This window comes from Peromyscus leucopus, unplaced genomic scaffold (genome assembly GCF_004664715.2).
Source record: "Peromyscus leucopus breed LL Stock unplaced genomic scaffold, UCI_PerLeu_2.1 scaffold_1268, whole genome shotgun sequence".
NCBI classification, from domain to species: domain Eukaryota; kingdom Metazoa; phylum Chordata; class Mammalia; order Rodentia; family Cricetidae; genus Peromyscus; species Peromyscus leucopus.
This window is the reverse complement of record NW_023504411.1, coordinates 4,054-76,142: the sequence shown is the minus strand read 5'-3', so window position 1 is coordinate 76,142 and position 72,089 is coordinate 4,054. Positions and strand designations below refer to the sequence as shown.

At 41.8% G+C, this 72,089-nt stretch overlaps 1 protein-coding gene and 1 long non-coding RNA gene across 4 annotated transcripts; one reads left to right on the top strand and one right to left on the bottom strand.

Annotated features, from left to right (window-relative positions):
- The first annotated feature begins 11,911 nt into the window (after window positions 1-11,911).
- On the top strand, window positions 11,912-43,505 carry LOC119087099. 3 transcript variants are annotated; one of them, XR_005090533.1, is made up of 3 exons: window positions 11,912-12,819; window positions 14,410-14,914; window positions 43,308-43,505. It is a non-coding gene; the product is annotated as an uncharacterized LOC119087099 (long non-coding RNA). The 3 variants fall into 3 exon arrangements; XR_005090531.1 differs by lacking the exon at window positions 43,308-43,505 and adding an exon at window positions 20,846-20,997; XR_005090532.1 differs by lacking the exon at window positions 43,308-43,505 and adding an exon at window positions 20,840-20,997.
- On the bottom strand, window positions 24,843-36,561 carry LOC119087098. The gene is made up of 7 exons (XM_037201734.1): window positions 35,779-36,561; window positions 33,621-33,783; window positions 32,004-32,135; window positions 30,757-30,940; window positions 26,757-26,872; window positions 25,710-25,804; window positions 24,843-25,543 (listed from the first exon to the last, which is right to left on the bottom strand). Exons 1-7 carry the CDS (start codon window positions 35,909-35,911, stop codon window positions 25,326-25,328), a joined length of 1,041 nt encoding a protein of 346 aa, XP_037057629.1. The 5' UTR covers window positions 35,912-36,561; the 3' UTR covers window positions 24,843-25,325.
- Window positions 43,506-72,089: the final 28,584 nt, after the last annotated feature.

The window sequence follows — 72,089 nt, the reverse complement described above, 5'->3', positions numbered from 1 at the left end:
AGCCCAACACGCTGGGCCCTGTCTGCCCTAAACTCTGCCTCCCAGGCTTACCCCACCTCCCTGCCACACTCAATTCGCCCATGCTGAGTCGCTTGCTCTTTCTCAGCCCGGCACACCACTTTGTACACTGTGCTTTGGCACCTGCTCACCTTCTCCATGGTGTGTCTACAGCCACTGCCCATCATCCAGACCCAACCACAGCGGCGCACCTGCAAGGCGCATGCTCAGAGTTGTTTCTCCCTCTCTGTGCCCCCCTGCCGCGCTTTGAACAGTTACATTGCAGCTCCTGTTTATTCTGAATGATGACTTCTGTTTTCTGTGACTGAATGATGCCCACAGTGCTAAGGTTTGGCAGTTGTTGAATGAATAAACGTGTGAGTTAAGGAGTAAATTTCATTTTGCTGCAAACTACGTGCCACTGAATCAGAGGAAATTATCATGCTAAATAACACAACTTAGATCATAAAACAAAGTCATAGACGTTAGAAGGAACTGTTAAGGTACATTTAAGGAGGCAAAAGTAGGAAAATGGTTCCTTCCATTTATATTAAGGTCTTAGCAATGATGGCAACATTTATTTCTTTTCTTAATAAGTTCTCCTGTTTATAAGTAGAAACATTGGCTTAATATTAATTTCTCAGCTCTTCTGTGTGTTCTGCTCCCCAAACTCTTTATGTAGGAATATTTAGGCAAAACATCTTTAGATGTTAAATGAGAAAGTTAAAGATTCAAGAGTGAATTATTTGCAGGAAGAAGAAAGAGTTGAGGGCCCGTGCCATGGCTCAGTGGGGAAAGGTGATTGCCACCAAGCCCGACGACCTGAGTTCAATGCCCACAACCCACAGAGTGGAGAAGAGAACCGACTCCCGCAGCTGTCCCCTGACCTCCACCATACACACAAATAAGTAAACAGAAGCGAAGAGAGCAGAAAGCATTGAGCTATGTATCCATCCTTAGAAGAAAGGGAGCAGCCGTTTACTTGGTGATGAAGAAGTCATTTAGGAGTACAGCGTGGTTAGAGCAGGCTAAGTTAATGAAGGCAGAGTCTTGTGGTGGTGTGTTATGAACAAAGTGAATGAGAGCGTGGCTGAATCCTGGGAATGCGCTACATGGCATTATTTCCTTCAATAAAGTCCACAAGCATGAAAAACTAAGCGATGTGCTGTTTGGGAATACACAGCTTGAGAAAAATGGGAAATGCAGAAGTATAGAAAACAGGGAGGCGGTGGTGACAGGGAAAGGGGGAGGAGGCAGAGACGCTGCAGGTGGAGACTAGGACACAGCTTAGTGTGGGATTCTTTGTAGTCCACATTTGCTGATAAGTGGAATTTTTGGTTTCTTGGTGGGGGACAGTTGAGACAATATTTCTCTGTGACTGTTCTAGAACTTGCTTTGTAGACCAGGCTGACTCGAACTCACAGAGATCCGCCTGCCTCTGCTTCCCTATAGGTGTGGTTTTATTTATTAAATATTAGAGTGTTTAAAACTTTGGAAGTAGCACCTGTAGGTTTTTTTTTGTTGTGTTTTGTTTTGTTTTGTTTTTGTTTTTTCGAGACAGGGTTCCTCCGTGTAGTTTTGGTGCCTGTCGTGGATCTCACTCTGTAGACCAGGTTGGTCTCGAACTCACAGAGATCCGCCTGTCTCTGCCTCCCAAGTGCTGGAATTAAAGGCGTGTGCCACAGCTGCCCAGCCGATTTTTTTTTTTTAAGATTTATTCATTTATTATGTATAGTGTTCTGCCTGCGTATACACCAGTATGCCAGAAGAGGGCACCAGATCTCATTACAAATGGTTGTGAACCACTATTTGGTTGCTGGGAACTGAATTTGGGATCTCTGGAAGAGGAGCCAGTGCTCTTAACCACCGAGCCATCTTTCCAGCTCCTGTAGATTTTTTAATTATTAAATTGTTGACAGTGGAAAGAGGATTAGGATAGAAGTCTGAAAGAGGACCTTTATCTGAGATGAGCAGTGTTAGACAAGTAGGCAGAGGAATGATGGAGGCCAGATTGTGTGAGGGGCAGGAATAAGGAGTGGAGGTGTGAGAGTAAATCCATTCCAGGAGCCTTGGAAAGACAGGCCAGCCATACCTGGCTGAGAAAGGATCCCCAAAGAGAGTCTGGTGGAAACAGGGATAGGAAACAGGGAGGGGGATTAAGAAGAAGGGACTCACAGCCGACAGCCTCGCTTGTCCCAAGTCAAGTAGACAGATTTCCTCAGGACAGTGTTTCTCAGCCTTTTTCATGGCTGACATCCTGGGCAGAAGGAACCACTCTGAGGACTTAAGGGGTTGTCTCAGCTACCTGGTTTTGTTTGTTTGTTTTTGGTTTTTTGAGACAGGGTTTCTCTGTAGCTTTTGTGCCTGTCCTGGACTAGCTCTGTAGATCAGCCTGGCCTCGAACTCACAGAGATCCGCCTGCCTCTGCCTCCCGAATGCTGGGATTAAAGGCGTGCGCCACTACCACCCGGCTAAGCTACCTGTTTTTATACACACTGGGTGGGAAGGTCTAACTAGGGCAGTGTTTTTTAAGCTGTTTTGTTTTTTCCATTTTCACTTTCTGAAGGAGCATTTAAAATAATTTCCCCTAAAAATGACTATATAAATAAACATGTATCGTTTTATATCCATTATATACATATTGCATAGTATAAAGTTATACATATGCATATTTATCACATGGTTATATTATGCATATGTATAGAGAATATATATATACTTTATACATTAAAGGAATACAGTATTTCTCCCCTACTCTTGAACGTATTTCTGCCCTCATTAGAAAACGCATGAGCTAGGGTGGAAAATACGGAGAGACCTTGTCAGTTATTAGCCAGCTTATGCACAGTATTCATAACTTATAAGTTATAGCTTATAACTATTCATAAGAAAATAGTAAATAAAGTGGGTGGGGAGGGGGGGTTCAATGTACCTGCCCTTATCCAGGTGAGAGGAGCTTTGCCTGCACTTGAACTACATGAAAATGGGGGACATGTCTCTCCATCCCCATGCATATCTTGAAACCGAAGACGATGGCATCTGAGCACTGATGGGGAGTCCTGCTTGGAGGGTGATCTTCGGGGGTGTGGAGGGACTGAGATACACGGCACACATGGAAGGTGCTGGGTCACTTGTCGGGCAGATTAGGGGCATAGTTTGATTTTTAAGGAAATGAACTTTTATATTGAGTTCCATTGAAAATGTACAAAAAAATTCTTGATAGAATCTGAAATATAATCTATGGTTGAGTGTGAAACATTTACTGGGAACATAGAGAGTTTCAAAGGAGTCCCTAGATGAACCTGCTGATAATCTCTTCTTAGGATCGATGTTTTTACTATTAATGAGCTTATTATGGTATAATATGCCTAAAATTAGGTCTTGTGGACACTGAGAAGTCTCGCTCTTTAGTATATTGACAGGCTGTTTCTACTGACATTTTTTAATTTATCCAAAGCTATCTTTAGATGCTTTCTGCCATCTCTAATAATGCGGTTAGTGTCTGTAGAACTTAAATAATTCAAAAGCTGTGTTAATAACAAGATCTTAAAAGCAATAGTGTATAAAACAGTATCAAGAAAGCATTCTTTGACATCAAAGAAAGCTATTCCAAGGTAATAATTTTGCGGTAATTAAAAAATATGCCCAGCGACCCTGACAGGATCCTGGAAGGCTCCACTCACTCTCTCTTCACTAATAGCATTGTATTCCCTTCCTCTGGAGAAGCAGCGTTAGCGAGGAAGGCTTTGAGATGACTGTTAGCACACATACAGTACATACCAAGGAAGTGATAAACGGTGCTTCTGTAGAGTCCCACCGAGGCATCTGGGCTTTCAGTGAGAGCCACGAGTGGTCATTAATAGCTCAGTCTCAGGAAAATCACAGCTATGGTAGATTGGCTCAAGCTTAATAGTGCATGCTATCTATGTCTGCACTGAAGCATTCCATGTCTAATAAAACACCAGATGGAACATTACCCCGAGAGAGTCCCCAGCGTGAAGAGGAGGAAAAACAAACCGCAGTGTATGCATTCTGTGGAAGTAGCTGCGGTTGAAAAATGTTCTCTGCAGACTTTGGCTGTTTATCAACTACATTCTTACTGTTAGTTTCTGCTGCATTTTGAGAGGCCGTGAGCAGAAGTCCATGGATGATCACAAGGCCCCATTTTAGTCAATTTCTTCCTTTCTGAGTCCCCAGAATCTCTGCAGAAGCGCTTCAGTTCTGTAGGACAAATGCTCCCTCTTTCAGTGGGATGCTGGGATGCTTAATTCACTATGAGAATGAGTTACTGGACCTGTGTATGTTGTGTTAGCACCTGTACAGTTCATGTTAGTTACGGGATGCTCGGCTCTCGTTGTTGAGTGTCAGAAGTGAGCTTTGACTGGAAAGCCCCGGATGTAAGAGCACAGCTATCATAGTCATTGAGCAGGGGCTGGGACTAGAGCTCAGTGGATGCCGCAGCGAAGACCTGCATTTGACTTGCCCTGGAACCCATGTAAAAGCTGGGCACCATAGCGTGTACCTGGAGCGGTACCTGTTTTCTTGGCTCTCCTATGGTAGAGACAAGAGGATTCCTGGAGGCTTGTAGCCAGATAGCCTAGGGCACACAGTTACAACAAGGACAAGAAAGAGCCCCCTTCTCAAACACCTGAGGTTCTTCTTTGGCTTCCACATCTCCACATGTCCATTGTGGCACACTGTGTACACACACACACACACACACACACACACACACACACACACACACACGACAAACTCAGCAAACAAGCAGAAGCAGAAGTCATTTTAAGTTGACTGGGCATAGTGGTGCACGCCGTTGGTCCCAGCACTTGGAAGGCAGAGGCAGATGGATCTCTGAGTTTGAGACCACTCTCAAAATTATTCCAGGCCAGCCAGAAGTATACAGTAAGACTGTCTCTGTCTTAGGTAGGGTTTCTGTTGCTGTGATGAAACACCATGACCAAGGCAACTTGGGGAGGAAAGGGTTTATTTCAGCTTACACTTCCAGATCACACTCCATCACTGAGGGAAGTCAGTTCAGGGACCTGGAGGCAGGAGCTGATGTAGAGGCCATGGAGGGGTGCTGCTTACTGGCTTGCTCACCATGGTTTGCTCAGCCTGCTTTCTTATAGAACCCAGGACCACCAGCCCAGGGATGACACCACTCACATGGGCTGGGCCCTCCCCCGTTGATCATTAGTTGAGAAAATGCTCTACAGGCGTGTCTGTAGCCCGATCTTATGGAGGCATTTTCTTCATTGTGTTCTTCTCAGATGACTTTAGCTCATGTTGACATAAGACTATCCAGAAAAGAAAAAAAAAAGACTATCCAGCACAGTGTCTAAAACTAAAACAAGACATCAAATGAATCTAAAAGCAGTACAGTTCCTCCTTGCTAGCTTCTGACTGATGAATTCTACATCATGCTAAGTGAAGGACCTGCAATAGGTGACGCCATGAGTCAGGAACACACTGCTTATGTAAATTGCTTATTATTGCTGTTAATTACCATGTATCACTGTGTTCATAATTGTGTTGAATGTCTCCAGTGTGTACATTATTTATCTCAATGTCTTTATACAGATTGTCCTTATTTTCACATTAGAAAAGGAAGTGTCAGAGGGATTCCTGTCACTGAAGTGGTGACAGTGTCGGGCTGTGTTCAGACCCTTGAGCTGGAGCTGGGGTAGAAATCTGCAGGCAACAGAGCTCTGCTTTCATGTGCCTTTGGTGACTGCCTGGACATGTGGCCTTTAAACATAATTTTAAAGAAATGTGTTTCCTTTGAAGAGTGCCCAGAACACTGTGTGTAAAAACATATTTTAAATATTTTATGATAAATTGAATTAATTAATTTGTTTTTTTTTTTTTTTTTTTTTTTTTTTTTTGGTTTTTCGAGATAGGGTTTCTCTGTGTAGCTTTGCGCCTTTCCTGGGACTCACTTGGTAGCCCAGGATGGCCTCGAACTCACAGAGATCCGCCTGCCTCTGCCTCCCGAGTGCTGGGATTAAAGGCGTGCGCCACCACCGCCCGGCTTAATTAATTTGTTTTTTATTTAGTTTTGTTGCGGTGGTGTGTGTGCGGTGTGTAGTGTGTGTGGTATGTGTAGTGTGTGTGGTGTATATGGGATATGTGATTTGTGTGGTGTATGTGGTATGTATGGTATGTGTGTTGTATGGTTATGTGTGTGGTATGTGTATGGTGAATGTGTGTGTGTTGTGTGGTTGTGTGTGGTATGTGTGTGGTGTGGTAGTGTACACCTGGAATTACAGTACTGGAGAGGCTAAGGCAAGAGAATTTTGAGTTTGGCTACATAGCAAGGTCCTGTCTCAGACTATAAGACAATCAACACAATGATTTAAAATGTAGCTCAGAGGGGCTGGAGAGATGGCCCAGTGGTTCAGGGCTCGTACAGTCCTTGCCCAGTTCAATTCCGAGCATAATGTCAGGTTCTGGGGGCTCCGGCACCTCCAGTTCCCCTGTGTACCTGCACTCACATGCAAATAATGCTCCATACACATATAATTAAAAATAAAATAAAATTTAAAAACAGAAAGAAAATGTCATTTAGGACTGGTGAAATTTGCTTTTAGTGAAATTTGTTACTGGCTAAATGACATATGAAAATGAAATTATGAAGGTAAATTTAGTTTAAAATCAAGCCACAGTTTTAGCTTTTAAAAATACAACAAATTGCTTTATTTTTAGTCCAGTAACAGTAACAACAAATTAGCTTCTCTGCTGGAAAATGGCAAGTTCATGCTTTTTTGTTATTGTTTTTCTATTTATGTTTTTTCTAATTATTTAATTATTATTAAAATAATTAAATTTTTATTTCCACACTAAATTAGCTGTATTAGAATGTGTTGAATACCAAAATTTCACTAGCTGTCAGACATATAGTCACTCAACTTGTATTTATTTTTAGTTTTTGAGAATCATCTTTTTTTTTTTTTCTGGTTTTTCGAGACAGGGTTTCTCTGTGTAGCTTTGCGCCTTTCCTGGGACTCACTTGGTAGTCCAGGCTGGCCTCGAACTCACAGAGATCCACCTGCCTCTGCCTCCCGAGTGCTGGGATTTAAAGGCGTGCGCCACCAATGCCCGGCTGAGAATCATCTTTTTTGTATTGTTTGTTTGAGACAGGGTTTCTCTGTGCAGCCCTGGCTGTTCTACAACTCACTCTGTAGATGAGGCTGGCCTCGAACTCACAGAGCTCCGCCTGCCTCTGCCTTCTGAGTGCTGGGACTAAAGGCATGCATGGCCACATCTGGCTCCAAACTTGTAACTGTGAATGTAATCTTATTTATTCCCAGGCCCGCTGCTTAGCTTTGGAAGCTGCCAATATTAGCTTTCTCCATGCTAAGTTACCAGTTGCTGGTTCCTTCAAGTCATCTCCTTAGTTGTCCAGAAAAGAATCCATCTTCAGCAGCAACCACATAACCCTGTCAGAGAAAGCAAGCAGCCTCACTGGGCTGGAACACCGGGATTCATAGTGGGTGTGTGTCCTGGTTCCTTTTCTGCTGCTGTGACTAAGGCATGTACCATGAACAAGGCAACTTATAAAAGACAGCATTTAACTGGGGACTGGCTTACAGTCTCAGAGGGAGAGTCTATGACCATCATTCAAACATTGATCCTATGAGGAGCCATTCTCCTTCAGACCACCATAGTGACAGTCTACAGAAGAGGACTTCATCAAAGCTGCTGGCTCTTCACACCCGGTTCAGACATCCTCTTGGAATGTTACTTACTCTTTGCATCCAAAAAGTCTCCCTCTCTAATAGTCGCACATTGCAGAATGACATTCTGGCCAATGAGTGACCTCTTATATGATGATAGTATTAGTTTGTACAGCAGCCTTAGTCTATGTAGCTGTTCACTCCGTTATGTAAGAAGAAATCTAACAATGAGTTCAACAGAGTATATAACCCCATCATTAATCGATTCAGGTGGAGTCCTGATGAATTCATGTTATCATTTCCAATTCTAGCGCTAGAACTAAATAGACAGCTCTTAAAAGATGTACACATGGCCAGCAACATCAGTCAGAGATATACAAATTAAAACCACGGTGACCCAGGACATCACTCCAGTAAGAAATGGCTGTTGTCAGAGAGACAAAAGAAAAATAGTGGTGAGGCTGTGGGAAGAGCCTTGTATTCTGTTGGTGTGAAGTGATGTAGTGTAGTTACTAAGGAAAACAATATAAAGGGTCCTCAAAGAGTTAAAATAACCACATGATACTACAGTCCTGCTGCTGGGTACATTTCCAAAGGAAATGAAATCAATATGTCAGAGACATTTGCACTTCCCTGTTTATTGAAACACTCTTCACAAGAGCTAAGGCATGGAAGCAATTTAAGCACGTCAGTGGATGAATGGATAAAGAGAATGTGTTACAAACGAACAGTGGGGTGCTCTTCAGGGTTAGAAGAGAATACAGTCTGGTCACTGGTGACAACATGAATGAAATGAGATTATTACTGAATGAAGCAAGCTAAACCCAGAGAGACAGGTCCTGTGGGATGCCAGTCAGGAGACTCTGGGAAAGTTAACTTCCTAGAATCTGGCTGTAGACTAGTGGTCATCAGGAGCCGGAAGAACAGCAGTGGGAATGGGGAATGCACTGGTCCACGGGAAGGCTCTAAGTCCCTGCTGGAGTGGGAACCCTGCGGTGCCCTTGTACACGGAGATGATCACAAGTAACATGTATTTCAAACGCTAGGAAAAATCGTTTTTAATGCTTATCATTTTTCTTCTTTTGGTTTTTCAAGACAGGGTTTCTCTGTGTAGCTTTGGAGCCTGTCCTGGAACTCACTTTGTAGACCAGGCTGGCCTTGAACTCACAGAGATCTGCCTGGCTCTGCCTCCTGAGAGGGATTTAAGGTGTACACCACCACCGTCTGGCCAAAAAAACACTTTTTTTTTTAAAAAAAAAGAGAAGCTTTCCAGTTCTTTTTATTTCATATTTCTTACTGAAATCATTCTACCACTTGGTAGACAGCCTTTTTTTTTTCTTCTTTTTTTTTTTTTTAAGTGTGGAGGAGTAAAATTGCTAGGCTATAGGGCAGGGCATGCACATCACCTTTATTACATAGTTCCAGAGTGTTTGCCTAGGGATTCTAACAAATTTAGATGTTGTGTGTATGTGTGTGTGTGTGTGTGTGTGTGTGTGTGTGTTGGGGATCCGAGGTCCTCTGCTCTCACTGCGTACTCTATCACTGAGCTGCACCCCCAGACCAAATTTACATACCTGAGAGCTTTGTGTCAGAATGTTGGGCCCCATGTATTATCATCAGTTTCTGTGCCCAGAGTTAATCTTTTCCTGCCTGTCCTGCTGGGTGAGAAGCACTTACATTGCTTCTGTTCTGTTTTTCTTTGATGCCTGATGAAATTGGGTCTCTGCTGTTTATTGTCGTTTTCAGCTAAATTCGTACGTGTGTGTGAATGTGTGTGTGTGCGCGCGCGCAGAGGCCACAGGAGAATGTCAGGCGTCCTGCTCCATCACTGTCCACCTTTCCCCTTGTGATGGGGTCCCTTACTGAACCTGGAGCTCTGCAGGTGGCCAGCAAGCCCCAGGGAACTTCCTGTCACCAATTTCCCACAGAACTTGGATTAAAGGGCATATGCCCAGTGTTTACACAGATGTCGGGTTTAGAACTCAGGTCCTCAAGTTTGTGTGGCAAGCTCTCTTATCCACTAAGCCCTCTCTCCAGCCCCTGGATTAGCTGCTTTGGTGAGCTATCTGCTAAGTTCCTTGTCCATTTTTCTGTTGGTAGTTACACGTGTTGCAGGTTCTCTCCACTCTGTGGCTTGTTCTCCCTCTTTGCCTAAAGTGTTTTCTGGTAAGCTAAAGTGTTTTTTTTTTTTTGGTTTTTCGAGACAGGGTTTGCACCTTTCCTGGAGCTCACTTGGTAGCCCAGGCTGGCCTCGAACTCACAGAGATCCGCCTGCCTCTGCCTCCCGAGTGCTGGGATTTAAAGGCGTGCGCCATCACTGCCCGGCAAGTTTTAAATTTTATAAACTCTTCCTTCATGTTTTCAGTTTTGTTAAAAAAGAATTTCCACATGTACTAGTCAATATTCTCCAGAGAGTGGGAGTGGGAAGGGATGGGGAGAGAGTGAGAGGAAGAGAGGGAAGAAAATAAGAGACAGAGAGAAATGCTAATTTACTAGAGTGTAGTTGGACTTTCTTTGGAACACCAGCCCCCACATAATGACACAGAGACTTCTTATTAAGTAGGAAAGCTCAGCCTTAGCTCAGGCTTGTTTCCAACTAGCTCTTAAAACTTTAAATTAACCTGTTTATATTAATCTACATTCTACCAAATGGCTTGTTATCTCTCCTCATTACTGTATGTCCGACTTGCTCCATGCCTCAGATTCCTCCCAGAGTTCCCCTCTCTCTCCCTGGAAATTGGAAGTCCTGCCTATCATCTCTTGCCTAGACATTGGCCATTCAGCTCTTTGTTAAACCAATCAGAAGGTGCCTTAGCAGAGACACATCTTCATAGTGTACAAAAAGATTATCTTACGAACTAGAGGAACTGGCCCGTGCAATTTTGGAGGCTGAGAAGCCCGTCAAGAGGGCAGTTCCAGTGAGACCCAGACCCAGGGAAGCTAGCGTGCATAGCTGTCGGTGTGAGGCAGAAGGCTTCAGAACCCAGGGGCCCTTGTTGCAAGAGTTCTTCTGACAGGAGGGCACCCCAGCTCCAAGAGAAAGGTCCTTTTCCTTCTGTCCAGATGCCAGACAATTGCATGGACTCCACTCAATAAGAGTAGTTCTTCCCCCTCGATCTTCCAACTCAGGTGCTCATCTCATGGAGAAACACCCTCCCAGCTACACCCAGGAATGATCCTTTGTCATTCACCCACGTCCTTAATCCCATCCAGCTGTTTCTGTCTGATTAGCTCTCTCACCAGCCTGCTACAGTTTAGCAATTTTGCCTTTTGGATTGCTTTTAATTCACCTGGAATTGTGTTTTGTGTTTTGTATGAGAGTCAGAACCAGATTTCATGGTTGTCTTACACACCCACAGCTCACATGGCTTACTGAGAAGCCAACTGCGTGCTCCACCCTGTAGTACACACCCAGCTTGTATGTGTGTCAGGTTAGAGCTTTAGTCGTGCCTATTGAGTGGTATCAGGTTTTTCTTGCCCCATGTATTCTTATAATCACATTACATTCCCCCTCCATTTACTTGTTAATGAATTATATTAATTTACTTCCAGATGTTAAATTGGTCTTTCATTCCTTGGAGAAGCCCAATTTGGTTGTGATGTATCACACATTGAGTATTTTGCTGGATGAGATTTGCTAATAGTTTAGAATGGAAGTTATTAATGATATTATTATAATATCTTTTTCGTGTCTGTTCACTGGAACAGTGGTGAATTCTGTTCAGTGCTCTATTTTATATATTGGACTGCTTCTTAATGTATAGCTGTGTGTGTATCTGGGGGCAGTTTGTTCACAGGAGTGCAGTGTAGACACTGACCCCCAGAGCTGGCGCTCAAGGAGGTTGTGAACCACCTGTGTGGGTCCCCTGCAAGATCAGCATGGGCTCTTAAGAGCCACCTCTGCGGCTTTTTTACTTGTTTATTTCTGAGGCTGGCGTAGAACTCACAGTGTATCCCAAGCTGGCTTCAAACTCGCCTCAGCCCCTCTGTCTCTGCGCTGGGATCATAGACATGAGTGACCACACTTGTTCTCTTCCAATCTGGGTGTCAGTCTCCTCTCTTTTGTTCATTTGTTCAAAGACACAGCTTCTGGTTTACTCTTTTGTTGATTTTCTCTTTTATTGAATTGTGCTTTTCTGCATATGCTTCCTTCTTTCCTCTCTGTTTTAGTACAACTTTTTCAAGTTTAATTTTTTATTATTTATTTATTTTTGTTCTTTTTTTCGAGACAGGGTTTCTCTGTGTAGCTTTGTGCCTTTCCAGGCTGGCCTCGAACTCACAGAGATCTGCCTAGCTCCCCCGGCCCCCCAACTTGATCTGTCTCAGAAGCACCCTTTGAAAACTCTGGAAGGTCACCAGCTAGCCAGTATGGAGTCTAAGACAGCAGCTTCTCTAATGGCTGTGCTGGGCCACGTGCAGGGTGTAAGGATTTGGAGTTTGTGGTAGCTTTCTTTCCATTTGCTTTTGTGGCTGGTGTCTCTTCCTCTCTGACTGAAAGTGGAGAGAGAATTCGAGGGTCCCATCTCACCTTAGAATTCACTCCGTGCCTCGGCATTAACTCTACTGCCTCTGAGTCATGGGGAGCCTGTTTCTAGGTTGAAAAATGGGGCTTCCCTGAGTAATTTTATTCAGCTCCTAATTCACTTTCTTTAGTGAGTTGAGAAAGTATCAAGCCTGTCAATTTGAATAAATCTGGCTTGTTTTTTTCTCTCATTAAGGTGACAAACGTGAATATCTTGTTACCTAGTTTTGTGAAGTGATTGCAAGGACGATTTTTAAAAATGACCCCTTCTGGTCTACTTTCACATCAGATAGCTAATCAGATTTGAAAATAATGAAGGTGTCCTTGATAATAATGATTTTGGGTTATCCATCTGAACATTAAAGAAACCAACATTTTAGGAAAAGTTTTGTTCCGTTAGCCGAGAGAGTGACAGGAAGAGGCTTGCTGTGGTGGACTGATGAATTGTCTGAGTGAAAGGTAACTTGACTGTTTCTCCCAATGTCTCAGGTATCGGTGGCAATTTGGTGGCCATTCAGGCTAGCAGGATTTCTACCTAACTCCATTTGCATAGCATCCCTGGGGAGCTGCCTGAAGAGCCCAAAGGTTGTTCCTACCCGTTCAGGACATTCTTTGGTTCAGGTAAGTGTGTGTGGGGGTGTGTGTGTGTGGGTGTGTGGGTGTGTGTGGATTTAGTCAGGAACTGCTGCCAGGATCGAACCCAGGGCTTGCACTTGCTAGGCAAGCGCTCTACCACTGAGATAAATTCCCAATCTGAGCCTAGCTTTTAACAGCTGAGCCATCTCTCCAGCACTTGGGAGGCAGAGGCAAGTGGGTCTCTAAGTTCAAGGCCAGTCTGGTCTACTGAGCAAGTTCCAGGACAGCCAAGGCTACACAGAGAAACCCTGCCTCAAAAAAAAATTTGAAAAAAAAGAAGGAAAGAAAGAAAGAACTGTATGCACAAACGCAAAGCACTCGTGACTTAGGGACAGACAAACGGACTTTTCCTGTACTCCTGCTTTTTGACTCTTTAAAATGTGGATATTTGCTCTGAAACAGGACATTAGGAGACAGACAGCTCAGTGATGTGGGCACAATACGTTACTTGTATGAACAGATATGTGACTGCCAGAAAAACTGAGATCATTATTTCACTACTTTATATGTATGGGTGTGGCCTGTAAGTGTGTCTGGGCGTCACTTTCATGTCTGGTGCTCCTGAGGCTGCAAGAGGGCATCAGGTCCAATGGAACTGGAGTTTCAGAAGGTTGTGAGCCACCCCATGGGTCCTGGGAACCCTGGTCCTCTGAAAGAGCAGTCAGAGCTCTTAACCACTGAGAATCTCAAGCCCCTCCTTGTGATATCAGTGATGGAACAATAAAAGAAGACATAAAAATGACATTCCACTTTGCTTCTGTTTTTATGACACTAATGTTCTTGAAAACAAGGTTTGTTTTGTTTTGTTCCCTGGGACAGAGTTTCTCTGTGTAGCTCTGGCTGTCCTGGATCTCGCTCTGTAGACCAGGCTGGCCTTGAACTCAGAGATCTGCCTGCCTCTGCCTCCTGAGTGCTGGGATCCACGGCATGTGCCACCACTACCTGGCTCAAAGTAAGTTTTTAAACAGCCATTTTTTATTTGATTTTATAATTATACCTAGTAGGGGAATTCCTAAGAATTAAGTGAATTGTAAATAATTGAGATTTATTCTTAACAGTTGAATTGATGTGATGCTGTGAGCTATAGAAATGAGAAAGGAACCTTCAATTTGTTGTTTTGTTTTTCTGAGATAGGGTCTTCCTGTTTGGCTTGGGGTGGCCTTGAACTCAAAATGCTGCTGCCTCAGCTTCCATAATGCTGGGGTCACAGCCATCCAAGGCTGTCCTCTCTCTGTAGTGCTGGGGTCACAGCCATCCAAGGCTGTCCTCTGTCAGTAGTGCTGGGGTCACAGACATCCAGGGTTGTCCTCTGTCTGTAGTGCTGGGGTCACAGACATCCAAGGCTGTCCTCTGTCCTGCCTCAGCTTCCATAGTGCTGGGGTCGCAGACGCCCAAGGTTGTCCTCTGGCATGGTGACTTGGTTTACCATGCCCAGTTGATAGGTTCACTTTATTGTTCCACCAGTACTGAGGGGTTGAACCTTGTGAGTGCTGACAAGCCGCCCTCCACTGATCTGCATCTCCAGCTCCAACACTCCGATTCCACTGTCAATGCCATTTGCCTTTCATGTTACAGGAGTGAACAATAAGTCTGCCCAAGTTCTTCTGCTCCTAGTGGTTCCGGGCCACCTGATTTTCCTCTACACAATTCACCTGATGAAGAGTGGCCACACCTCTCTGACTGTGGTCTTTGTTGTTGTGTACCTATTTGCTGCTGTGCTACAGGTAAGAGGTCAAACTTCCTCAAATCTCTCACTCTCAGATTGCTGGGAATCTGTCCTGATGGACTTCTGCAGTACACAACATAGTTACCACCTCACAACTACAGTACATAACATAGTTACCACCTCACAACTACAGTACACAACATAGTTACCACCTCACAACTACAGTACACAACATAGTTACCACCTCACAACTACAGTACACAACATAGTTACCACCTCACAACTACAGTATACATCATCATAGTTACCACCTCACAACTACAGTACACAACATAGTTACCACCTCTTCCAGTTGACATCATTGTATCCTGGGAACCCACAATTTCCTGGTCTTCACCAAGTTCTGGATAGCCAGTAAGTGTTTTTAGTTTTACTTGATGGTGATGATTTACTATAATCTGAAAGTGCAGTAGAAGAGGAAGGAGAAACTGAAAACTTACATATGCTTGGTGTCAAATGTTATCTGAAGGGCTTAACATGTGACATAGATTGTAGATATCCATCTAAGAAAGATCCTGAAACATCTACACATTGTTAGCAACATCTTAGACAACATCAGTATTCTAGAAGCATGGAAATTCCATGCACAGAATGCAGCATGATCAAGCATGCCCCACCCAAAAGTAATAGTGCCACTAGCCCATCATAAAGGATCAGGGCACCATCATTGTTGTGCCACAATACACACATGCTTTTTCACACACTATACTCATATATATGTGCCCACATTCATACATTTAGAAACATGTATTTGTCTACACCTTTGCATGCACACACACACACACACACACACACCCATACACACCCATATGCAGACACATAGAAATATTCATTAAATTAATTAGATGTACAATAATTTGGCATAACAAAAATAAAAAGAAACAAACAATCCTTGTGGTATTGGTACGCATGTGTATGGTATGCATGTTGTATGCAGAACTATGGGTATAGTTATGTGCATATTTTTATAAGTATCTATATGGTATACATAATATGTACAACCATATCTAACTGCATATACATGTGTATATAAATATAAAGATAAACTGAAATCTCAACTCCCAGACACCAGCCAAGGAGGCAGCAGAACTTTCCAGTGGCCACCTTGCTGTGTTAGCTCTTTTCTACCTTCAACTCTGAGTACCTGTTATGTTTGTTTGAAAGGCATAACTTCTTTTTTCATTTTACTTTATTTTACAATACCATTTAGTTCTACATATCAGCCATAGGTTCCCCTGTTCTCCCTCCTTCCATGCCCTCCCCTTACGCCAAGAACACCCCCCATTCCCATCACCTCCAGGGCAAAGCCTCCCCCGAGGACTGCGATCAACCTGGTAGACTCAGTCCAGGCAGGTCCAGTCCCTTCCTCCCAGACTGAGCCAAGTGTCCCTGCATAAACTCCAGGTTTGAAACAGCCAACTCATGCAATGAGCACAGGACTTGGTCTCACTGCCTAGTTGCCTCCCAAACTGATCAAGCCAATTAACTGTCTGGCCTATTCAGAGAGCCTGATCCAGCTGGGGGCCCCTCAGCCTTTGGTTCATAGTTCATGTGTTTCCATTCATTTGGCTATTTTTTTTTATAATTGAGTAAAACCAAAATTTATTATAAGCCACAGTCGTCCTAGGGACCTCCATGCTATATATAGCCTCCATGGTTCTATGGGTTGTGGTCTGGTTGTTCTTTATTTTATATCTAGAATCTACTTATGAGTGAGTACATACCATGACTGTCTTTCTGAGTTTGGGTTACCTCACTCAGGATGATTTTTTCTTGTTCCATCCATTTGCCTGCAAATTTCATGCTTTCATTGTTTTTCTCTGCTGAGTAGTACTCCATTGTGTATATGTACCACATTTTTTTCATCCATTCTTCCGTTGATGGGCATCTAGGTTGTTTCCAGGTTCTGGCTATTACAAATAGTGCTGCTATGAACATAGCTGAGCATGTATCTTTATGGTATGAATCAGCATTCCTTGGGTATATGGCCAAGAGTGGGATGGCTGGGTCTTGAGGTAGTTCGATTCCTAATTTTCTGAGAAACCGCCATACTGATTTCCACAGTGGTTGTACAAGTTTACATTCCCACCAACAGTGGAGGAGAGTTCCCTTTGCTCCACATCCTCTCCAACATTGACTGACATTAGTGTTTTTGATCGTAGCCATTCTGACAGGTGTAAGGTGGTATCTCAGAGTCGTTTTGATTTGCCTTTCTCTGATGATTAAGGATGTTGAGCATTTCTTTAAATGTCTTTCAGCCATTTGTGATTCTTGTTTTGTGAATTCTCTGTTTAGCTCTTTAGCCCAATTTTTAAATGGACTGTTCAGTATTTTGATGTCTAGTTTCTTGAGTTCTTTATATACTGTGGAGATCAATCCTCTGTCAGATGTGGGGTTGGTGAAGAATCTTTTCCCATTCTGTTGTCTGTCTTTTTGTCTTATTGACTGTGTCTTTTGCCCTGCAAAAGCTTCTCAATTTTGAGAGGTCCCATTTATTAATTGTTGTGCTCAGGGTCTGTGCTGTTGGTGTTTTATTTAGGAAATGGTCTCTGGTGCCAATGCGTTCAAGAGTGCTTCCTACTTTCTTTTCTATTAAGGTTAGTGTAACTGGATCAGGTCTTTGATCCACTTGGACTTGAGTTTTGTGCATGGTGACAGATATGGATCTATTTGTAATCTTTTACATATTGAGATCCAGTTAAAGGCATAACTTTTTAATTCACAACAGAGACACTGTTTTGCCTTACTAGAAAATATGTAAAATGTAACTTTCAAAAAACAGAAACATGAGAAATAATCTTTGATTTCAGTATCTAGAAATGAATATCAAAACTTCCTTCAACACTTTTTTCTATAACTGTATATCATTTCAATACTTTAATATTAATCTTAATTTTAAATTTTTTCTCACCTGAATAATGCAGTCTTCAATATATATAAGTCCTGAGGTATCATTCTCCGTGATGGTAGTGGCCACTACTGTCTCTATCTAAAACATCTTCTAGTTGCCTAGAAGTCGAGTTGTTAATTCCTGCATGGACTAGTTTATGTTTCTGTGTAGACTTAGGAAACATTTATTACACTAGGCTTTGAAGACACGGAGGTAACTAGGGTGAGTAGCATGGGAAGGAGATGGCTTGGGTGGGCTGACTGCATGTGTTGGGAAAGTTCTAGTTCAATGGGTGAAAGGTCATGTCTGAAGTAATAGGAGGCAAAAAGGCAGAACACAAGAGAAAGGTATTTCTGACTGCACGCTGCTACTCAGTGTAGAACAACAGATCAGCTCTTACCCACTGCATGACACATGGCTGTCCCAGATTTCTACTTAGCATGGTGAAATGATTGTCCTTGGCTTGCTCTACAGTGGTGTCTATAAAGATGATACAGGTCTAAAAGCATTTGTAACAAATACACATAAATGTACAAACCCTTACAAGGTATTCTGCATCTGAACTGGTTTATACCAAAGTCCATGCTCAAAGGGTCATCTAAAAGTAGAATTCTTTCCTGAGTCCATTGTTCTCTGTGATTATGTTGGATACCTACTGTCTTAGTTAGGGTTTCATTGCTGTGAAGGGACACCATGACCACAGCAACAATTACAAAGGAAAACATTTAATCAGGTGGCTTACAGTTTCAGAGGTTTAGTTCATTATGATCATGGCAGGACAAGGAGGCATGCAGGCAGACATGGTGCTGGAGAAGGAGAAAAATGTGGAGATGAAGCTACATCTTGATCCACAGGCAGCAAAAAGTGCTCTGAGACACTAGGCATGGCATGAGCATAAGAGATCTCAACCCTCCCCCACTGTAACATAATCCTCCAACAAGGCCACACTCTCTCCAACAAAGCCACACCCCCTAATAGTGCCAATCCCTATGAGATTATGGGGGCTTATTACATTCAAATTAACAAACATCCAAGATATACTTAGAAGGCATAATAAAACACATTATGGTGGGCTAATAGAAGATGTTTTTGAGAGGAGAGTACTTTTTTTAAAAAGAGGAGAGTCTTATCATTTGTTTCTACCCATCTTAGGTTCCTTGTTAGGGACTCCACAACAAAACAGAGATTACCAAAAGAAAAGCATATTCACTTACCTAGTGCAAACTTTCACAGCACAAGTCTTCCTAAGGTAGAAAAAAACCCAAAAATTGCTTAGACATGAGATAATTTTTTCAAGATTGCTTTCATCCAGAATAATTGTCATTACATAGAATATCCTGTGCTTAAGAAGTAATCTTTAAATGTGCATATTTTCACATAATATTAAGTAAATATTCTAATTTACAATTGAAAGAGTCAGGTACTTTAAATGTACATTAATAGCAACATTTTGACTTCACTTAATCATTATGAAATTAATTAAATATAAAAGCATATAGTATTGATGCCCAGCCATTGAGTGAGCAAAGCACTGTCTTTGAACAGGTCTCATTCTCTGGTCTATGCCACCCCTAGTCAGGCTTCCAAGTGTGAAAGACAAGAACAAAGCCTTTGACACCAACATCTCACTTGTGCCTAAAGTCTCAACATGAAGAGCAAGCAAACAGGATTAATCCATCCCCAAGAGTCCCCATGCCTCATTCAAATGGCAGTCACCACAAGCTTCACAAACTCCTGCCAAAAACTGTCCCAAGTGACACCCAGCAGCCCCAGAACACTCCTTAGTTTAGTGTGGGGTACCATCCCAGGCGCAGGTCAGAATGACCCATGGAGAACATGGAGATGGTGAAAGGGCATCAGTCCTGCTGTGGAGATCATCTCAAGAGGAATTACTGACCCTGCAGGCAGCTAGAGACCTGAACAAGGCTACCAAAGAAAGGGAGTCTTCCAAACACTCATCTGGTCTCATATTAGGCTTCTGTCCCCAAATTCTTCAACATGTAGGGACAGAGGTGCCCATGGCCCCAAAATTATGGGCCCTTACTGTAGATTTTATTATGGTCCTGATCCTTGGAGTGGCTACAGCCTTCATGTTCACCAGAGTTCCTTCCATACCACAAAATGATGCCTTTATGTATCTCCCATGTTTCCCAATACCCTTACCCTTCTCACCTTGGAGGCCTTTCCTGATACTCAACTCCTGGTGGGCCCAGTCATTTCACCCATGCGGCATGACATTGAGCCGTGGACATGCACCATGGCTCAGTGCCAGCACTGTGCCTCTTAGAGCATGTAGTAGACCTGAGAGTTTATTCTAGAGTTGATGGAAAGTGGAATGTAATGAAACGTGTGTCAAAATGAAAGCAATAGGAGTCAAGCAGATGAATGGCAAATAGTGAGGGCTTTTGGATCATGTCCTCTCTGTGTGCCTTCATCAGTCTTCAGATATGAGGCTGCACCTTTCCTCCATGGAGAGACATGTGGTGCTTCTGACCTGCTTCAGGAAATTGTCAGGAAGTCCTTTCTAGGTTTTATGAGCAGTTTCAGGGGAAGATATGAGTCCTTCCTCACATTCATTCATCCACTCAAAGAACTTCCTATGTCAAGCCCCATGTTTTGATATAGCATATTCTGAATGCCAACAAGTATGAAATAAAGCAAAAGTCTGGGTATAATTAATGACTGTGCTCATATTTGATACTGAAGTGTAACATTTATATAAATTTAAAGATGCATCTCAGTATATCACATTCTGTGCATGTCATTTTGCATCAACTTTTCAGTAATTCTTGTTTTAAGATTATCTAGAGATTGAAATATACAAGGTAATTCATCTAATTGGAGTGTTTTTTCACTAAGTCTTTGAGACATTAGTATTCTAAACCATGTAGTAACCACAAAGGTTACTTAAGTTCTGAAGTATCTTGCAAATTTTGATCCACGTAAGAAAGTTATATTGGGAGAAGTATGTGATTATTGCTGAAACTGGTTAAATGCTGAAAACTGAACTGTTCACAGTGGTCTCAGAGCACTAATGACAAATAGCCTTAGACCTAAGAAGTGCACGGCGCACAAAGGACAGACTCTCAAAGGCACAATGCCAAGAAGGAACATGGCATTTCAATGACTCACCCTGGAACCTTCCTTGGTGCTTTTTCACTGGTTATTTCCAGTGAACTCACTTACCTGCATGGCAGAGTAACTTCACTTTTGCCTTTTCCTATTAATTACTCTGGACCAGCAGTTTCTTCAAGCTAAACACACAGTAACCCTCCTCCCATCAAGAATTCTTACCACTACCGTGAGCTTTTATTAAGAGTGTCATTCACTTGAAATAAAATTCTGCACAAATTTTCACAATGCCCTTTAATATTAAGGTATTCTCTAAGTTTCAGAACCACAAGAAAATCCTCTAAGGCAGAAAGCCACGAGTTGATCATGAAAAGTACCAGGGAAGGGCCACTGAGATGCCTAGTTGGGTGGAAGGAAAGAGCTTACTCCTCCTAATTTGTTCATTGACCTCCATATGAACAGAATGTCAAAATGGCATGGTGTGTGTTGTGTGTTCATTCTCTCTCTATCATATGTATGTATATAAGTGTTTCCCCTATTCTAAATAAGTAAATAGATAGATGTATTATTTTAAATTCCAATCAGTAGATTTCCATACACTATTCATATGAAATAATCAATTTTTAAAATAATGAAAAAAAATCAATGCAGCTCACAACTGTTTGTAACTCCAGTTCCAGAGGATTTGACACCCTCACACAGGCATACATGAAACCAAAACACCAATGCATTTAAATTAGTGAATAAAAAATTAAATTTTTGTACATATACATAATGGAGTACTACTCAGCAGAGAAAAACAATGAAAGCATGAAATTTGCAGGCAAATGGATGGAACTAGAAAAAATCATCCTGAGTGAGGTAACCCAAACCCAGAAAGACAGTCATGATATGTACTCACTCATAGGTGGATTCTAGATATAAAATAAAGAACAATCAGACCACAACACATAGAACCATAGAGGCTGTATATATATATATAGCATGGAGGTCCCTAGGACGACTGTGGCTTATAATAAATTTCGGTTTTACTCAATTATTGAAAAAAAATAGCCAAATGAATGGAAACACATGAACTATGAACCAAAGGCTGAGGGGCCCCCAGCTGGATCAGGTCCTCTTAATAGGTGAGACAGTTGATTGGCTTGATCTGTTTGGGAGGCAACTAGGCAGTGGGACCAAGACCTGTGTCATTGCATGAGTTGGCTGTTTCAAACCTGGAGCTTATGCAGGGACACTTGGCTCAGTCTGAGAGGAAGGGACTGGACCTGCCTGGACTGAGTCTCCTAGGTTGATCGCAGTCCTCGGGGAGGACTTGTCCTGGAGGAGGTGGAATGGGGGTAGGCTGGGGTAAGGGAGGGCGTGGAGGGGAGAATAGGCGAACCCATGGCTGATATGTAGAACTAATGGTATGTAAAATTATATATACAACATAAATTATATATATAAAGCAAATACAAAAAATTCATAAATAAAACAAACAAAATAAATCTAGGTTCAGATAAGTGACTCAGAGCCTGAACCACCAACCAGGGAGCATCATGGGACTCGACCTAGGCACTCTGCATATATTTTTCAGTTGTATAACTTGGTCTTCTTGTGAGACTCCTAACAGTGGGAGCAGGGCTTGTCTCTATTGCCTGCTTTTGGGACCCATCCTCCTTCTGAATTGCTATATCCAGCCTTAATAGAAGAAGTCATGCCTAGTCCTACCACAACTTGATATGACATGGCAGGCAGATATCCATAGGAGGCCTGCACATTTCTGAAGAGAAGAAAGAGAAGGAGGAATGGATGTGGATCAGGAAGAGTGGAGGTGGGTGGAGGGTTGAGAGGAGAGGATGGAGGTGAAATTTTGGTTAGGATGTAAAAACAAAAATAAATAAATAAAATCATTCATTCTAAAAGAAGGGAGAATATTGATGTTTATCATATTTAAATTTGAGATACTAAAAAATGTCCCTCAAGGGACATTACCACTTATTCTAACTTTTTATTGTGTTTGTAGTTGTACAGGGATAGTTAAATAATGCTAGGCATAATTTTGAGCTGGTCTAATACATAATGTGTTTGCTTTGTACTTGGAATAATTATATCATGTTTAGGCATTATTATGACCTGGTTATTGTTTTACATTTAGAAATTAATCATGATATAAAAAGATATAATTGTGTGTCAAGTTGACATGGGGTGAAGTTGTGATAGCTATTTTTAGTTGTCAATTTTATTACATCTGGAATTAACTAAGACCCAAAATGGAGGGGCACACCTGTGAGTATATTTGCTTAATTTGAAGACAGAAGATCCACACAGAATCCTGCTCTTTGTGGTTGGAAGACATTAATCTGGATGTTAATGAGGAAAGTAACAACTTTAACTCAGATGTTTTGAGCCAAAACCTCATCTGTAACCTTAGCCAGGCCTTGTGCTGGTAGCCCATATACAGAAATGGAGGAAGGGAGCTTTTGCTCTTTAGCTGCTTGATCTCACCTTGCTAGCAAGTCCATTCCTTCACTGGCATTGGAGCCAACTTCTTTGGGATTCCAGACTATGCTACTGATGGGCTGAGATATCAAGCATTGTGGACTGAGCAACTACTGGATTCTTGGACTTTGCCATCATAGCCAGCCAAGGTTCAATTAGCTGGACCACAGCCTCTAAGTCATTCTAAAAAATAGGCTTTTGTATATATAGAAATGCATTCTATAAGTTGTTACCCCATAGAACCCTGACCAATACACCAGACAGGGATAAAACTTTTAGAGTAGTCGGTCCTCACAGCACCATTATGTCAATTATGAATTGTACAGAATCACTGGGCAAGAAAGTAAAATAACACAAGTCTGAAATTTCTCCAATGGAACACACAGTAATCTAATTAAATGAGTAATTATATGAGATGGAGAGATTCGAGCTTAAGTGAGGAATGAAAAACCAGATGTCTTAGCTTATGTGGGCCAAGACATGGCACACACACACACACACACACACACACACACACACACACACACACACACACACATCCGCACACATTAAGATCAGTAGACAGTAGGTACTTTTTGCTCTTGATAGTGATAGTTCTAGCCTGGAGGCACACGGAATTACTTCCTTTACACATTAAATCTCTGCCTCACTCTAGTCTCAGAAGTCAGATCTATCCCAGAGTAGCTTCACAGGAGTAAATCAGTCATCTTGAAGAATTTTCTCGATATAATCGTGATCTGCTGTAGTAAAAGAGCAGCTTCAACCACTTCTCTCCTTTTTTAGTTTTGCCCAGAATCACTCTGCACCAGAGACATGTGGCCCTGACGCAAACTCTATCCACTCCCTCTAGTCATGAGGTTCCTCCCATCATTGCTTATCTGGACCATCAAGAGGGATTCCTCATCCTACCTCCACCCCCAGGAGAGTCTTCTGAATTCTGCATTTCATCAGTCAGGCTTAATAGGTGTTGTCAACCTAGAAGAGATCTAGCAAATCTGTTCCATTCTCACAGTCAGTGAGACTTGGGCAGGATCCTGAACCTATGAGAGCCCTGAATGGATGTGTGGCAGCCTAAGACAATTAGCATGCCTGTCCCTACAGTTTTCAATAAACTTAAGTCTTTGGTTGGGAGTGATCCAATCCACCTAATACAGCACACATGGCTGGGAGGACAAGAGTCAATGCAGGGACTGGGGAGATGGCTCATCCATTAAGAGCATTTATTGCTGTCTCAGAAGACCCACAGGACAGCTAACAAACCTCTTTAACTTAAATTCCACGTGGACTCTGCCCTCACCTGGCCTCTGTGGGAATTGCATGTATGTGGTAGTAAAACACCCTAAGTATAAAGAAAACACCACAAAATATCCCAACATGTCTTGCAGGAAATTATCTCTACTGATCTGTTATCACTCATGATATATTTCAAGAAAACCAGAGGCATATTGCCTTTCATTTCCTGATTTCTTTTATACAATTTTAATGAACATTTTTTTTCCTGAGAGGCCTGGAGCAATATATTTTTGTTTCCCTTAATTTCGTCTAAATGATGATTTTGTGAACATGTGTGTACAGTGTACCACATTTTACTGGTAGCTAAATATATGACCTCAAAGATACAATATGTCTAGTTTTTTTCGTATGTAGTTGGTATCCATGGAGTGGGCTATGCCATCCACATCCAAGGTGCCATCCCCCTGTGTAGCCCTGAGACCCATGAATGGAAAATCCTTGTGCAGCCCGAGCTTCCTGGATCTTACTGAGATACATCCAAGCCTGTGAGTTCTAGGTTTACAGGAGTGTGAAACCTCACCTGACTAAAGAAGAGTCTCAGAGTAAAAAGTTTGAAATTGTATTTTATTCATAAAATACATTCATTTTACTCAATGGGGCCTTCAAAACAGTATCATTATATACAGTGTATAGCCTTAGCAAACTATTAAAACAATGACAAGAATAAGAGTAATAACAAAAGTTAACAAAACCTTAAATGAAAATGAAGAAAACCAAAAACCAATGCATAAATATCCCAAGATATAAAACAAAAATATTAAGGAAATTTCAGTTTTCTTTGTAATTTCACTATGGAAGCGCAAATGAGGTGAGGAACTGGCTTATTCTCTGTAGTGAATTATCTTCAGCTACACTTGCCCATGACATGGCGTCAGCTTCAGCACTGCAGTAGAGAGACTCTTGTGCTTTTGGTGTGGTCTGTCTGGATGGCAGTGTGACATAAACACAGTCTTCCTTGTCAGATTTCCCATCACATATGGAGTCAGGGTTTTTAGTAATTTGTTTTGTGTTCTCTGTATCTTAGACTTATTTCTGACACAAACTTTTCTCTGGGGATAGTGAGCCAACAGATGTGGATGATATTGTGGCTGGATCGCCTGATGGTAGGTTGATATTTGCCTCACTGTTGAGTTCAAAGCTGAAAAGAGGTAGCATTTTCTGAGGAGGCCTTGAACCTGGAGTGTAGAATGTCATGCCTTCAAGGTGTCTCTGGCTTCTTCCAGCCTTCTCAGGCTTAACAGGTGCTGTCAGGGAAAATCAGTAAAGGAAATATGATTTAGAAACAGTTTTGCTGTGCCACTGGCATGAAAAATCAGGGCCTATTCATCCCTAGTAAACAAAAGTTAAGGAAGGAAACACACCCCATGATCCCTGACTGCTGGGGATGGGGCTCAATGGTGGCTGACTTGCCTGGGACATAGTGTTTCTGCTTCAGCAGCTCCATCTGCAGGAGGCTCTCATCCTGGGCTGTGGTCTGCTCCAGTTCCTGCTGGAGGTTTTCAAACCTAGGGGAGGAAGACAGCTGGGGCACAAGCCTGGGGGACCTGCCATGTCAGCTTTTGAGCCCTCACCAGATCTACTCAGCTAGACAATCGAGCATTACCTTTCAGCTGAGTTCATTCCCTGCTTCCCCAAGGCAAAAGGGTCAGAGAGGTCCTGGGCAGGATTTTTTTTCTCAACTTTTAAAAACTTCTAGACATTTAACTGGAAAATACACACTGTGCTGGGTTAGAAAAACAGCATGTTTCTCCAACAGTCCAAAGACATCATTTTGGAGAAATATCAGTATGAGAAGGTCTGAGGCACAGGTCAGGGAAGATGTACCTGGCTTGATTAGATACCAGGTGAATGTGAACCTCCTGGAAAACTCTATGCCTGCCCTCTAGTGGAGCCTACACAGCAATGCAGAGAAGGCTCTGATTATTCCTACATCTCAGAACCCTGCATGGGCTTAACTTGTCAACTCCTACTCTGTTTATGACCAGAGTAAATCTTCTCATGAGAAACTGATAAATAGTGCAGAGAGCCTGCAATCAGCACTGGGCTGCTGTATGCAAATCTGCCAAAGGGTAGACACTTATCTCTAAACGTGATATTCCTGATGGAAAATAAAGTTGCAGGAGGACACACTTTCCTTCATGATTGATGATCCCCTCTAGGTTTCTGGCTGCCATGTGAATATTTGTGAGGAGATCTAATGTTAGAGATGAGATACTCAGAGGATACTAGAGGTCTCAGAAGGGAAGAAGAGGACACAATCTCCATAAGACCAAGGAGAAAGCATATTGCTTCCTGGACAGAAGTTCCTATTGACTGAGTCAGCAATGACACTCTGAGGTGTTCTTTCCCTGGCTGTGGCTGGAGCTTTGCCAATTGAACAGAAACTCAAGGAGGACAGAGATCCAGGTACAGCGGACCCACTTGGATCCACCTGCTTCTGGAATCCTGGGCTCCTACCTCATCTGGGACACAGTGAAGTGATGCTGCAGCTTTGCTGCCAAGTCCCTTTGCCGGGTGAGCAGCTCCTTCTGCTTCATCAGGGACTGAAGATCTTCCTCAAGTCTTTGATGTTCCTGTTCATTAGAACATTGTGTTTTTAGGAGAGGATTGTGTGCACCCCTTTAAATACACACACGTGCAAGCACACACACACACACACACACACACACACACACACACACACGCATGAATGCATGCACATACACACTCTTGAACACACACATGTGAATGCATGCACACATACAAGCACACTACATTGCATCCATGTTTAGTTTCCCAGATAACACTATTGTAAGAAGAGATCACCTGGGATAGCATGGAGAAGAAAGTTACCTTTCATTAACCCACACCCTCTCTACCCATCGTCCATCCCAGAGGCAGGAAAACAGAGGATGCTCTGAACACAGAGATGTGGAGAAGATTGTGTACTTTTACTCTGTTTTGATATTTTTCATTTCATTTTACTTTATATGTGCGGGTGTTCTGCCTGCCTGTGTGTCTGTATAACACATGCATGCCTGGTGACCTGGGAGAAGAACTCAGTGGACAGATCAGTCAGTGTAGTACTTACTTTATAAACCTGTACACAGACAGGTGAACCCCAGGGTTTTTTGACCGGTAATCCAAGCTCTCCTAGCAAGTTCCCAGTCTGTGCATTGAAGGGTTAGTTCCCCAGCACAGGACCACTGGATGGCAGTGGACCAGCCCCTTGCTCTCACACAATGCTTCCTCAAGGGCATCTTTCTCCTAAAGAAGCTCTCTAAACCACAGGTTGCCTTAGGCCCAAAGCAATGAGCTCAGAAAACTAGAAAACTTCTAAAATCAGGAGTTTATATTAACCTTTCCTCCAAGTAACATGATTGTGTCAGGGATTTCTTTGAGTAACAGAAGGTTGACTAACTCAGCCAAATGATTGCATGTATTATTTCATGGTTCACAATATTCCGTGGACCAGATTGCATGTTTTCACTCATCAGTGATGGGCATCTGAATAGTTTCTAGTTGGGAGTGCTGTGATGAGTCCTGCTGTAACCCTATTGTCCCCTATTCTCTGTGGACACCTACTTTCCATTCTAGAATCAATGGTCCACCTAGAGTCTGCAGTTCAACTTTCTGAATAATTGTACATAGCTTCTCACAGGGCTGCACCATTTTACACTACTAGCAATATCTGAGAATTCTCATTTCTGCGAACCCTCCATCAGGATGAATTTTAACTCAGTATGAAGAAGTTCAAAATAAAAGCAGTTTCTGAGTGCTGCAGACACAACATGGAGTGGGTGCTTTAGAGTGTGATGAGCCTAAGGGGTGCACTGAGACAGCCTCTTCTCACACCTCAGCATAGCTGTGGGACTTCTGCTGGACTGAGATGCAGCCACAAGACCCTCTGCAGTTCAGAATTTCTCAGAGAATAAAATCCAGGCCAAGCTCCAAGGACAAGGTTAGCTGAACCAAGGTTAGGGAAAGGTGCAAGGAAAATGGCAGCAGACAATGAGGAGAAAAACAAAACAGGATGCAGGGAAGTCATCAGTGGTCAGCCACCATTCACCCAGAACAGAGGACACAAACTCTCAGGCACCTTTCCTGCCTCTCAGTAGCCTCTTTCTCACCTTCATTGACCCCATTACTTTGTTTTTCTCCAAAGGATTTCTTTGCAGATAAATAATTCTGCCTCTACAAATACCTGAAAAACTTTTACCTTGCATCAATTTTCTGTCTTTTGTTATTGTTAGCTTTATGGACATGCAGAATGATGGGCAGCTCCATCAGTTCTTTGACTGATGCAAAGTGGTACTAACCAGGTTAGGCATAGTACTTTCTCATTGAAGTCTGTCTCCATCATTCTTAAAGATGTTCCATTGTTCTGTGAGTGAGTGAACATACACATAGAGGCTCAAACACATATTCCCATACACACAAAGATGCACATAAAGACAACACACAGACACACACATACAACACACACACAGAGACACACACACACACACAGATACACACACACACACACACACACACACACACACACACACACACACACCTTTCTTGTACCCAGAAGAGCAAGGCAGAAGACTAGAATGTTGTAGCACCTTTTCTACTCTAGGGGGAGGTAGTGGGTCCTCCCCGCTATCTAAAAGACTCAGACCCATCCAGGCTCTTCTGCCCTGGTCTGAACTTATTTCCCCTCCTAGGAAAGTTTTTATCACCAGACTCACTGATTGTACAGAAAAGTAACAACCTCTGCACAACTGAGTTTGACTACACAAGACCAAGTGCCCATGGAAGAGGGCTGGACATGAAGCCTCCCGACAGATCCAAGTTGACCCATCATAGACTCCTCACTAAACCTGCCCAGACTTTTCCACAGAAGACAGTGATAGACCAGAGAATGGAAGTCACCCATTGTCATTACCCAATAACTTTTGACCAGATTACAGTGCATATTATATGAAAACAGCCCCAAGGAAGTCACTAGGAGGCTACTTAGGTCACCTACAGCACTTTTCTGAAATGCGCACTCTATACAACTATGAGGAGGAATCTGTCCTAAGACACAGTCATATACATGATAGAGTGAGCATCAAAATGTCAGGTTCTGTATTGTGTAGCCAGTAAGACAAACTAGAAATATCCTGGGATGTTACCTCTATGCTGTGAAAGAAAAGTCTATGTTGATTTTTCAAATAGCTCCATTGTTTGATTTTTGCTATTTATTACAAAATGAATTGAATTCCAAAGTAATAAAAGTGTGTAAAAATTAAGAGAAACCAGCAAGTCAGTTCTTTTTCTGACCAAATGAATCATTTAGTAATGAGATGAGACAGAAAAAGACAGGAAGCTCTACTGTGAGGAGTCAGGAGATCCAAAGATCTGTGGCTGTCCAGCTTAGCCAGAAGAGAAAATTTCAGGTTCAGTGAGAGACCTGGGCTAAAGGGAATAAGGGAGAAAGCAACAGAGGTCGCTTGATGTGGCCTTCCAACAAACAAACAAATGTGTGCACCCTCACGCATGCATACACCACACACACACACACACACACACACACACACACACACACACACACACACACACCTCAAATCATAAGTGAACAGAATGCAATGAGGAGGACATCAACTGAATGAGGATGGCATTACCAGTTGAATTTAGACTCCTCACACTAGCTGTTTCAAGTGAGACCCACAGTTCTGCTTTCCATCATTTTGAGACTAAACATGCCTGGGGAAACATGCTGTGCTTCTGCAGGCTATGTTGGTGCAGTTGGAGAAATTGTTCTCTTAAAATCTCAAATCTGCCACCCTGACTCCCGCCTGTCATAAGCCCTTGCCACATCCCTGGTCATCCAGTGAGCTTCCGAGTGTAAGATCCAGGATGGGAGAACTGACCAATGCCAGTCACAGGAAACAGTATTGACAAGCTGTTACTTAGTTTCTGTCAGTGTGAACCAAGAGGTTAACCAGGTAAAGAGAACGCCATGGCAGTCTGGGAACAAGAGGGTAAAATGCCATATGACACCCAAAAAGATGTCCACAAGACCCAGTCATTTGGCGTTTGTAGGGGATGTTCCTCCTTCCATACTGTTTCTGCCTCTGATCTCATATGACCTCTGCAAGCAAATGAGATCCTGATTCTTGAACTCAATCAATCAGATCTCTGTGCTAATCCCTATGTGGCTCCCATCATAACACCGCTCCTTCCATGCTAACATATCAGTAAGTGACAAGTGATTGACCCGTCTCCCTCGATGGACTGCAGCTTCTAGCAGAGCAGTAGGGTTTCCTTGGCAGTCATGCAGTGCCTTCCAAGAGGCTAACTCCCCAGAAAGACTTGTGAATGATCACAGAAATGAACTATTGGATGGGATGGGTCAGTTGGATAAGTGAGTAGAGGGTTACATGAGTGTGTGTATATGTATGTGTATGGTTAGACAGGTGGGCAGCTTGGCCCTGCTGCTTCAACCTACCTGCTGCTGCTTTGTCCAAAGGTCATAGATCTTCTCATGGGCCTCCTCACAGAGCCTCCTGGCCTCCTCACAGGACTCTTGTAGTAAAATCTGCTCCCCATGCAGCTTTCTGTTGTCCTCTTTCAACATGCTCACTTTTTCCATCAGCCGAGTCCATTCACTCAGGAGCTGACTGTAGAGGGTGCTGAAATATCACCAAAAATGATGAGCTCCACCTCCATCTGCACTCCTGCCTCCCAATACCATTATTCCTGCAAGGTGTCATGTCCCCAACCCCAGATCCCTGGGATGAAGCCACATTAGCCATGGCAGCATGACTGAGGTGCAGACAAAAGCCAGAGAATAGCCAAATTCCAGAAAGATTCAAACTATTTCTGAATACCCTGACAGCAAAAGGGATCCATGTAACTCTGAAAACTAGATCCCCTACCTCTCCACCACACACCCTGGTGTTTAACTGTTCACAGTATTGAGAAAACATGAGCAGGAAGAGGGAAACCATGCTGGGGGGGGACAGAAGACCCAGTGGGAATACATTTCATGTTTTCCATAGAAACCAGCTCTGTAAGCTCCTGCCAGAGCCACAGAAAACATTCATGGTGAAAACCGTGTTTTCTGTCTAGAAGTTCCAGAAGCTGACAGGAAAATGTTGGGAGGGGCTCTCAGACTCTTCACTCTTAGGAGAACTCAGTCTAGGAGGCACAAGTCCAAGAGCTATCAGACAGGCTGCTTGCTAAGAGGTAAACAGGCTAGAACCACAGCCCAACTTTGTTCAAAGGTGAAGAAGGGAAGAAGCTGCTGTGGGATGTCTTTCTGTATGCTGTGAATATGTGTTGCTCCCATTGGTTAATAAGGAAGCTGCTTTGGCCTATGACAAGGCAGCATGGAGCCAGGCAGAAAAATCCAGAAGAGACAGAGAAGAAAGTCAGAGGTGGAGGAGATGCCAGCTGCCACCCAAGGAGAAACATGCCAGCAGCCTGGCCATGCAGCAGCCATGTGGCAAACATAGATTAATAGAAATGGGTTAATTTAAGATGATAGAGCTAGCTAGCAAGAAATGTAAGCCATTGGCCATACAGTTTGTAAGTAATATAAGCCTCTGTGTGTGTCTTTGGGACCATTTGGATGCAGGAGGTGGATGGGACAGATTCCTCCTGACAGATGCATCAGGCAGGTCTGGAAAAACTTCAGACTACCAGAAGCAGTCCTTAACAATTTCAGGGGTCCCATCTAAATTAGGCACTCACCGGTAGGAGTTGGTCTGCTCACTCAGCTCCTTGCACTTGTACGAAGCCTCACAAATCTTCTTGGGGAATTTCTTTACATCTGACATCTCCTTCTTATGCTGTGTTTTCAGCATCTCCAGCTCAGATTTCAGCCTGTGGTAGGGCATGGCCCCAGGAGCAAAAAACCCCATGAATACAGGCCTCAGGGACCACATGAATTAAGGTTCTGTTTTATACTACCGTAGCCCACTGGATGTCACACCCTGAATTCTATACTGGACCTCCTGATGTGCATTAGACTTGCCTTACTGTCCCATGGCCAGGAAAGGCTGGGTGTCAATAGGGAAGGAGACAGGGCTACATGAGCTCCCTCAGTAGACCTCTAGGAGCAGACTAGCTGGCTATGAAGGTCTGAGCAGTCTGTGCCACAGATGGGGGTGTATCTGAAATCTGCAATGACATTCCCACTGTCTTGAGAACAGAGATTCTTTCTCCTTACAAGGATACCCAGAACTCATGATCTGTATTGCCATGGGGAGGCACTACATTCAAATGGCTTTATAAACACCCAAGGGGATTCCAATGAGGGACCAGGATGAGCACAAAGGCTGAGAGCAGTGATGTTCAATGTGGGGCTCCCTGGCCTCAGCACTTCCATCACCTGAAATCTTTGAGACATGTGAATATTCAGACCTACTATCAATCTCTGACTCTCAGGATCTGAAAGGACACACACACACACACACACACACACACACACACACACACACACACACTGTAAGTGAGCCTCTCAGAGACAGTACAGAACACACTCAGACACACAATCCTCAGCACAAGGAGATTTATTAACCTAGCAGTGCAAGCATAGCTTGGGAGCCTGTCTCTTGAGCAGGCGAAGGCACACAGCAAGCAGCAGGCTTTTTTAACAGTGGGTTTTTAAGTAGAGAAGTTTAAGTCTGTGCTGGGTAAATTGTTGAGCTCTGATGGGACAGGTTAGCCAGTGTAACCAAGTAATAAATTTTGATTGTTGAACTTTGGTGTTTAGTTTCAAGAATGAGTCAGTGTCCACAAAAGGGAATGGACTTTGGGGACTAAATTTAGGAATGTTATCTAATGGTTTATCAAGGGAGAGAGAAGTGAAAAGGGCAAAACCGGCCACTGCTTTGTTTGCAATGTTTGGGCCCCTTAGAGAGCACTTCACACACATGAACCCACACACAGGATGTCAAAGAAATGCAGGTAGGGAGTATTGCCTCAAAGTATAAGGAGCAAGACCAGAGAGGAGCAGGGATGAACTCCAAGCCTTCCAGACACACAGATGGATGAGTAGGACCACAAGGCCTTTCAGCCTATTCCCAGAGCAAAAAGCAAAAATAAATATAAACACTCAACCCAGAGCACCAAGCATCTCCTAAAAGCCGATGTCTGTCAAGGCCTCTTGAAATGCATGTTGTGATCTTACACCTTCCTGCCCGTCTGTAGATAGTGATTCAGGCCACAGGCTCTGCTTTCTCATTTGGAGGAATCAGAACAGCCTGTGTCAAATCTCACTCCTACAGGTTTCAGTTCTGCCTCTCAGATGTACTCAGGACACAGTAGGGTCAAGACAGTTACCAGAGAAAAGGGCATGATGAATACCTGTTGTTCAACTCATTGTTGTTATAAAGGGCCAGGAGTTCCAGCAGTTCATTCCTCTCATTGGTCATCATCTGTAGCTGAAGGGTCAGTTTATCCACCTGGTTCAGCTGCTGCTCCTGCTCAGTGAGGAAGACAGGTGTGGATGATGCCTTCCTAGTAGTCCCTGTAGGTACATAAACACAGTGAATTTGTACAGACGAATGGCATAGGGCCAAGAGAGATCATGTGGAGTCCCAAGAGGAGGCCTGAGGGAGAGGAAATGCATGGAACCCAACGAAGGCCCAAAATTCAGAGCAGATATCCTTAAACTGGGGTCCATAAGCGATGTGTCTGTCTCCAATCTCTGAGGATAGATATATGCCTCAGGCCCTACTGCAGCCCCACTGTCCCTGAAAGGCATAAGCAAGGCCAGTCATGTTGGTTTGGAATTGTCTCCAGATACCTGCTATGATCCAAGAAAGTCCTGGACTGCCTGGTGATTTGTACCTCCCTGCCCGATAACCTGTGTGCAGGACTAAAAGACACTGAATGTCTCAGACCTGGGTACATGGATGGAAAGTTTTGCTCTCTGGTATTTATATCAGATATCCATGAAACCTACAGAAATCCACTGAGAATAAAGTGCAGCAACATGCTACCCTGATACCTCATTAGTGGTTCTGTGCCTCCTTTGGCATTCTTTGACAGTCAGAATGAACTGAAAAAGGTCCTAGCACAGCACTGCATCCTTGACCATTCCTGGCCCTCTGCCAACTAACCGTCAGAAACCTCCACTTTGGATCTGCTCTTTAGGGACCCAGAGAAGCAGCATAGGCGCATGACTTCAGATGATTATAGCTACTGAACCCCATTACTAGAAGGTCCAGTTCTGGCCTCAACTCCTCCCTAAAAAACCAGAGATCTCTCTTCCAGTCAGTATGCTCAATCTTGCCAACATGTTGATTGGTGAACTCTATACGCACTTAATGAATTCCTCAAGGGCATTCGGCATTGCCACAACACTGGTGATTTCACAAAAGATGCCAAGGGCTCTCCAGGATACAATAGAATTTCCAGAGAAGGGACTGTTAGGGTCACTGCCAACAGCCTTCACCTATCTTATAACAAACTCTTCCCCAATTCACCAAAAGCCAAGCTGCCCTGTCCAGGAGTCTTCCCTGAGACAGAGGGAAAGGCCTTCAGCACCTTCTCCTTCCAATCCAGAGATCTCTCTGATTCATTAGAATCTAGTTCATTCTAATTCAATAGTTCATCATGTATGGAGGGCAAGACTCATTTTCCAAACTGTGCCCAGGAATGGCTCTTTCTTCCTGATGATCTCTAACAAGATGAGAAATAAAGGATGCTAAGAAATTAGCTCAGTATAATGGGGAAGGAAGATCAGTTCCACGAGGTGAATAAGCACATCAGAGAAGATCCACAGGGCAGTTACAATGTATGAGGATGGTGGAGGATTATGTGGGTCCTGTCAGAGCAATGATAAGTCACATAGGTAAAGATGAAACTTTTGCCAAAAGCGTCAGGAGAATACATTCCATCCATCAAGAAGTTAGCAAAGATGTTATCAACCATTGAAAGGTGTGACTGAAAATACCTATGAACTGGGCATCCTCAGGTGAGCCCTCTGACACCAAGAACAAATACTTACAGGAAGAGTGATATCCCAGTCCTACACTCAAGGTAGAGAGAAGATGACTGGCTAGTGAGAGTGCAGGAACTCAGAAACCTTAGGGATCACTGACATGAAGCAATACTTGATGGTTCCTGCCCTGCTAGTGGTTGTTATTTAAAATGTGAGAGCCTCTAGCTCTGTCCAGGGGACATTACTCTCTCTGTTATTAGTGACACACACCAAAAGACATCCAGTGTGTGTGAGTTGCTGGGCTGGTACTGAAACCTCTTTAGTCCCCATGTGCTTCCTTCCCACTCAGAGTGAAAGCAGAGGGCCCTCAACAGAATAGCTGCAGCCATGAATATTCCTGGCTCTCTGCCAAACTAACCTTGAAAATCCTCAACTTTGTTCTGCTCTTGAAGAACTCAGAGGAGCAGGTAGGCCCATTGCTTCTCAGAAACTCTCACCTGCTTAGCCCCACTCCTGGAAGGAGCAGCTCAAGCCTTCCTCCTTCAGGAAGCTCCCCATCCCTTTCCCAGGACTCACTGCGCTTTCCCCAGAACCATTTATTTCTTGATGTGTGACATGGAGACTGAAGGCCATCTTCCTTCTGCCTCCCTTTGGTCTCCCTGTGCTCTCCATCCTGTCTCCCAACAATCCTGTTCAGTCTAGACAGCATGTCTGTAGGTGAAACACAAGACACTGCACAAATGCCCCAATGACAGTTGGTGTTGCCACAACACTGGTGACATCACATGGAATGCCAGGGCTCTCCAGGATACAGTAGAATGTCCATGTGCTGATGTCACCTGGTATAGCTATTTCATCCCTGTTACATACCTCACCCAAAAGTGACTTGAAACCAAGGTGCCATTTTCAGGAGCCTCTGGATTCACAATGGAAGCCTTTAGGTAGATCCTCCTTCCAAAGCCAGAAATCTAGGCCTCTGCTTCATTAGAAACTTTATCTAAGTGAAGTTGAAAGCTCACTTCACATGCACTGTCCACGGTTAGATTTTCCCCTCCTTAAGATTAATAATCAATAATTTGAGAAAGAAAGGATGCTTAGAAATGAGGTCAGGATAAAGGGGAGTAGTAGGGATGAGACCTCTGAAGTGAATATTCACCCAGGGAAGATCTTCAGAATTTTAGAGATTGGTGGGCTCAAAAAAAGTTACATAGTTAGTTATGAAGATTCCCCCAGTGTCAGTAGAGCTCATCAAGCTATGAGGTTGTTAGTGAGATGGTATCTTAGTGCCATTTGATTTGCATTTCCCTCTTGGCTAAGGATTTTAAGCAATTCCTTAAATGTCTTTTGGCCATTTAATATTCTTCTGTTGTGAATTCTGTTTAGATCTGTACCGCATTTTTTAAGAGTATCTGACAGACCATGTTCAGAAGCGATTTCTGAAAGACCATCTTACCCTGTCTTGCAGAGTACAGTGGTCTTTCTTGTTGCTGTCAGAAAGGCATTGCATTTGTACTGTCAGCCGTCAAGGCAAGGCATTTCTTTGCAGTAGTGCATTTTGTGCAAAAAGCAACTTCCAATGGAATGTCTTAGAAGTCAACATTCTTGGGATCAATTGGTGCATGCCAGACAATGTGTCTATGTCAACAGATTCTAGTTATTTAAATGCCATATTCTCAGTCTGTGAAATGTTTAGATTCTATGTATTGAAATATATCTATGTATCTAGAGACTTACTTCATGGTACAAATATGATTATCATAGATGCTATTGATTAATCTATTTTTAATTATCCATTACATTTAAATGAGTTATATAAATAGTATTTCCAGAATAGAATATAAAACAATATAACAAAATTAACTTCAAGTTGTATCAATAAACTAAAATTTTACCAATTAAAACATTTTAAACAAGTTGTTCTTTAAAGTAGGTTCATTAATCTACCTTTTATCTTATCATCTCTAAATCTATATATCTATATCATATTTTTCTTTTTAGAAGAGTCATTTATAATCAACCTGTTTTAAATAAAAATATTGTTTTTTTTCTGTCCACTCAGAGGCTCTTCTGATTTGGACAGAGGATCTCAACATTTTTTTTTTTTTTTGCAATATGTCTGGTTTAGAGGGAGTGAGCAATTCACCTTTAAGCCAGCTTGGATGTTTGGATTTGGGCTAGCATCTCTTACTACTTCTGCTGGAGGGGCGTGCTGTATCTTATGGGGATGCAAAGAAAATTTTAGGCTATGGTAGTCCTTAAGCTGTATTGTGTGAACCAGTTGCCTTGAAACCGTTCTGGATGTTAGATCATCTGGACCATGGTGTCATTGGAGATCTTTCAGGGGGTCTTGGCTGGTGAAACCTGATGTATCTTAATCTGGAACAAATCCACAGCCTCTGGCTTTCCTTGGAAACAAAAGCAGAACCTCTTTTCCAAAGTAACATATCCTTAAATCCAAATTTTGAAGTCAAGGTACCTTTAAAATATACGTTTTGGCATAACTCAACAGCTTTTGTAATCAAATGTTTTTCTTCAGTTATGAATATCAAAGAGAACATAATCCATATTCTCTGTGTGGTAGCCATCTTTACGTGGCTTATTTTTTTATATTACCTTGAGCCTATTTCTTTAAACTGTACCATTCTAAGACTGAAATGGCTCTGTGGCTGCTGGCTCCGCCCACTTCAGCTTCCCAACATGCAGTGGTACGTTTTCCGCCAGCTCTGGGAGTCATCAAGTCTCAGAAATAGTGGGTCTAAGCTTTATCAAAGCAGCGTGTAGCCCAGAAACCTTTTTTTTTTTTATTGGATTATTTAATAGTTTGATGTCTAGTTTCTTGAGTTCTATATATATTTTGGAGATCATCCCTCTGTCAGATGTGGGTTGGTGAAGATATTTTCCCATTCTGTAGGCTGTCATTGTGTCCTGTTGACCCTGTTCTTTGCCTTACAGAAGCATCTCAGTTGCAGGAGGTCCCATGTATTAGTTGTTGCTCTCAGTGTCTGTGCTACTTCTCTTCTATCAGGTTCAGTGTAACTGGATTTATGTTGAGGCCTTTGATCCATTTGGACTTGAGTTTTGTGCATGGGCACAGATAATGGATCAATTTGCATTCTAGCATGTGTGAATGCCAGCACCATTTGTCAAAAACGCTTTCTTTTTTTCATTGTATAATTTTAGCTTCTTTGTCAAAAATCTGGTGTTCATATGTCTTTAGATTAAAGTCATGGTCTTTGATTCAATTCCATTGATCTATGTGTCTATTTTTATGCCAATACCAAGTTGTTTTTAAATATAGCTCTATAGGGGTCCATGAGGTCAGGGATGATGTTGCAAGACATTCCTTCATTGTACAGGATTGTTTTGGCTATCCTGGGTTTTGGTTTTCATATGAAGTTGAAAATTGTTCTTAGAAGGTCTGTGAAGACTTTTGTTGGGATTTTGATGGGGATTAAATTGAATCTGAAGATTGCCTTTGGTAAGATCGTTATTTTTACTATGTTGATTCTACCTATCCAAGAGCATATGAGAGCTTTCTATTTTCTGATATCTTCTTCAATTTCTTTTTTTAAAACTTAAAGTTCTTATCAGATAGGTTGCCCCAATGAATTTTTGTTGTCTTTGGCTATTGTAAAGGTGGATGTTTCTCTGATTTTATTCTCAGCCCATTTATCATTTGTATATAGGAGGGCTACTGATTTTTTTGAGTGTGTTAATCTTGTATCCTGCCACATTACTGAAAGTGTTTATCAGCTGAAGGAGTTCCCTGGTGGAATTTTTGGGGTCACTTATGTATACTATCATATCATCTGAAAACAGTGAATGTTTGACTTATTCCTTTCCAATTTGTACCACCTTGTTCGCCTTTTGTTGTCTTATTGCTCTAGCTAGAACTTCAAGTCCAATGTTGATAGATATAGAGAGAGTGAGCAGCCTTGTGTTATTTCTGATTTTAGTAGAATCCCTTTGAGTTTCTCTTCATTTAGTTTGATGTTGGCTGTAGGCTTGCTGTATGTTGCCTTTATTTCGTTTAGGTATGTTTCTTGTATCTCTGATCACTCCAAGACTTTTATCATGAAGGGATGTTGAATTTTGTCAAAGGCCTTTTCAGCATTTAATGAGATGATCATGTGGGTATTTTTTCTTTTAGTTATATTTATGGTGGATTCCATTTACAGACTTTCATATGTTGAAAGGGATATAGAAAAGGTAGGTGAAAGGGTAGATTATTGAATCTACTCTGAAAAGAAAAAGAGAGGATATAGATATGGTAATATAGAAAGTTAGATTTTTGAATCTACTTTTAGAATGGAACTACTAGTTTTAAATATTACACATTGGATTTTTGTATATTGTATATAAATTATGTATATTGATACAAATTTGAGATTGATTTTGTTAGAAAATGCTTCTATATATATTTCTAGTCTTGTCCAATGTATCATTCCTATACAGTTCATTTCACAATGCAGTGCAGTTTTCAGTCCTTAAAAGTTATTGCCAACTATTTAGGATAATAAAGAAATGCAGGTTAGTAGTTAGTCATTACAATCAAACCTGTAGTCATATTAGGTCTGTTCTCAAGGTCAAGCAGAAATATATTTTAGATAGACAGGTCATCTTAAAAGCACTTCAGAGATCTTCAGAATATGGCATTGAAAATGATAACATAGATTTTTTTTCTTTTTTTTAAGATTAACAATTTATTTCTGTTTAAAATATTTTCATTGTGTATATTCATTGTACATGGTACTGCGTTACATAAGGACATTTTCACCCAAGTCTATATTGCACATTGTTGTACCGAGTGCATTCTCCCTCCCTTCCATTTCTTCACCCCTCCCCTCCCACTAGACCCCTTTACTCTCCTAGATGGTTTTGCTTCTATTTTCACGCCATATATACATACATGATTTTATTTTTCTATATAAAATATCTGAACTACATATTGGGGACTGGCTTAATTCACTTATATGGTCATGTCCAGCTATATCCATTTTATTGCAAATGACATAACATTTTTCCTCTTTATGCCTGAAAAAAAATTGACTATGTATCCATGCCACATTTTCTTTACCCAGTCCTCTGCTGTTGGACATCTATGTTTGTCTATAACTCAGCTATTGGGAATGATGCTGCAATAAACATTACCATACAAGTATCTCTGTAATCTGTTGACTTGGAGAATTTTAGGTAAATACCTAGGAATGATATAGTCAGTGCATGTGGTAGATTTCAAATGTTTTGGTGAACTTCCATACCAGTTTCCATAGTGGTTGGACTAGTTTACATTCCCACCTGCAGTAAATAAGGTTCCCTTTGTCCATAGCCTCATCAATATTCATTATTATTTTATTTATCACTTTGCTAATAATTGCCACTCTGATTAGAGTGAGATAAAACATAATATTTTGTTGTTGTTGTTTTTGAGACAACAAGGTCTCACGCATGCAAGGCTGGACTCTCTCTATATCCATGACCTTGAACTTCTTAAATTCTTGCCTCTAACCTCCCAATTTTGGGGATTATAGGCATGTGCCACGACACTTGATTTATGCGGTGCTGGGGATTGAATTCAGAGCTTTGTCCATGCTAGCCAAGCACTCTACCAACTGAGACATACCTCCAATCCTTGAATGTAGTTGTAATTTGCACTTCTCCATGGTTAGTGAGGTTAAATGCCATCTTCATGTGTTTATTGGTCATTTTTGTTTTATCTTATGGGACTGTCTGTTCATTTTATTAGCCCATTCATTAGGTTGCTTGACTTATTTAGTATTTCTTTTCATTTTTTTAGTTCTTTATGTTTTTAGAAATTAGTGCTTTGTCAGATATTTAGCTCTTCACATTTTATTCCATCCTAAGCTGTTTCTTCATCTGACTGTTTCTTTTGGTGTGCAGAAATTTTTTACTTCCTGTTGAAAGCTTGACTCATCCAAGACTGCAGAGGCCCTGATGAAAGTACAAAAGGAACATTGTTCTGTGTCTTCACCCAGGGTCAGACTTGGCAAGGCCAGTCTAGGGCTGGTGGCCAGGGCCTTGAAGGGGTTAAGGTTTTGGTTCCTAAGAACTTGGCTTTTTCTCCTGAAGAGGCTGGATTTATCAGTCTCAAGGCTGTTGTGTGCTCCGTAAACGGTGCTCTTGAAATGGCCTGTGTTCCCCTTGTGCAAAAGGCTTGGTTAGCCTCCTGCTTGCCTCGTCCCATTGTACGACAGTCTTCTGCTGACTCTGTCCCATTCTTCCCTCTCACTTGGTTCAAAGATCAACTCCTACTAGACCTTAATGTAATACCTAAACAGTTTCAGAGGTTTAGTCCATTCCATCATGATGGGGAGCATGGTGGTACACATGATGCTGGAGCAGTAGCTGAGAGCTTCATCCTGATCTGCCAGCAGAGAGGGAGAGAGAGAGAGAGAGAGAGAGAGAGAGAGAGAGAGAGAGAGAGAGAGAGAGAAGGGGAGGGGAGGGGAGGAGGGGAGGAGAGGGGAGGAGAGGAGGGAAGAGAGAGAAGAGAGAAAGCTTTTTTCTTTTTTTTTTTTGACTAAGAGACATGTCTGCTCCTCACAGTATCAATCTTCTTCAAGAAGACAATGGGCATTGAAGAAAGTCAATATAGTGTTTACTTTATTTGTGGCAAAGTTAGCCACTGGGTAAGAAAGTGACCTTACATCAACTGCTGACAGTATGCTGTCCAAAATGGACAAGCAGGACACAAAAAAAGGACTGCTGCACCTTGCAAAGACAAAGTAGAAAGGCCCTTCAGAAAATCCTGCTTCGCAATGAGTCTGACAGATATGCTAGGCCTGTAGGCCAAAGATGGATGTCCCAATGGTGCAGAGAAATCTTGAGTGACTATCCAGGCAACCAGCTGTTTCTGTTATTTCTCACATTTTGTGGAAGTCACTTAGTTATAGTTCCTGTTTACTCAGTTAATATTATTTCCTTCTCAGGTCTCTGAAGGAGTTGAACATTAGATAGTTATAGTTTTCCTTGTTGAAGAAGTTTAGAAAAGAAACTCACTAAAGAGGTGTAAAGTGTATAAGTTTGAAAGACATCAAAAGATAGTTTTTGGTTGGTAATACAAATTAGGATAGAAGGAGAATTAGACACCATCCTTCGGATTCACAAAGATAGGATAGATAATGGAGTATTTTTTCTGATTTTGTCATGTCCAAATGGACTAGTCATTTTTGATGTATTTATTGCCTGTGTATATTGTATATAGTTATTGTACTTAATGTATTTATTGCCTGTATATATTTATATAGTTATTGAATTTATTGTATGTAGTTTTTCTTATATTAGTTATAACACTTTTTTACTTTAGACCAAAAAAAGGGGGGAAATGTGGTGATATTTTATTGTGCTCTAACAAAGCTTGCCTGAAAATCAGAAGGAGGAGCTAGCCATTAGTTAACTATAGAGGTCTGGAGGTCTGTACAGACAGAAAGGAAGTGATAGAGCTGGGTGAATAGAGAGTGTGATAAGGTGGGGTGAGAGAGGTACTTACTCTCTTTTGGTGGAGTATTTCATAGGGTTAAGAAGTATTGGCTGGGGCTGGAGAGATGACTCAGGAGTGAAGAACAGTGACTGCTCTTCCAGAGGACTCAGGTTCAATTCCCCACACCCACATGGCAGCTCACAACTGTCTGTAACTCTAGTTCCAGGGGACCTTTGCACAGACACACACAGGCAAAACACCAATGTACATAAAATAAATAGAAAGAAAGAGCCGGGTGGTGGTGGTGCACATCTTTAATCCCAGCACCCAGGAGGCAGAGGCAGACAGATCTCTGTGAGTTCGAGGCCAGCCTGAGCACTCGGAGGCAGAGGCAGGGATCTCTGTGACTTCCAGGTCTGCAAAGTGATTTCCAGGAAAGGCGCAAAGCTACACACAGAAACACTGTCTGGAAAAAACAAAGAAGAAAGGAAGGAAGGAAGGAAGGAAGGAGGGAGGAAGGAAGGAAGGAAGGAAGGAAGGAAGGAAGAAGATAGATAGATAGATAGATAGATAGATAGATAGATAGATAGATAGATAGATAGATAGATAGATAGATAGATAGATAGAATAATTGGCTTCCTACTCTGCATCTCTGATTTTTCAGGTTTTGCCCCAATATCTGACTCTGGGTGATTACTTGCAGCTTCAAGTGACCATGTTCAGGACTGACTGTGAACATGCCTATCTGTCCTCAACCAGACAGCTGGAAGAGGCAGCCTGTTGGTGGAAGACAAAGCCTACTAAGCCTTTGTCTCAGTACAGAAAATAAAAAGGAAGCCAGAAGTTGGCCATTTGTATTACTTATCAGTTCCCCTTTATGTATCTGCCTCTCAGGGAAGACTGTGTAATTCCTTTTCCCTCAAATTAATGAGTTTATTGAGGTTAATACAGGAGTATAGGTATGGGATTACTTATAGGAATATGAATAACTCTAATGTGTGACATCACAAAGGCTTACATTAGAATGGGTGACTCATGAAGACTGGAACTCTGAATGTGTCTACATGACTTGTTTGCAGCTGAATGAGACAGAGGGTCTCATTTCTTCAGTTCTCCTTAGTTACCACCTATTTAACCTTGGGAGCGGAAGGGCCTTGTTAATCCTGTAAGTTTCAGCTTTCCCAGCCATGGTTTAATTGCTGAGTATTATGAACCTCCTGTCTCTTTCCATAGAACTTCCTGAGACTTAAGGAAATAGTCCTACCCAGGGAAGAACACACCAGTTGGATACTCACTATCAAATGGTCAGTCCTGAAAACATATGCTAGCTATACAGAATGATTGGTTTACATTTAGGAAATATATATAATATATATAAATACACATATATGTATATGCATGTAGCAACAATTAATGAAAATAGAGGTCATAAATTAGAAGCACAGCAAGGAGTAGTGTAGTGAGGGCTTGGAAGGATGAAAAAGAAGAGAAAATAATGCAGTTATAATCTCAAAAATGATAGAAAAGTATTTCATAAAAAGGAAAATTGTTAGACAACATTTCACCCTTTCCTTAAAAATGTTAGTTGTTTCTACAAGTTCACATTCTCCCTTAGAGCTCTGCAAAGGCACTGAAGGCAAACACCAGTCCTGAAGTTCCTGGTGAATCAACCATTTTATGTTTGACCTCTTCTGTAAGCACAGCCCAGTGCTTTATCATGCCCAGTGAATTGGCTGCAAAGCACTACTTCTCTCATGTATATTTTATCAGGAAAAACCCATCCTTCCTTCATCATCTTCCAGTGTGTGTGTGAGACCTCTGCTTGTGATAACCAAGCATCCCCAATGCTTCCTGTGAGCCAGTACATCAGGAAATAATTTCTTTCAGGTATCAGTAGATTACATAGCCTGTATTTCAAGGAGGTTTAAGTAAGTGCATGACCTACTTTCCCACTTCTATTGCACTCAGATTGATCTCATCTGTTCTCATAGCCTACAATCCCATGAGGCAAGCTTTGACAGGATGTTTCATTGATCTTTTGAAAGTCTTTTCTAATTCAAGTAGTTGAGAGACAGAATACTCCCTGACGAAGACAGGCTCTTTTTGCAGGCCATTTTAAGGCTCCCAAAAGAGAGTTCTAGCATGGATTTTCCTTTTCTCTGTATAAAGGGTTGAATCTAAGTGGCATCTTCTGTCACTGTTATTCCCAACAGAGAATTACATTCTAATTGTATACAAGTGTACTGAATTTTGGCCTAAGGAATTTTAATGAATACAGCAGTTTCATATATGACCTTGATTTTTTATCTTCCATAAAACTTCTAACTTATGATTAACTCTATTTTCTAGCTTTTTTTTTTACATCTTTCCATTTCCATTTAGAAAATTCTATGGATTTTACCTCTTAACAAAAATTTATTTAGTTAGAAAACATTTTTGTGAACTTCATGGCAGAGAACTAATATACATTGAATATCTCAACTCATTGAATTCATTATATGTAAATTGCATTTGTCATATAAAGAAACAAACTTAGATGGTGTGTTTGCAAGTTACTAAAGTATAAAGTTGTTAGATGTTGGTTTTGGGCTTGTTTTAAGCACAACTCGCATTTTTAAACAAACATTCTTTTACACAAGATTTTTAGTGTCACAGTGTCAGAGATCTAAGGAATGTCACATTTTAGCAAGTGTTGTGGAAGACAGGGATTACAAAGACTTGGGGTGGAGAAATATGGAGAAAGAAACCCACAGAGAAAAGTTTTTATTTGTTATGATGTAATTAATATTTACTAAGGCAGTGTACAAACTCAGGGAGGCAAAAGTGGTTATAATATCCTGGATGAATAAGGGAAGATCAAGAAGAAGGAGAAATAGAAGAGGAAGAGTAGTAGTTGTAGAAGATGGATCCAAGGTTGGATGGATGGATAGGGGTAGATAGATGGATGGATTGATAGATAGAGATAGGTGTTGGAAAGTTAGATAGATAGATAGATAGATAGATAGATAGATAGATAGATAGATAGATAGATCCGTATGTACGTATCTACATATGTACATAGACAGGAGTATATACAGTTTTTCAGTCTATGCAATACAGTAGTTACTGAGTCCACCAAAGAGAGAATGGACTCAGAACATTTGTCCTTTTTTCGATATTGGTCAAAGAACTAGATCTGGGTGAAGAACTCAGAATTTTTTCTTTCAGCATCTATAGCTCTTTGAATCTGGACAATTCTATGACTTCTGTTACCCAGAAATAGCTGTCAAATTTCGATTGTATCACAATTGTATCACAGCGGTCCCACTTTTTCTTTATGCTGATGTGTGAGATGATGTGGGACAAATCCTGGTAATCTGGGGAGACCTGGCATTCTAGTCCCCCAAGAACCTTTCTAAATAAATGCTCTAGGCTTTTTGTAGAACTCTAGAAAAGGAACAAGGAATCCTGGATACAGCAAATGATACAGAGATGTTGTGACAAAACATGTTAAGTTCTAGAATGATGATATGGATTATTGTGATGGAGAGGCAAGAATTTCTGGTTCAGAAATATGTAACAGGCTAGATACTCTGAAAATTACATTTAGACCACCTTTTTCTCAGAGCTGAGGACCAAGCCCAAGGCCTTGTGCTTACTAGACAAGCACTCTACCACTGAGCTCTTTGTTCTGACCAACCATAATATAGAAAACAATGAACTCAAAGCTCAGTCCTTGATGTCATTTTAAGCAACCTAACTTGTAAAATCACATAATATGTTTTAAGCATTAATGAATGTACACAGAGTATATCTGACAAATTAATTATTTAAAAAAAAATATAATGAATTTATAATATCTAAGAATTAGAAGATGTTGAGCATAATGAAATACATGTAGAATCTCATTTGTATTTTTAAGTTTATGTAAAAAATCATTTTTTTTATGATTTTTTTTTGTCACTGATTTTGTATTTTTTATTAGTAATGATGTTCTATTCGTTTAAGCTATTCAAAGTACTTCACTCTATTGACAGTATAATGTACTACATATTGTCCTTTATTTAGCTACTCTAATTGCTCTTTTGATGTTTGAGATTTAGACTGAATTTTGCTAACAGATAAAACTGCATTTACATGCAGCAATATCATAACCCGCTTTAAAATGCGTTAAGAAAAACAAAGACCATGGTGCACACCTAATTCCAGCACTTGGAGCAGAGACAGCGATCTCTGTGAGTTCAAGCCTCGTCTACAGAGCAAGCTTACACAAGAAATCTGCTTGAAAAAAAAAAAAAAACTAAAAAAAAAAAAAAAAAAAAAAGAAGGCTTACTGAAAAAGATATTCAAAACATGTACTACATATGCATAGTCATTATAAATAAAGATAACAAGCATACTTATATATGCATAGTAGAATGAAATATACTAAGAAGAAAACATGCTTACAAATCATCATTGCCTAATTTTTAAGCACATATTTTAGAGAAAAATCAAAGGGAAAGGGAGGACTTAAGACTACCAATGCCTGATGCCATCTCATAGACTTTTTAGAATGTGGTGGAATGATCGAGTTTGTCTTTGGGGATGTTATTTTTATCAAGACAGCAAACTTAGTAGGGGGTTCCTAGCATTGAGCTCAGCAGCACAAGGACACCCCATTAAATAACTAGTCTGGAATCCTTTAAGTAAAGTGGAGATGCAGCAAGTTGATGAAATGAAATGTAGAAGTGCCTGCAGTTGAAAGATCAGGATGAGATGGTTCATTCTAGAATGTTAATCAGAAAAGTCAGAATAAGGAAAATTAAATATAGGAGGAAGTCTGACAATGTGTGAGAAAAGTCTTTATTTGTTAATGCTTGAGTGATTGGCATTACACATCATCCTTGAAATTTAAAATATAATACAATGGGATCCTTCTTTGAGAAATCATTTCCACACTTGATGTAATATTTTCTATTAAGTTCAACTCTCTGAAATCTTGTAAGAAAAACAAACATTATGGACCATGTTTCTGTTAAAAGAAGTAGAAAAGAATTACTGAAGCAGATTTTGGGTTAGTCCAAGCTCCTTGGTAGGAAGGGTTACTCCTGTGTTATTTTTGAGACTTGTTTTTTCCTAAAAATATCAGCCCAAGTCAAGATTTGAAGTTATATCAGGCCACAACAAGATGCATTATAACGCCATTTATATTATGCTATGTCCATATTCATTGGTTACTCAGATGAGAGCTTGGATCATATGGTGAGTGGCACATCCTGGCATGCATGTATTGAGGATAGTTCATATTGTAAATGAAATGTATGTGATCTGCACAGTTGGTACTCAGGAGGTCAACTTATATCTGTAGATGAAGTCTGTGAGTCTAAGATTTTTTTTTTTTTTTTTTTTTTTTTTTTGCTGCGGGCCGCAGGAATATCATCAGAACTCAGCTGGTTATGGCAAAGTCACTACCTGGAGGAATCAGGGAATTCCTCCAGAGGAAGCCAAATCCCAAGGAGTTTTTGGTGTTACTTGGCTTGTTATATATCAACTGTATTCTGTTATGAAAATCATGTGTGCCTTCATAGTTTTCCCAATTGATTTTTCCCTAAGAAGGTCTAACAATGTGGACTGATCACTCTCTAGACATACACATTCCAGGCATTTGGAGAACAGCCTCAGAAAGCTTTCTCTGGAATCAGATATCTCCCTAGCCACTTTCAAGACTAAAGGAGACATCACCCAGTGGTCACCCAATTCGAGGATTAACAGTGATAACAACCACAGCGAGTCTCCTGACTTAAGGTAAATTCCAAGGGACACTGCCTAGGTCAGGTAGACATTAAGTAATAGCTTTACACATTTAGCTCAGACCTCTTTTTTACAGCCTTACTAACTTATAGACCTCTAACTATTACTAGCACTTCTAGGAATATTTAGATAACTTCTGTGCTAACAGCTATGCTCAGCCAGAACTCCAGTTCAAGCTCCTGTAATTATCATTATTGGTAGCATCTGGCCAGGTCCATCACGGATGGAGGAAGTACTTATCAGAGATACTCTGTACTCTCTAAGAACAGACTTAAGCATCTAGGCTACCTGTTTGAGAAGGCTGTGATGTGCTAATTAAGCTTACTTCTCTTTCCAACTTACTCAGTTCAGATCTCCTTTAACTATCACCAGAGCATCTAGCTGTACACAGGTTGTCTCTTGAAGACTGAGCACACTTCTTACCATCAGAACATTTATTGTGGTCATATATGTCTCTGACAGATTGGGCTTACAGGCAAGAAAGAAGCATTCCTTGATTTTCTCATTGATAGCAACTTATAGATTTGTGGTTAAATCTTTACATACATTAAGGTCTATAGGTTGTGCACTGTAACATTTCCACTTTTGATTTTGCCTGGTTTGTTCAATGAGCTTTGTATGAGCTCTGAATTCTTCCCAGTCAATATTCGCCCCAGTCCTCCTTCTTCATTGGGTCCTTGGTGTATTCAGATTAAGGACTAGAGCTGGGCATAGATGTTTTCTTGGTTTTCTCTGGTTGTTCTTTCTTTAAGGGGATGGCCTAGTCCCACCTTTCTTCTTAATTAGGGCCCAGGCATATTCATACTTAGGACTAGACTCAGGCCCGCTAATTTTCTTGGTTTTGGCCTGGTCATTAAAGTTATGATATGGCCCACATCTCTTCTTCCTTTGGTCCATATTTCATCAGGGTAAGGATTATAGGCAAACAATTTTTTTTTGCTTTGTCCTTGGGCTCTTTCATTTAAGAGAATGTCCCAGGTCTTCTTCTCTCTTGTTTTTTCTCAGGCTTTTGTCAGGGTAAGTATTAGGCCCCTGTGTTCTCCTTTTCCTGCTTTGCCCTGGCCTCTTTCATTTGAGGGATTAGTCTGGGCCCACTTCCTTTCTTAGTTTTGGCCCAGTCTTCTTCAGGGACAGAGTTATGCTGAGGCCAACTTCTCATCTTGGTGAGGGCCCTGACTTCAGTCCAGGTAGAGTTTATACATGGCTATTCTCCTTTTCTTTCTTCTAGCCAGGTATTTTTCTTCTGAGAGATAGGGTAGGACTCATTCCCCTCTTGGTTGGGCCAGCCTTCTTCATGGTCAAGGTTAGGCATGAGCTTTCTTTTCTTTTCTTTTTGTTGCATTTAATTTTGTTACTTTTCCTTCTCCTTTGCCCTTAGCTTGTCCATTTAATGGACTGGCCCAGGGATACCTCTGTTTTTCCTCTGGGTCAGAGCTTACTCAGCTTCAGGTTTTGGTGCAGGCCTCTTTTAGGCCATGGTTTGGCCTTTTCATTCTTAGGTTTGGTCCCTGATTTTCTGGGTGAGTGAAAGCCATTGTTAATTTAGGCTTTATTCCTGGTCATCATCAGGTCCATCCTTAGGCCTTGGAATACTCTGTCTTGACGTCTTTTGTTTAATGTTGAATCCTGGTCTACTTTCATTTTAGGTGCTTAGCATGGGCTTTTTCAGGGACCATGTTGGCCTGGGCTACTTTCAGGGTATGGCTCTATCCAGGCAGTTTTTGTGTTAGAATTAAGCCTGGTTACATTGAAATTCTGGGACTGTGTGGTACATTTTTCTCTTTTAGGATTGAAGCAGTGGATACTTTTGAGTCCAGGTTTCTCTGAAGCTAGTTTGTAATTTGTAATTAGCCTTGGATTATGCTCAGCCTTTCTGAAAAAAAAATAACATGTGGATATTGATAGAGGACAGTATTTACAGCCCTTCTCTTACATCTCAAGTATATTCTGAGGAACATTGGCTCTTTCCAAGGGAAATGGGCACAGACACCAACACACACAGCACAGACTCCAGAAGAAATGAACTACATATTACAAAAATAGGAAGGTGAAGTAGGGAGGACACAGTGGTGCTTGGGAGACTCCTTGCTGCTGTATTGGTGACTGTGCCCATGGTAAAGAGGCACCATGAGCTCATGTGGAAAATTTTTGCTTCTCATTAAAGATACCAAAACAGAGTCCCAACAAGGTCTCTGCTGCATTTCCTTTCTTCTGTGATCTACTCCCATGAAGGCATATCACAGGCAGTTAATATAACAGCAGAGGATGGTCCTCCATTGATCTAGTGGCTGCCTTGTTAGGCACATGAGGGTTGTGCAGATCTTCATGGGGCCTCTTATGCAGTGTGGGCATGGTGTCCCCTCCTGTATGTCATTCATGGCATGCACTATGAGGCTGTTCCTTTGGTCCTTGCTATGGAAACACTTCTTAAAATGTCATTTGTCTGGCTGTAATTAATGAAATGTGTTCATATTTGATCCTGAAGTGCAGCATTTATATAAATTTAAAGGTGAACCTATGTATATCTTGTTCTGTTCATGTAATTTTGCATCCACTTTTCAGTAATTTTTGTTTTAAAAGTATCTAGAGATTGAAGTATACAAGGTACTTCATTTACCTGGAATATTTTTTCACTAAGTCTTTGAGACATTAGTCTTCTTCTTCTTTTTTTTTTTTCTGAGACAGGGTTTCTGTGTGTAGCATTGCACCTTTCCTTGAACTCACTTGGTAGTCCAGGCTGGCCTCAAACTCACAGAGATCCACCTACCTCTGCCTCCCGAGTGCTGGGATTAAATGCGTGTGCCACCACCGCCCGGCTGAGACATTAGTATTCTAAAACATGCAATAACCACAAAGGCTATTTAACTTCTGAAGTGTCTTGGAAATTTTGAATTTTGTAAGAATGTTATATTGGGATAAGTATGTGATTATTGCTGTAACTGGTTAAATGCTGAAACCTGAACTGTCCACAGGGGCCTGCACAGCACAAATGACCAATAGCCTTAGACCAGGGAAGTGCACGGGACACATAGGACAGACTCTCAACGGCACCATGCCAAGAAGAAACATGGCATTTCAATGACTCACCCTGGAATCTTCCTTGGTGCTTTTTCACTGGTTATTTACAGTGAACTCACTCACCTGCATGTCAGAGTAACTTCACTTTTGCCTTTTCCCATGAATTACTCTGGACAAGCAGTTTCTTCAAGCTAGACACACAGCAACCCTCCTCCCATCAAGAATTCTTCCCACTACAGTGAGCTTTTATTAAGAGTGTCATTCATTTGAAACAAAATTCAGATCAAATTTTTCACAATGCACTTTAATAATATTCTCTAACTTTCAGAACCACTAGAAAACCCTCTAAGGCAGAAAGCCACAAGTTGATCATGGAAAGTACCAGGGAAGGGCCAATGAGATGCCCAGTTGGGTGGAAGGAAAGAGTTTACTCCTCCTAATTTGTTCATTGACGTCTATATAAACAGAATGACAGAATGGCATGATGTGTTGTGTATGTTCATTTTCTATCGTATGTATGTATGTATGTATTTCCCCCTCTCAAAATAAGTAAATGATAGATGTTATTATTTTAAATTTGATCGGTAGATTTCCATACACTCATCATATGAAATTATTAATTTTTAAAATAATGAAAAAATCGATGCAGCTCATAACTGTTTGTAACTCCATTTCTAGAGGAATCGACACCCTCACACAGGCATACATGAAGAAAAAACACCAATGCATGTAAATTAGTGAATAAACAATTAAATTTTTGTATTTGATAGTGGTGTCAGGAGCCCCAGAAGCATCCCACAGAACTAACTAACCTAGGCTCATAGTGAACCACCAACCAGGTAGCTTGCATGGGACTGACCTAGGCACTCTGCAGATATTTTACAGGTGTATAACTTGGTCTTCTTGTGAGACTCCTAACAGTGGGAGCAGAGCTTGTCTCTAATTCCTGCTTTTGGACCCCATTCCTCCTACTGAATTGCTACATCCAGCCTTAATAGAAGAGGTCATGCCTAGTCCCACCACAACTTGATATAACATGGCAGACAGATATTCATAGGAGGCCTGCCCATTTCTGAAGAGAAGAAAGAGAAGGAGGAATGGATGGAGGTCAGGAAGAGTGGAGGTGGGTGGAGGGTTGAGAGGAGAGGATGGAGGTGAAATTTTGGTTAGGATGTAAAAATAAAAATAAACAAATAAATAAAAACATTCATTACAAAAGAAGGGAGAATATTGATGTTTATCATATTTAAATTTGAGATACTAAAAAATGTCCCTCAAGGGACATTGCTACTTACTCTAACTTTATAATGTGCTTGCAGTTGTACAGGGATAGTTAAATCATGCTAGGCATAATTTTGAGCTGGTCTAATACATAATATGTTTGCCTTGTACTTGGAATAATTATATCATGTTTAGGCATTATTATGACCTGGTTATTGTTTTACATTTGGAAATTAATCATGACATAAAAAGATATAATTGTGTGTCAAGTTGACATGGGGTGAAGTTGTGATGGCTCTTTTTGGTTGTGAAATTTACTACATCTGCAATTAAGCAAAACCCAAATATGGAGGGGCACACCTGTGAGGTATGTTTGCTTAATTTGAAGACAGAGGATACACATGTAATCAGATCTTTGCATAAGGAAGACATTCCCTTAATCTAGATATTGATGGAGAAAGAAACACCTTAACTCAGATGTTTTGAGCCCAAAAACCCCACCTGTAATCAGCCAGGCCTTGTGCTGGAAGCCCATATAAAGAAATGGAAGAAGGGAGCTTTTGCTCTTTAGCTGCTTGGTCTCACCTTGCTAGCAAGTTCATTCCATCACTGGCATTGGAGCCAACTTCTCTGGCATTCCAGACTATACTACTGATGGGTGAGACATCAAATGTAGTAGACTGAGAAACTGCTGGATTCTTGGACTTTGTCATCATAGCCAGCCAATGTTCAAATAGCTGGAGCACAGCCTCTAAGTCATTCTAAAAAATAGCCTTCTGTATATATAGAAATTCATCCAATAAGTTGTTATCCCAATGGAACCATGACCAATGCATCAGCCAGGTAGAGAACTTTTAGAGTAGTTTGGGTCTCACAACAGCCTTATCTCAGTTATAAATCCACATGGTCACATTCCCTTAACCTGTGTTTTAGGTGATGATTTGATGCTGGCCTACTAGGTTTCTATACCTTCAGGGCAAGAAAGTAAAATAACACAAGTCTGAAATTTCTCAAACGGAACACACAGTAATCTAATTAAATGAGTAATTATATGAGATGGAGAGATTCTAGCTTAAGTGAGGAATTAAAAACCAGATGTCTTAACTTCAGTGGGGTACGACCTGGCACCCCCTGCCACACACACAGGAAGATCAGAGGACAGTAGGTTCTTTTTACCCTTGATGTGACAGCTCCAGTCTGGAGACATATGGGATAACTTTCTTTACACATTAAATCTCTGCCTCACTGTCAGTCTCAGGAGTCAGATCTATCCAGAGGAGCTTCACCAGAGTAAATCAGTCTCTGGAAGAACTTTCTCAATAGAATCTGAGATCTGCTGTGGTAAAAGAGCAGCTTCAACCACTTCTCTCCTTTTTTAGTTTTGCACAGAATCACTCTGCACCAGAGACATGTGGCCCCTGACACAGACTCCATCCACTCCACCTAGTCATGAGGTTCCTCCCAACATTGCTTATCAGGACCATCAAGAGGGATTCCTCATCCTACCTCCGCCCCCAGGAGGGTCTTCTCAATTTTTATTACATCAGACTGGCTTAATAGGTGTTGTCAACCTAGAAGAGATCTAGCATATCTGTTCCAATCTGACAGTCAGTGACTGGGGCAGGATCCTGAACCTATGAGAGCCCTGAATGGATGTGTGGCAGCCTAAGACAATTAGCATGCCTGTCCCTACAGTTTTCAATAAACTTCAGTCTTTGGTGGGGAGTGATCCAATCCACCTAATACAGCACACAGGGCTGGGAGGACAAGGGTCTATTACAGGACTGTGGAGATGGCTCACCCATTAAGAACATTTATTCCTGTCTCAGAAGACTCACAGGACAGACAGCTAACAAACCTTTTTAACTTAAAATGCAGGTGGAATCTGCCCTCACCTGGCCTTTGTGGGAATTGCATGTATGTGGTGGCAAAACACCCATAAGTATAAACAAAAGCGCCACAAAATATCCTAAATTGTCTTGCAGGAAATCAGCTCTGCTGTTCACTTATCACTCATGATATATTTCAAGAAAACCAGAGGCAGATTGCTTTTTTCTTCCTGATTTCCTTTATACAAGTTTAATGAGCGTTCTCATTTCCTGAGTGGCCTGGAACAATATACTTGTGTTTCCCTTTAATTTGGTCTACATGAAGTTCCGTGAACATGTGTGTACAGTGTACAACATTTTACTCGTAGCTAAATATATGACCTCAAGGATACAATATGTCTAATTTTTCTATTATGTAGTTGGTATACATGAGGTAGGCTATACACCAACATCCAAGTCGCCATCCCCTGTGTAGCCCTGAGGCCCATGGCTGAGAAATCTGTGTGCAGCCCAAGATTCCTGGAACTTACTGAGATACATCCAAGCCTGTGATTTCTGGGTTTGCAGGCATGTGAAACCTCATCTGACTAAAGAAGAGTCTTAGAGTGAAAAGTTTGAAATTTATTTTATTCATAAAATACATTCATTTTACTCAATGGGAGTTTTCAAAACAGCAGTCATTATATACAGTATATAGCCTTAGCAAACTATTAAACCAATGACAAGAATAAAAGTATAACAAAAATTAACACAACCTTAAACAAAAATGAATAAAACCAAAAACCAAAGCATAAATATCCTAAGATATAAACCAAAAAAAAAAAGAGGAAATTTCAGTTTCCTTTGGAATTTCATTATGGAAGAGCAAAAGAGGTGAGGAACTGGCATATTCTCTGTAGTGAATTATCTTCAGCAACACTTGCCCATGACATGGCTTCAGCTTGAAGACTGCACTAGAGAGAATCTTATGCTTTTGGTGTGGTCTGTCTGGATGGCAGTGTGACATTAACACAGTATTCCTTGTCAGATTTCCATCACATATGGAGTCAGGGTTCTTAGTAATTTGTGTTGTGTTCTCTGTATATTAGACTTGTTTTTACACAAACTTTTATCTGGGGATAGTGAGCCAACAGATGTGGATCCGATTGTGGCTGGACCGCCTCATGGTAGGTTGATATTTGCCTCACGAGTGAGTTCAAAGCTGAAAAGAGGTGGCATTTTCTGAGGAGGCCTTGAACCTGGAGTGTAGAATGTCATGCCTTCAAGGTGTCTTTGGCTTCTTCCAGCCTTCCCAGTCTCCTTAACAGGTACTGTCAGGGAAAATCAGAAAAGAAAATATGATTCAGAAACAGTTTTGCTGTGCACATGGCAAGAAAATCAGGGCCTATTCATCCCTAGTAAACAAAAGTTAAGGAAGGAAACACACCCCATGATCCCTGACTGCTGCGGATGGGCTCAATGGTGGCTGACTTGCCTGAGACATAGTGTTTCTGCTTCAGCAGCTCCATCTGCAGGAGGCTCTCATCCTGGGCTGTGGTCTGCTCCAGTTCCTGCTGGAGGTTTTCAAACCTAGGGGAGAAAGGCAGCTGGGGCACAAGCCTGGGGGACCTGCCATGTCAGCTTTTGAGCCCCACCAGATATACTCAGCTAGACAATCGAGCATTACCTCTCAGCTGAGCTCATTCCCTGCTTCCCCAAGGGAAAAGGGTCAGAGAGCACCTGGGCAGGATTTTTTTTCTCAACTTTTAAAAACTGCTAGAAGTTGAACTGGAAAATACACACTGTGCTGGATTAGAAAAAACAGCATATTTCTCCAACAGTCCAAAGACATCATTTTGGAGAAATATCAGTTTGACAAGGTCTGAGGCACAGGTCAGGAGAAATGTTGCTGGCCTTGATTAGATACCAGGTGAATGAGAACCTCCTGGAAAACTCTATGCCTGCCCTCTAGTGGAGCCTACACAGCAATGCAGAGAAGGCTCTGATTAATCCTACAGCCCAGACCCCTGCATGGGATTAACTTGTCAACTCCTACTCTGTTTATAACCAGAGTAAATCTTCTCATGAGAAACTGATAAACACTGCAGAGAGCCTGCAATCAGCAGGAGTGTGCTGTATTCAAATCTGCCAAAGGGTAGACACTTATCTCTAAACGTGATGTTCCTGATGGAAAATAAAGTTGCAGGAGGACACACTTCTCTTCATGATTGATGAATCCCCTTCTAGGTTTCTGGCTACCATGGGAATATTTGTGGGGAGATCAAATGTTAGATTTGAGATACTCAGAGCATACTAGAGGTCTCAGAAGGGAAGAAGGGGACACAATCCCATAAGACCAAGGAGAAAGCATATTGCTTCCTGGACATAAGTTCCTATTGACTGAGTCAGCAATGACACTCTGAGGTGTTCTCTTCCTGGCTGTGGCTGGGAGCTTTACCAATTGAACAGAAACTCAAGAGGACAGAGATCCAGGTACAGTGGACCCACTTAGATCCCCCTGCTTCTGGAAGCCTGGGCTCCTACCTCATCTGGGACACAGTGAAGTGATGCTGCAGCTTTGCTGCCAAGTCCCTTTGCCTGGTGAGCAGCTCCTTCTGCTTCATCAGGGACTGAAGATCTTCCTCAAGTCTTTGATGTTCCTGTTCATTAGAACATTGTGTTTTTAGGAGAGGGTTGTCTGCACCCCTGGACATATAGACGCATGCACACACACACACACACACACACACACACACACACACACACACACACACTTGAACACACACATGTACATGGATGCACACATACAAGCACACTACATTGTCTCCATGTTTGCTTTACCAGATAACACTGATGTAATATGAGATCACCTGGGATACTATGAAGAAGAAAGTGACCTTTCATTAACCCACAGCCTCTCTACCCATATTCCAGTAGAGAGAAAGGAAAACGCAAGGTCCTCTGAACACAGTGATGTGGAGAAGATTGTGTACTTTTACTCTGTTTAGATAATTTTTCATTTTATTTTTACTTTATATGTGCAGGTGTTGCCTGCCTGTGTGTCTGTATAACACATGCATGCCTGGTGATCTGGGAGAAGAATTCAGTATGCAGATCAGTCAATGTAATGCTTGCCTTGTAAACCTGTACACAGACAGCTGAACCCCAGGGATCCTTTACCAGTAATCCAAGCTCTCCTAGCAAGTTCTCCAGTCTGCGAATTGAAGGCTTAGTTCCCCAGCACAGGACCACTGGATGGCAATGGGCCAGCCCCTTGCTCTCACTCAATGCTTCCCAGTGCCTCCAGGGAGAGCAGCTTCCTCCTAAAGAAGCTCTCTAAAGCACAGGTTGCCTCAATTTAGGCCCAAAGCAACATGCTCAGAAACTAGAAAATCTCTAAACTCAGGAGTCTATATTAACCTTTCCTCCAAGTAAGATGACTGTGTCAGGGATTTCTTTGAGTAACAGAAGGTTGACTAACTCAGCGAAAGGATTGCATGTATTATTCCATGTTTAACTATATTCCATAGACCACATTGTATGTTTGCACTCATCAAGGATGGGCATCTGAGTAGTTTCTAGTTGGGGGTGTTCTGATGAGTCCTGCTGTAACCCTGTTGTCCTCTCTTCTCTGTGGACACCTACTTTCCACTCTGGAATCAATGGTCCACTTGGAGTCTGCATTCAACATTCTGAATAATTTTAAAGAGCTTCTCACAGGGCTACAACATCTTACACTCCTACCAATATCTGATAGTTCTCATTTCTTCCAACCTTCCATCAGGCCATTTTAACTCAGTATGAAGAAGTTTGGAATAAAAGCAGTTTCTGAGTACTGCAGACACAACATGGAGTGGGTGCTTTAGAGTGTGATGAGCCTAAGGGGTGCAATGAGACAGCCTCTTCTCACACCTCAGCATAGCTGTGGGACTTCTGCTGGGCTGAGATGCAGCCACAAGCACCTCTGCAGTTCAGAATTTCTCAGGAATAAAGTCCAGGCCAAGCTCCAAGGACAAGGTTAGCTGAACCAAGTGAGGCAAAGGTGAAAGGAAAATGGCAGCAGGCGATGAGGAGAAGAACAAAACAGGATGCAGGGAAGTCATCAGTGGTCAGCCACCATTCACCCAGAACAGAGAAGGACACAAACCCTCAGGCAGCCTTTCCTCTTCTCAGTAGCCTCTTTCTCACCTTTATGGACCCTATTACTTTGTTTTTCTCCCGAGGATTTCTTTGCAGATAAATAATTCTGCCTCTACCTGAAAAACCTGAAAATACCTGAAAAACTTTTAGCCTTCATCAGTTTTCTGTCTTTTGTTGTAGTTAGCTGTGTGGACATGCAGAATGATGGACAACACCATCTGTTCTTTGACTGATGCAAAGTGGTACTAACCAGATTAGGCACAGTACTTTCTCATTCAAATCTGTCTCCACCATTCTTAAAGATGTTCCATTGTTCCGTGAGTGAGTGAACATACACATAGAGGCTCAAACACATATTTTCATACCCACAAAATTACACATAAGAAAACACACAAATACACACACACACACACACACACACACACACACACACACACACTCTCTTGAACCCAGAAGGGCAAGGGACGAGGCTAGAATGTTGCAACTCCTTTTGTACTACAGGGAGAGGTAGTGGGTCCTCCCTGCTGTCTACAAGCCTCTTAGACACAGCCAGGCTTTTCTGCCCTGTCCTGAAATTATTTCCCCTCCTAGGACAGTTTTTATCACAGACTCACTGATTGTACAGATAAATAACAACCTCTGCACAAATGAGTTTGACCACACAAGACCAAGTGCCCATGGAAGAGGGCTGGACATGAAGCCTCCTGATAGATCCAAGTTGACCCATCATAGTCTCCTCACTAAACCTGCCCAGATTCTGACACAAAAGACATTGATTGCACTTGAAAATGGAAATCACCATTGTCATTACCCAACAACTTTTGACTGGATTACAGTGCATATTATTATTATGTGAATAACAACAGACCTGCCAGTTATATAAGTCAGTAGGCAGGCATACTTAGGTCACCTCATGAAAGCACTTGATTCCTTGAAATTCAATGATTCTATACAAACTAGTAGAGAGGAGTCTTTCTATAATCATAAGAGACAGACAGCTATGTAACAATCAAATGTTATTAGAGAGATCAGCAGTGAGAGCCATGCAAAAATGTCAGGTTCCGTGTGTGAAGCCAGTAACAGACACAACACACAGACATCATTGTCCTGGAGACATAAGTATTACTTCTAATGCCAGTGAAAGACAAAAGTAAAGCTGTCTCACTTATTAGATTTTCTTAAAATCTCAGATCCATTGCTTGCATTGAGTTTGTAGTAGGGGACGTTCCTCCTTCCAGTGCTGTTTCTGCTGCCTCTGATCTCATATGACCCCTGCCAAGCAAATGAGACCAAGACCCTTGACCTCACTCACTTGGATCGCTGTGCTACTCCCTAAGTGGCTCCCATCATAACACTGCTCCTGCCATACTGACATATAGGTGAGTGACAAGTGATTGACCCATCTCCCTCAATGGACTGCAGCTTCTAGCAGAGCAGTAGGGTTTCCTTGGCAGTCATGCAGTGCCTTCCAAGAGGCTAACTCCCCAGAAAGACTTGTGAATGATCACAGAAATGAACTATTGGATGGGATGGGTCAGTTGGATAAGTGAGTAGATGGTTACATGGGTGTGTGTATATGTGTGTGTATGGTTAGACAAGTGGGCATCTTGGCCCTGCTGCTTCAACCTACCTGCTGCTGCTTTGTGCAGAGGTCATAGATCTTCTCATGGGCCTCCTCACAGAGCCTCCTAGCCTCTTCTCAGGACTCTTGTATTAAAATCTGCTCCCCATGCAGCTTTCTGTTGTTCTTTTTCAACATGCTCACTTTTTCCTTTAGCTGAGTCCATTCACTGAAGAGCTGACAGTAGAGGGTGCTGAAATGTCACCAAAAATCATGAGCTCCACCTCCATCTGCCACTCCTGCTTCCTAATACCATCCTTCCTGCAAGGTCCCATCTCCCCATCCCCATGAACCCTGGGCAGGAACCCACATTAGCCATGGCAGCATCACTCAGGTGCAGGCCAAAGCCAGAGAGTAGCCAAATTGCAGAAAGATTCAAACTACTTCTGAATACCCTGACATCAAAAGGTATCCATGTACCTATGAAAACTAGATCCCCCACTTCCTCCACACACACCCTGGTGCTTAACTGTTCACAGTATTGGGGAAACATGAGAAGGTAGAGAAAAACCATGCCCTAAGGGGGACAGAAGACCCAGTGGGAATACATTCCAACCATGTTTCCCATAGAAACCAGCTCTGTAAGCTCCTGCCAGAGCCACAGAAACCATTCATGGTGAAAACCGTGTTTTCTCTCTAGAAGCTCCAGAAGCTGACAGGAAAATGTTGGGAGGGGCTCTCAGACTCTTCACTCTTAGGAGAACTCAGTCTAGGAGGCATAAGTCCAAGAGCTATCAGGCAGGCTGCTTGCTAAGAGGTAAACAGTCTAGAACCACAGCCCAACTTTGTTCAAAGGTGAAGAAGGGAAGAAGCTGCTGTGGGATGTCTTTTGTATGCTGTGAATATGTGTTGCTCCCATTGGTTAATAAGGAAGCTGCTTTGGCCTATGACAAGGCAGCATGGAGCCAGGCAGAAAAATCCAGAAGAGACAGAGAAGAAAGTCAGAGGTGGAGGAGATGCCAGCTGCCACCCAAGGAGAAACATGCCAGCAGCCTGGCCATGCAGCAGCCATGTGGCAAACATAGATTAATAGAAATGGGTTAATTTAAGATGATAGAGCTAGCTAGCAAGAAATGTAAGCCATTGGCCATACAGTTTGTAAGTAATATAAGCCTCTGTGTGTGTGTCTTTGGGACCATTTGGCTGCAGGAGGTGGATGGGACAGATTCCTCCTGACAGATGCATCAGGCAGGACTGGAAAAACTTCAGACTACCAGAAGCAGTCCTTAACAATTTCAGGGGTCCCATCTAAATTAGGCACTCACCGGTAGGAGTTGGTCTGCTCACTCAGCTCCTTGCACTTGTACGAAGCCTCACAAATCTTCTTGGGGAATTTCTTTACATCTGACATCTCCTTCTTATGCTGTGTTTTCAGCATCTCCAGCTCAGATTTCAGCCTGTGGTAGGGCATGGCCCCAGGAGCAAAGAACCCCATGAACGCAGGCCTCAGGGACCACATGAATTAAGGTTCTGTTTTATACTACCCTAGTCCACTGGATGTCACACCCTGAATTCTATGTACTGGACCTCCTGATGTGCATTAGACTTGCCTTACTGTCCCATGGCCAGGAAAGGCTGGGTGTCAATAGGGAAGGAGACAGGGCTACATGCTCCCTCAGTAGACCTCTGGGAGCAGACTAGCTGGCTATGAAGGTCTGAGCAGTCTGTGCCACAGATCCGGGTCTATCTGAAATCTGCAATGACATTTCCACTGTCTTGAGAACAGAGATTCTTTCTCCTTACAAGGATAACCAGAACTCATGATCTGTATTGCCATGGGGAGGCACTACATTCAAATGGCTTTATAAACTCCCAAGGGGATTCCAATGAGGGACCAGGATGAGCACAAAGGCTGAGAGCAGTGATGTTCAATGTGGGGCTCCCTGGCCTCAGCACTTCCATCACCTGAAATCTTTGAGACATGTGAATATTCAGACCTACTATCAATCTCTGACTCTCAGGATCTGAAAGGACACACACACACACACACACACACACACACACACACACACACACACTGTAAGTGAGCCTCTCAGAGACAGTACAGAACACACTCAGACACACAATCCTCAGCACAAGGAGATTTATTAACCTAGCAGTGCAAGCATAGCTTGGGAGCCTGTCTCTGGAGCACGAAGGCACACAGCAAGCAGCAGGCTTTTTTAACAGTGGGTTTTTAAGTAGAAAAGTTTAAGTCTGTGCTGGGTAAATTGTTGAGCTCTGATGGGACAGGTTAGCCAGTGTAACCAAGTAATAAATTTTGATTGTTGAACTTTGGTGTTTAGTTTCAAGAATGAGTCAGTGTCCACAAAAGGGAATGGACTTTGGGGACTAAATTTAGGAATGTAATCTAATGGTTTATCAAGGGAGAGAGAAGTGAAAAGGGCAAAACCGGCCACTGCTTTGTTTGCAATGTTTGGGCCCCTTAGAGAGCACTTCACACACATAAACCCACACACAGGATGTCAGAGAAATGCAGGTAGGGAGTATTGCCTCAAAGTATAAGAAGCAAGACAGAGAGGAGCAGAGATGAACTCCAGGCCTTCTAGTCACACACAGATGGACTGAGTAGGACCACAAGGCCTTTCAGCTGCTCCCAGAGCAAAAAGCAAAAATAAATATCAATCTCAGAGCACTAAGCATCTTCTAAAAGCCGATGTCTGTCAAGGCCTCTTGAAATGCATTTGTGATCTTACACCTTCCTGCCCGTCTGTAGATCGTGATTCAGGCCACAGGCTCTGCTTTTCATCTGGAGGAATCAGAACAGCCTATGTCCTATCTCACTCCTACAGGCTTCAGTTCTGCCTCTCAGATGCACTCAGGACACAGTAGGGTCAATACGGTCACCAGAGAACACAGCATGATGAATACCTGTTGTTCAACTCATTGTTGTTATAAAGGGCCAGGAGATTCCAGCAGTTCATTCCTCTCATTGGTCATTATCTGTAGCTGAAGGGTCAGTTTATCCACCTGGTTCAGCTGCTGCTCCTGCTCAGTGAGGAAGACAGGTGTGGATGATGCCTTCCTAGTAGTCCCTGTAGGTACATAAACACAGTGAATTTGTACAGACGAATGGCATAGGGCCAAGAGAGATCATGTGGAGTCCCAAGAGGAGGCCTGAGGGAGAGGAAATGCATGGAACCCAACGAAGGCCCAAAATTCAGAGCAGATATCCTTAAACTGGGGTCCATAAGCGATGTGTCTGTCTCCAATCTCTGAGGATAGATATATGCCTCAGGCCCTACTGCAGCCCCACTGTCCCTGAAAGGCATAAGCAAGGCCAATCATGTTGGCTTGGAATTGTCACCAGATACCTGCTATGATGCAAGAAAGTCCTGGACTGCCTGGTGATTTGTACCTCCCTGCCCGATAACCTGTGTGCAGGACTAAAAGCAACTGAATGTCTCAGACCTGGGTACATGGATGGAAAGTTTTGCTCTCTGGTATTTATATCAGATATCCATGAAACCTACAGAAATCCACTGAGAATAAAGTGCAGCAACATGCTACCCTGATACCTCATTATTGTTTCTGGGCCTCGATTAGCATTCTTTGCCTATCATAATGAACTGAAAAAGGTCCCAGCACAGCAGCTGCATCCCTGACATTTCCTGGCCCCCTGCCCTCAGAAATCCTCCACTTTGGATCTGCTCTTTTGGAACCCAGATAAGCTGCATAGGCCCATTGCTTCAGATGATCACAGCTACTGAACACCACTAAGAGAAGGACCAATTCTGGCATCAACTCCTGCTTAGAAAACCACTGCTTTCCATGCCAATCAGTGTGCTCAGTTTTGCCAGCATGTCAATTGGTGAACCCTGTAAGTACTTAATGAATGCCTCAAGGGCAGCTGGCATTGCCACAACATTGGTGATTTCACAAAAGATGCCAATGACTCACCAGGATGCAATAGAATTTCCAGAGAAGAGACTGTTAGGGTCACTGCTAATGTCATCACCTATCTGATAGCAAACTCTTCTCCAATTCACCAAAAGCCAAGCTGCCCTTTCCAGCAGCCTTCCCTGGGACAGAGCAGGGCCTTCAGTACCTCGTCATTCCAATCCAGAGATCTCAATGATTCATTCTAGTTCATTCTAATTCAATAGTTCATCGTGTGTGGAGGGCAAGACTCAATTTCCAAACACTGCCCAGGAATGGCTCTTCTCATCCTGAAGAATGCAAACTAATAAGATGAGAAATAAAGGATGCTAAGAAATTAGCTCAGGATAATGGGAAAGGAAGATCAGTTCCACAAGGTGAACAAACACATTAGAGAAGATCCACGGGGCAGTTACAATGTATGAGGATGGTGGAGGATTATGTGGGTCCTGTCAGAAAAAATGATAAGTCATATAGGTAATGATGAAACTTTTGCCAAAAGCTTCAGCAGAATACATTCTAACCATCATGATGTTAGCAAAGGTGTTATCAACTATTGAAAGGTATGACTGAAAATACCTAAGGACTGGGCATCCACAGGTGAGCCCTCTGACACTAAGAATAAATACTTACAGGAAGAGTGATGTCCCAGTCCTGCACTCAAGGTAGAGGGCAGATGACTGGCTAGTGAGAGGGCAGGAACTCAGAAACCTTAGGGATCACTGACATGCAGCAATACTTGGTAGCTCCTGCCCTGCTAGTGGTTGTTATTTAAAATGTGAGAGCCTCTAGCTCTGGCCAGGGGACATAACTCTCTCAGTTATTAGTGACACACACCAAAAGGCATCCAGTGTGGGTGAAGTGCAGGGCTGGTACTGAAACCTCTTTAGTCTCTCTGGGCTTCCTTCCCAGTGAAAGCAGAGGGCCCTCACCAGAGCAGCTGCAGCCTTGACCATCCCTGGCTCTCTGCCAAACTAACCTTGAAAATCCTCAACTTTGTTCTGCTCTTGAAGAACTCTGAGGACTAAAATAGGCCCATTACTTCTCAGAAATTCTCACCTGCTTAGCCCCACTCCTGGAAGGATCAGATCAAGCCTTCCTCCTTCAGGAAGCTCCCCATCCCTTTCCCAGGACTCACTGCGCTTTCCCCAGAACCATTTATTTCTTGATGTGTGACATGGAGACTGAAGGCCATCTTCCTTCTGCCTCCCTTTGGTCTCCCTGTGCTCTCCATCCTGTCTCCCAACAATCCTGTTCAGTCTAGACAGCATGTCTGTAGGTGAAACACGATACACTGCACAAATGCCCCAATGACAGTTGGTGTTGCCACAACACTGGTGACATCACATGGAATGCCAGGGCTCTCCAGGATACAGTAGAATGTCCATGTGCTGATGTCAACTGGTATACCTATTTCATCCCTGTTACATACCTCACCCAAAAGTGACTTGAATCCAAGTTGCCATTTTCAGGAGCCTCTGGGTTCACAATGGAAGCCATTAGTAATAATCCTCCTTCCAAAGCCAGAAATCTAGGCCTCTGCTTCATTAGAAACTTTATCTAAATGAAGTTGAAAGCTCACTTTGCATGCACTGTCCAGGGCTGGATTTTCCCCTCCTTAAAATTCATAATCAATAATTTGAGAAAGAAAGAATGCTTAGAAATGAGGTTAGGACAATGGGGAGTAGTAGGGATGAGAACTCTGAAGTGAACAATCCCCCAGGGAAATCCTCAGACTTGTAGACATTGGTGGGCTCTAAGAAAAGTCACATAGTTAGTTATGAAGATTCCCCAGAGTGGCAGTAGAGCTAACTCAAGCTATGAGGTTGTTAGTGAAGATGTGCCTAGCTCTGGACAGGTCTGGTTGGAGCCACTAAGACCAGGTGAGCTCTCAGATATTGAAAGCAAGCAATTCATGGAAAGAGTATGATGACCCAATCCTTGAAACATAGACTGAGGAAAATGTAGTGGCAAGTCAGAGTTCAGTGTTGGTATGGAGAGGCATCATGAATGAAACATAAACACACACACACACACACACACACACACACACACACACACACACACACACACACACAAACCAGGCATACAATCATGGAGTAGAACATGATGTAGATCACTGCTATGGTGCTTCAACCAGTAAACAAAAGCCAAACGCCTAGTTTTGGAGCCACCTGTTCCAATCCACATGCTCTTGAAGAGGTGGCACTGCTAGCTTTGGGTACAAGATCCATTAGGAGGACATGACAGGCAAGGGGAGAGACTCAAGAGTTGTTGCGTCATACAGCTTTGTTATATCAAAACATTACATTTCTTATCATGATATCGCTATAAAGAGAATCCAGGTCACATGGTCAGCATGGAATGCATGTTCTCCAACCAAATCTCTGGACCTAAGCATGATCCTTGCAATCTAGGACTGATGAAACTTTTGGGTGTTCTGTGTCATTTCAGATTTTGAAGCTTTAAGCAAATAAATGTGATTTTCAACTTTATTTCTAAATAGAGTCTTGTGAAGACCAAAAAAGTTGAGAATATACTGGAATTTGGGAGCAAGGCATGTCCCCTAAACTGATATAAAAACTATTTTAAGAACATAGATGACAGTATTGAGGGTAAAGAAATCAGAGGAGAGAGGTGGTTTAGAGAGAGTGGGAAGATACTCAGAGAGAGTGATTGCTCACATGAATCCAGAGATGAGGCAGTAGATCTAGATGGAAAAGTATAAAGGATTGCCCGCAAATCCCAGTAATTACAAAGAGTCCTGAGTCAGCTGTATAGTTGAGACCTTAGACAGCTTGGTCTTTCTAACAATCAATTGTGGAACATCACACTTCCATGAACAGATACCCTGCCCAGGATATATAGTTATTCACCCAGCAAAGACAGAAACCCCTTCTGCATGGTCCTGCCTCTTATCTCACTGATGTCCCATCCAGAGGAGGGTTCATGTTCTTCCAAATGCCCTGAGATCAAGCTGACAGGGGACAGTACCTGCCTTCTACAATATTCATCTCAGCCCACTCTTGGTAGTTGGATCATGTTCAGGAAATGAACTGGGAGATAAGACTTTGCCTAGCTGGTTGTCAATGTTCAGGCTTGAGACTCCCCCTCTGTGAATGTCAACTTTCCTGTCTTTTACAGGCAGAGGAGTGTCTCAGGGGTCTGCTGCTTTCTTCTCTGCTGTGGATATCGATCTATATAAATAAAACACTGATGGCCAGTGACCAGACAGGAAGTATAGGCAGGACAAGGAGAGAGGAGAATTGGGGAAACAGGAAGAAGGGGGGAGAGACACTACAGCCACCGCCAGGACAAGCAACATGTAAAGATGCCGGTAAGCCACCAGCCACGTGGCAAGGTATAGATTTATAGAAATGGGTTAATTTAAGATATAAGAACAGTTAGCAAGAAGCCTGCCATGGCCATACAGTTTGTAAGCAATATAAGTCTCTGTGTTTACTTGGTTGGGTCTGAGCGGCTGTGGGACTGGCGGGTGACAGAGATTTGTCCTAACTGTGGGCAAGGCAGGAAAACTCTAGCTACACTTCTCCTTTTTACATGGTTCAGGTGACCCAAGGGAGAGCCTCCTCAAGCTTATTCACAGCTGCAAAGGATACAGCCTGGCTTCAGACTCCCCAAATCTGGGCTCAGCAGCCATGGGAATGGTGGCACAGTCAACATGACTTTTTTGAGACACAGGCTCTCCTGGCACTTGCACTGCAGTCAGTCTTCAATTCTCCTCCTCATTTCCCAATGGTTGAGATCAAGGCATGCATCACTATGCCCAACTTCTTTTTTCTATTTCTAAATGTTCAAACATCCATAAACACCCAGAGTGAGGTCAAGATCATGATAGGGAAAACCACAGAGATAGCTTACCCAAGCTGGAAACTCTTGGACTCTGGCCGGAACAAGCACAGGACCAAACTAGGTCCTCTGACTGTGGGTGACAGTCTGGGTGATCACCTGCAGCTTCAGGTGACCATGTTCAGGACTGACTGCGAACATACCTATCTGTCCTGAGCCAGACAGCTGGAAGAGGCAGCCTGCTGGTGGAAGATACAGCCTACTAAGCCTTTCTCTCAGTACAGAAAATAAAAAGGAAGCCAGAAGTTGGCCATTTGTATTACTTATCAGTTCCCCTTTATGTATCTGCCTCTCAGGGAAGACTGTATAATTCCTTTTCCCTCAAATTAATGAGTTTATTGAGGTTAATACAGGAGTATAGGTATGGGATTACTTATAGTAATATGAATAACTCTAATGTGTGGCATCACAAAGTCTTACATTATAATGGGTGACTCATGAAGACTCGAATTCTGTATGTGCCTGCATGACTTGTTTGCAGCTGAATGAGACAGAGGGTCTCATTTCTTCAGTGTAGATGTAACCAACCGTCTTATTAAATAAGAAACACAGAACCAATGTAAAAGAGAAAGCCAAGAGGTCAGAGCTCAGAGCTAAAATCTTACCCTTCCGCCTGCGGTGCTCCTACTTCTGCAAAAGAGAGCTACTTCCTGTGTGTATGTCTTTACATAGTCTTTCTGTTCTGCCTTCTCAATGGTTGTAAACCCAAACACATGACTGCTTCGTCACTGCCTGTAAGTACAGCCCTCCAGGTCTTAAAGGCATATATCTCCAATGCTGGCTATATCCCTGAACACCCAGAGATCTACCTAGCTCTGTCTACCAAGCGCTGGGATTAAACGCGTGCGCCACCACTGCCACAATCTTGCTATGGCTCTAATAGCTCTGACCCCCGGGCAACTTTATTTATTAACATACAATTAAAATCACATTTCAGTACAAATAAAATACCACCATATTTCCCCTTTTCTATTTTAATAAAAAGAAAAAAGCAAAAGGTTATAACTAACAAAAGAAAAACTATATACAAAAGTACAATAACTATATACAATATATACAAGTAATAAATACCTAAACAATATTTAGTCCATTTTTATTCGACAAATCAGAGAAAATAATTCCATTTTCTATCCTATTTTGGTAAGTCCAAAATGTATCTAATTCACTTTCTATCCTAATTAACCTTCAACTATAACTAACTAATCTTCAACTCCCTCAGAGACCCAAGAAGGAAATAATATTAGCTAACCAAAAATAAAAACAGGAAGTGCATGCAAGCAACTTCCAAAAAATTTGTGAGTTGACAGAAACAACCAGCTGCCTGGACAGTCACCTGAGGTTTCTCCACAGTGTTGGGGCATCATCTTCAGCCTATAGGCTTAGCGTATCTGACAGACTCATTTGTGAAGTAGGATGTACACAAGGTCAACAGTTCAACCTCACATTGGGTGAGAGCAGTCCATGTACCAGAAACATCTGAATTTCACTAGTGTCATGTCATGGTTCAGGATTTTAAATTCTGGAAATTGTTGACGGTTTTTGAATTCAGCTGTCCATTCTTCTTGGCTGTGTATATATGGCTTCATCTCAGCATCTCCTTCTTCTCCACATCCCTCTATTAAATGCCAGTCTACTATTGAGAGGCGTGAGCTTAATTACTCTTCAAGAATAACTGTTTCAGCTGCTGTTCCATTGCACAACAGAAGCCATCGGCCCACTGCCTGTTCAGCTGCGTTTGAAGAAAAGGGCACTGTACTTTTTCCAGATTGCGAAGGCCACTTCAGGGATGGTTCCATATTGTCCTGGCCTCAGAAGTTGCCTTTTGATAAAGCCATAACCACACTTGTTTTGGCAAGAATCAGTAGTCCTTTGTTTCATGTTCTGTCTGTCCATTTTGTCCTGTTGATTCGAGGATACTTTGTTGTCCAGTGGCCAACTTTTGCCATAATGAAAGTTAACTCCATATGCAGTTTCATCAATGCCCATATTTTCTCTGAAGTAGATTGGTACTGCCAGGAGCCAACATGTCTCAAAAAAGAAAAATTTCTAAGTTATCAAATATTTTAAATGCCATATTCTGTAGATCTCTGAAGGGTTTGAAGATGACCTGTCTAAAATATATCTGCTCAATTTTTAAAACATATCTAATATGACTACAAGTTGTATTGTAATGTCTAACTATAACTTTCATTTCTTTATATCCTAATAGTTGGTAATAATAACGTTCAAAGATCAGAAAGTTGCATTACATTGTTAAATGAATTGTATAAATACAATTAGAAATATAAATATAGCATTTTCTAACAATATCAATTTTAAATTTGTATACAATATAAAACAATCCAATCCAATGTAAAGTATTTAAAACTAGTAATTGTCTTTTTCTTTTCTTTCTTTTTTTTTTCTTTTTTTTTTTTTTCTTTTTAACAAGAACTTAAATTCATCTCCTTTGCTTAGCCTTTTTCCTAACCTTGACAACAACTTGTAACCAACCTCAACAATGAAAATAGCCCAGAGCCTCAAAACCCATTAAAAGGATCAAAAAAACCACCTCTACTCCCACACCACCTCTTTGGGAATGTGGGCGTCGTATTCTTAAAATTGCTTCCTGCTGGGTATGGGCGAAGTTATCTTTATCCTGAAAGAAAAATTTTAGGTTAATTGTCAAATTCTAGGAAAGGTAACTATATCCTTCATTATCCAGTCTGTGTATAATGCCAAAGTTCAGAGTTTATCTCAAGTCCTTATTCAAGTAGTCTTTGAGACTGGATCATCTCAGCTAGTCATCTCAAAATTGCTCTGAGCACCTTGTAGTTCAAAGTTGATCTGTAGATGATGTTTGTCAGCTTAATGATATTATTATTGTCCAAGTGGAATTGTTGTTGTTGTGGGGCCCCATCTTCTTCCTGGAAACTTCAGTTGATGTTAGGCCTGGCTGGGATTTCCTAAAGAAAACTGATAAGAGACTCGAACACAAAGAAATATATATGCAGCTAATTGAAGCTTTTTTTCTAGAATTAGTTAATACTCTATATGACCATTCATATCTTAACAAAGTTTAAATTATATATATATATATATATATATATATAATCTTGTAAATTTTATATCAAATTCATACTTTAAGAAAAGTTTAAAGAATCAGATTGAATCAAAGAGTTGAGATTAGTAATAGAATAGTCTCTTAATTAATTTGGCTTTTGTCCTGTCCCATAGCAGAAGATGGCTGTTTTATTCTGGCATGATACAGGGAGTTTGCATTTTCCTTTTAACAACATGCTTGAGTTTAAAGAAGGAGAGAGCCATTCTCCAACTCCAAAGTCAGCTTTAAATTTTAATTGAACTGGGACTATTAGAAGACCAATAGTGTTAAATCTTTAGAGAAAAGCAGAAACAAACATTTAGGAAGACATAAAATTTTTTAGATAATATATACCCATAACCGTTTCACTCTGTTTCTTGGGATAGATGATTTGTCCCTTTTCTTCAGTTGTCTCATTTGTCCAGTGTTTTTCAGATTCCTTAACCTTCATTCCCTAAAAGACAAAAACAAAAACCTTTCCCCAAGACTAATTTTGGGGATGTTCCTTTTTGGCAAGTAATTATCTGATTAAATGAAAAGGCATGTGTTACTGGTACAAGTTTGTTTAAATTGGATGTTCATGCTGGTTGATGAACTATCACCTCCTCTAATTAAGAGGTCTCTCTTGTTCAAATCGAACCTTTATCAATTTTGATGGTACCACAGCTTATCTTCTCCTGTAGAAACAAAAGCAAAACCTTGTCCCCAACGTAATACATACTCTGGTTTCCATTCTGAGGTCAGCACATCCTTAAAGTATATAGGCTGAATAATTCTGTAGTTTTTTTCTATTATCCAATATCTCTCTGTAGCTGTTGTTCCTTTCTCATTGGCGTTGAGAAAATTCAAAGTTAATAGATCATTATGCAGTCTATTTCTGGGGTTTTTTGTTACCCCTTTCTGTCTATTTAGCATATCCTTTAGAGTTCTGTTTGATCTTTCTATAACTGCTTGACCTGTAGGATTATGTGGTATACCTGAATATGCTTTATATTATAATAAGCAAAAAACTGTTTCATTTTAACAGAGATATAT

Bases quoted from the DNA above. Each gene is read 5' to 3' on its own strand.
- LOC119087098 (XM_037201734.1), bottom strand. From the start codon at position 35,911: ATGCTGTCTAGACTGAACAGGATTGTTGGGAGACAGGATGGAGAGCAC. The intron at 26,873-30,756 runs GTAGGTTGAAGC...TCTAATGAACAG, and splicing joins TTTGGACAAAGCAGCAGCAG to GAACATCAAAGACTTGAGGA. The intron at 25,544-25,709 runs GCAAGTCAGCCA...TTTCCCTGACAG, and splicing joins GCAGAAACACTATGTCCCAG to CACCTGTTAAGCCTGAGAAG.